General features: G+C 42.0%; 3 protein-coding genes and 1 long non-coding RNA gene across 10 annotated transcripts; 2 read left to right on the top strand and 2 right to left on the bottom strand.

Annotated features, from left to right (window-relative positions):
* Positions 1–18206: 18206 nt before the first annotated feature.
* LOC106577497 (uncharacterized) lies at positions 18207–20826 on the bottom strand. Its single transcript, XR_001322160.2, has 3 exons — positions 20455–20826; positions 19884–20361; positions 18207–19735 (listed from the first exon to the last, which is right to left on the bottom strand). It is a non-coding gene; the product is annotated as an uncharacterized lncRNA (long non-coding RNA).
* Positions 20827–26470: 5644 nt separating this feature from the next.
* LOC106577487 (probable ATP-dependent RNA helicase ddx6) lies at positions 26471–42081 on the top strand. 2 transcript variants are annotated; one of them, XM_014155528.2, is made up of 13 exons: positions 26471–26692; positions 28579–29659; positions 29754–29858; positions 29977–30106; positions 30679–30825; positions 36155–36249; positions 37286–37408; positions 37599–37727; positions 38921–39037; positions 39167–39230; positions 39319–39420; positions 39564–39775; positions 40035–42081. In XM_014155528.2, the coding sequence occupies exons 2-12, from the start codon at positions 29420–29422 to the stop codon at positions 39770–39772; spliced, it is 1461 nt and encodes a 486-aa protein (XP_014011003.2). In that variant the 5' UTR covers positions 26471–26692; positions 28579–29419; the 3' UTR covers positions 39773–39775; positions 40035–42081. The 2 variants fall into 2 exon arrangements, with proteins under 2 accessions (XP_014011003.2, XP_014010994.2); XM_014155519.2 differs by lacking the exon at positions 26471–26692 and adding an exon at positions 26990–27546.
* Positions 42082–44063: 1982 nt separating this feature from the next.
* On the top strand, positions 44064–48215 carry LOC106577478 (mitochondrial import receptor subunit TOM40 homolog). 3 transcript variants are annotated; one of them, XM_014155494.2, is made up of 10 exons: positions 44064–44213; positions 44725–44927; positions 45560–45627; positions 45849–45941; positions 46056–46157; positions 46263–46368; positions 46609–46731; positions 46833–46909; positions 47226–47328; positions 47491–48215. In XM_014155494.2, the coding sequence occupies exons 2-10, from the start codon at positions 44726–44728 to the stop codon at positions 47628–47630; spliced, it is 1014 nt and encodes a 337-aa protein (XP_014010969.1). In that variant the 5' UTR covers positions 44064–44213; position 44725; the 3' UTR covers positions 47631–48215. The 3 variants fall into 3 exon arrangements, with proteins under 3 accessions (XP_014010969.1, XP_014010974.1, XP_014010982.1); XM_014155499.2 differs by lacking the exon at positions 44064–44213 and adding an exon at positions 44229–44407; XM_014155507.2 differs by lacking the exon at positions 44064–44213 and adding an exon at positions 44414–44432.
* Positions 48216–48489: 274 nt separating this feature from the next.
* On the bottom strand, positions 48490–70265 carry LOC106577470 (B-cell lymphoma 3 protein). 4 transcript variants are annotated; one of them, XM_045712981.1, is made up of 9 exons: positions 69150–70265; positions 68499–68658; positions 57377–57485; positions 53174–53375; positions 52389–52477; positions 52121–52201; positions 51706–51873; positions 49351–49456; positions 48490–49265 (listed from the first exon to the last, which is right to left on the bottom strand). In XM_045712981.1, the coding sequence occupies exons 1-9, from the start codon at positions 69799–69801 to the stop codon at positions 48745–48747; spliced, it is 2088 nt and encodes a 695-aa protein (XP_045568937.1). In that variant the 5' UTR covers positions 69802–70265; the 3' UTR covers positions 48490–48744. The 4 variants fall into 4 exon arrangements, with proteins under 4 accessions (XP_045568937.1, XP_045568938.1, XP_045568940.1 ...); XM_045712982.1 differs by having other exon boundaries at positions 52121–52198; XM_045712984.1 differs by lacking the exon at positions 69150–70265 and having other exon boundaries at positions 68354–68580.
* Positions 70266–71487: the final 1222 nt, after the last annotated feature.

The following is a 71487-nucleotide window of genomic DNA, read 5'->3' as shown; positions in this document are numbered from 1 at the left end:
TGAGAGTGTAGAGAGCGTGACAAGGAAAGGTGTACAGTATGCATGGATGTGTGTTTGGATCAGAGGTAGAGAACTTGGGAGTGATACAGGAGAGTAAGAGGACATGGAAAAGAGACATTAGACAGATCAAGTGAAACGTCTGTAACATTCCCTCTTGAGCACACAGTGTGTTTTCCTTTCTGTGTGCTTAAATAATAATTACCTGTATGAACTGAACTGATGCCAACTATGCACAGAACACACAGACCCCATACACACAGACCCCATAAAACAGCAGTCCCCATGCACTTAACTATCAACCTGGACTCAGGGGTAGACATAACATAGTAAAGGTAAATCCGAGACATGTTATGTTTCGTATAGTATGTATTAATTTGTGAATGTCCATCATCCATTTCGTATGATACACAGTGGTGTTACGTACTTAAGTAAAAATACTTTAAAGTACTACTTAAGTCGTTTTTTGGGGTATCTGTACTTTACTATTTATATTTTTGACAACTTTTACTTTGACTTCACTACATTCCTAAAAAATTATGTACTTTTACTCCATACATTTTCCCTGAAACCCAGAAGTACTCATTACATCTTGAATGCTTAGCAGGACAGAAAATTGTCCAATTCACACACTTATCAAGATCACATTCCTGGTCATCCCTACTGCCTCTGATTTGGCGGACTCACTAAACACAAACGCTTTGTTTTTAAATGATGTCTGAGTGTTGGAATGTGACCATGGCTATCTGTAAATAAAGTAAATTAAATAAAAATGTGTGCGGTCTGGTTTCCTTAATATAAGGAATTTTAAATGATTCATACATTTACTATTCATACTTTTACTATTGATACTTAAGTATATATTTAGCAACTACATTTACTTTTGATACTTAAGTATATTTAAAAACAAATACTTTTAGAATTTTACTCAAGTAGTATTTTACTTGGTGACTTTCACTTTTACTTGAGTAATTTTCTATGAAGGTATCTTTATGAGAATTTAGTACTTTTTCCACCACTGATGATAAAGTATATTCCGAATTACAATTTGTATGATATGTTACGAACTGCAATTTGTACAATATGTTGTGAATTTTCAAAACTCATGATATGTTACGAATTACGATTTGTTGTGGCTGTTAGCTTAGACTAGACGTAACATAGTAAACTGAAACCTGGGACAGTCAAATTAGTATGCTACAGTATGTTACGTTTGGTAGGGTTACTTACATAAAACAGAAGGTTACTTAAGGCAAAAAAAGAACATATGGTGGTTTGTCAAGGAGGGTGAGTAAATGTATAACATGACCGTCTAGCAACCCAAAGGTTGCATGTTTGAATCTCATCACGGACAACTTTATATTTTAGCTACTTTGCAACTACTTACTACTTTTTAGTTACTTTGCAACTACTTAGCATGTTAGCTAACCCTTCCCCTAGCACTAACCTCAACCCTTTAACCTAACTACTAACCCTAACCTTAATCCTAATCCCTAACATAGCCACCTACAGTGAGGGAAAAAAGTATTTGATCCCCTGCTGATTTTGTACGTTTGCCCACTGACAAAGAAATGATCAGTCTGTAATTTTAATGGTAGGTTTATTTGAACAGTGAGAGACAGAATAACAACAACACAATCCAGAAAAACCTACCATTAAGATTACAGACTGATAATTTCTTTGTCAGTGGGCAAACGTACAAAATCAGCAGGGGATCAAATACTTTCCCCCCTCACTGTAGCTAATGAGACCAGGCTGAAATTATTGTTATTTACCCAGTCAGTGGGTTAGTCATCACAAATCAACTTTATCAAAAGTATACCTGACTGAAGTGCAGCCAATTGCCCTGCTGGGCTCAACCACAGTGACAGAGGTGTAAAGTATAGTAGTAGTGAAACAGAAGCGTATATTACCTAACACCATTGATATGTTCTGGTTTATCCCTATTTTTATTTGTTTTATTTCACCTTTATTTAACCAGGTAGGCTAGTTGAGAACCCGAAAACAGGTATTCTCACAAAAATGTCTGTAGTGTCCGAACGGTTTGGCCTACAAAGTACTATGACCACTCTATTGAAAGGCGAGACTCTCACGATGGTGTTCATGACATGTCTGAAGTCAGTACAGCCTCTTCTGCCAACTTATGTCTGTAGTGTCCGAACGGTTTGGGCTACACACTAGTATGAGCACTCGGTGGACAGCTAAGACTCTCATGAACACTCTCACGATTAGTCTGAATGTCCCCAGTACCAGTTAAAGAAATGAATGGAATGGAAAGGGGGATACCTAGTCAGCTTTCCAACTGAATGTATTCAACTGAAATGTGTCTTCCACATTTAACTCAACCCCTCTGAATCAGAGAAGTATACACTACCAGTCATAAGTTTTAGAACATCTACTCATTCAAGGGTTTTTCTTTTCTTTTTACTATTTTCTACATTGTAGAATAATAGTGAAGACATCAAAAGTATGAAATAACACATATGGAATCATGTAGTAACCAAAAAAGTGTTAAACAAATCAAAATATATTTTATATTTGAGATTCTTCAAATAGCCACCCTTTGCCTTGATGACAGCTTTGCACACTCTTGGCATTTTCTGAACCAACTTTATGGAGGTATCTCACCTGGAATGCATTTCAATTAACAGGTGTGCCTTCTTAAAAGTTCATTTGTGGAATTTTTTCCCTTCTTAATGTGTTTAAGCCAATCAGTTGTGTTGTGAAAAGTTAGGGGGAGTATACAGAAGATAGACCTGCCCTATTATGGCAAGAACAGCTCAAGTAAGCAAAGAGAAATGACAGTACATCATTACTTTAAGACATGAAGGTCAGTCAGTAACCTACATTTCAAGAACTTTGAAAGTTTCTTCAGATGCAGTCGCAAACACCATCAAACGCTATGATGAAACTGGCTCTCATGAGGACCGCCACAGGAATGGAAGACCCAGAGTTACCTCTACTGCAGAGGATGAGTTCATTAGTTACCAGCCTCAGAAATTGCAGCCCAAATAAATGCTTCACAGAGTTCAAGTAACAGACACATCTCAACATCAACTGTTCAGAGGAGACTGTGTGAATCAGACCTTCATGGTCGAATTGCTGCAAAGAAACCACTACTAAAGGACACCAATAATAAGAAGAGACTTGCTTGGGCCAAGAAACACGAGCAATGGACATTAATTAGACCAGTGGAAATTTGTCCTTTGGTCTGGAGTCCAAAATGTGAGATTTTTGGTTCCAAACGCTGTGTCTTTTTGAGACGTGGTAGGGGTGAACGGACGATCCCCACATGTGTATTTCACACCGTAAAGCATGGAGGAGGAGGTGTTATGGTGTGGGGTGTGCTTTGCTGGTGACAATGTTTGTGATTTATTTAGAATTCACGGCACACTTAACCAGCATGGCTACCACAGCATTCTGCAGCGATACACCATCACATCTGGTTTGGGCTTAGTGGGACTATAATTTGTTTTTCAAAAGGAAAATGACCCAACACACCCCCAGACTGTGTAAGGGCTATTTTACCAAGAGGAGAGTGATGGAGTGCTGCATCAGATGACCTGGCCCCCACAATCCCCTGACCTCAACCAAATTGAGATGGTTTGGGATGAGTCGGACCGCAGAGTGAAGGAAAAGCAGCTAACAAGTGCTCAGCATATGTGGGAACTCCTTCAAGACTGTTGGAAAAGCATTCCAGGGGAATCTGGTTGAGAGAATGCCAAGAGTGTGCAAAGCTGTCATCAATGCAAAAGGTGGCTATTTGAAAAATCTCAAATATAAAATACATTTTGATTTGTTTAACACTTTTTTGGTTACACATGATTCCATATGTGTTATTTCTTCGCTACTATGGCCGATTTATTGCCTTACCTCCTTACTCTATTTGCACACACTGTATATAGATTTTTGTATTGTGTTATTGACTGTACTTTTGTTTTTCCCACGTGTAACTCTGTGTTGTTTTTTGTCGCACTGCTTTGCTTTATCTTGACCAGGTCGCAGTTGTAAATGAGAACTTGTTCTCAACTGGCCTACCTGGTTAAATAAAGGTGAAATAAAAAAATAAAAAATCATAGTTTTTTGAAAATAGTAAAACTAAAGAAAAACCCTTGAATGAGTAGGTGTTCTTAAACTTTTGACCAGTAGTGTATTTGGAGATAGTTTAGTACCTAAAATAATGGGATTAAATATATGTAGAAAATAAATAAATATTGTTTCCTGATCTTTCTTACATCTCTCAGATATAGGACAGATACTTTTTTATTGGATTATCTGTTGTTCCATGTAGTGAATCTGTTATTCAATGTGTTTGTATTGGCTAATAGCACTAATGCCAAGTTCAATGTTTCATCCAATAATTGTTACATATTTTTTTGATAACTTAGAACAATTCCATATGTTAGCTTAGAGAGGGGTCAGTTACTGTACTCAGTCAAGGACAGATAAGTTTTAGCATTGTAGAGATACAATAACAGAAATCAGAAGATGTACTTGTAAAAGTTGATTATCTACTTATATCTCCTTTATAAACCATTTATGAAACGATATTTGTACATACATTTCCATCTAAGAATGTACGCAGAGGGAGGAGGGTAGTGTATCTTTACAGTCATCCTCCATGTATACTGTTTTACAGATGGTGGATTCTTCATGCACTGCAGTACAGCTACTAGTAAAGAGGGAGACGGGGCCAAAATGGAGAGCGTAAGGAAGACACCACGGAGGCAGTTTCAATGCCTGCAGTTATTTTACTACCACAGCGGGGGTGATGATGATGAAGGGAAGGGAAAATGGATACCTAGTCAGTTGCACAACTGAATGCGTTCAACCGTTTGTCATCCACATTTAACCCAACCCCTCTGAATCAGACGACAACCCCAAAAGAACTCTCAGATCACAAGGATGTCATCTAATCTCTGAAAATAGGACCTCATCAAAACAAAATGTTTTTAGCTTTTTTACATAGGGAGATGTAATTTATATGTATATATGTACAGTACACAGACCAGAGAAGACGACAGAAGACACCAGGCCAACTCAAGAGGTCTCTACCACCGCTATCGCCGCCACTACCTAGGGAGAGTGGAGCTGCTACTGGAACCCGGCCCGTATTGTTGCATTGTTACCCATGAATGCCTTTGTGATGACTATAACCTTGTTGCTTAATCTCGGGATACATTGACTCAATACTCCACATATCCTGGATTTAACAACATGTTAACTCTGGTCATCTGCTTACGGGTTTCCCTATCCCTCTACCCAAAAACAATGCACATAGATCATCCCAACATACCCTTAACACAATAATTACTAACGCTAGGCTAATTCTACAATTATAAACAGACTAAAACAGGCTCAAGTTAAATAGTCTCTAACACCGCTAAACCGGGAACTAACAAGCTGATTAGGCAGATACAGTACCAGTCAAAAGTTTGGACACACCTACTCATTCAAGGGTTTTTCTTTATGTTTACTATTTTCTACATTGTAGAATAATTGTGAAGACATCAAAACTATGAAATAACATGTAGTAACCATGTAGTAATCATGTAGTAACCAAAAAAGTGTTAAACAAATCGAAATATATTTGAGATTCTTCAAAGTAGCCACCCTTTGCCCAAAGTAGCCCCCCTTTTTGGTTCCAGGTAGAACCGTTTTGGGGGGGGCTTGATTAATAACACAATCGATTCAAAATTTAACAACTACACACTCACAAAAGATGGAAGTCAATCTCCGCTTTAGCGTGGACAAGAGGGGATGAGGTAATTGGGTGGGCTATTTACATATGGGCTATGTACAGGTGCAATAATCAGTAAGCTGCTCTGACAGCTGATGCTTAAAGTTAGTGAGGGAGATATAGCTTCAGTGATTTTTGCAATTCGTTCCAGTCATTGGCAGCAGAGAACTGTAAGGAAAGGCGGCCAAAGTAGGAGTTGGCTTTGGGGGTGAAGAGTGAAATATACCTGCTGGAGCGCGTGCTATGGGTGGGTGCTGCTATGGTAACCAGTGAGCTGAGATAAGGTGGGGCTTTACCTAGCAAAGACTTATAGATGACCTGGAGCCAGTGGGTTTGGCGACGAATATGAAGCGAGGGCCAGCCAGCGAGAGCATACAGGTCGCAGTGGTGTGTAGTATATGGGGCTTTGGTGACAACACGGATGGCACTGTGATAGACTACATCCAATTTGCTGAGTAGAGTGTTGGAGGCTATAATGTAAATGGCATCGCCGAAGTCAAGGATCGGTAGGATAGTCAGTTTTACGAGGGTATGTTTGGCAGCATGAGTGAAGGATGCTTTGTTGCGAAATAGAAAGCCGATTCTAGATTTCATTTTGGATTGCAGATGCTTAATGTGAGTCTGGAAGGAGAGTTTACAGTCTAACCAGACACCTAGGTATTTGTAGTTGTCCAAATATTCTAAGTCAGAACCGTCCAGAGTAGTGATGCTAGACGGGCGGCGATTGCGGGCCAGAAGTATACAGGCCAGAAGTATACAGAATGGTGTCGTCTGCGTAGAGGTGGATCAGAGAATCACCAGCAGCAAGAGCGACATCATTGATGTATACAGAGAAAAGAGTCGGCCTGAGAATTGAACCCTGTGGTACCCCATAGAGATTGCCAGAGGTCGGGGCAACAGGCCCTCTGATTTGACACACTGAACTCTGTCTGAGAAGTAGTTGGTGAACCAGGCGAGGCAGTCATTTAAGAAACCAAGGCTGTTGAGTCTGCCGATAAGAATGGGGTGATTGACAGAGTTGGTACTAAATGAATATGATGCCAGATCAGTTGGCGTCTGAGACATTATTACTGATGATAGAATGACAAACTGTATCTTGGAAAGTCTACACATTCTAGTTATCAGATTCACATGGAATTGTTGTGCAATTTAAATGTTTAAATATGAAACTATTTGTGAAAAGATTAAATGTCATTTTAGTTTCCAAATGAGAGAATTGGGGTTTCATGAGTGAAATATGCTCAACTCAGTGGCCCTGCCCATGTGAACAGACATTGGTTATAAACTAGGAAACATGCCCTTCTCTCCCCTCCTATGTAAAGCCCTTGATGAAAATGTAACTTTCTGTTCCGAGGACATTAGGGCGACAGTCCTACATTAAAAGGGCTCAGATAATAAGCTGTTCCAAGGTGTGGGGACCTCAAACAAAGACCACCTACTGAAATAATCCAACCTTAGAGAACCTAACAAAATTACCATTGAATTTCAATGTGAAGGTGACGACCTACACCCCGGAAGGATGAATTTCGACTATACCAGCCAGAATATAGCATGAGCTTAAAAGTATGCCAACTTGGTATGAACTTTGAACTCTTATTCACTCCAGAAGTGATACCTCCTAGCCGTTGAGTTTAGCAGCAGTCGCTAAACGTGGGCTAGGAGAGGACGGACAGAGTATCCATTCTACCACGCTCCAGTTCACCACTAGACATTCTTCAGAGGACCAGAGATCCATAAAGGACAAACCGGCCTTCCATCGACAACCAATCTACCGAAGCGCAGCTCAGAATAAATATTTATTGCATTCTCCTTTTTCAAATGGGCGGTTATTTAGAATGCATAAGATTCTGTATTTTACGATAGCATAGCTTCTCCCTTTGTTACTCAGTCTTCCCGCTCTTTCACTCAAACCCAACCCTCTCTCTTTGTGTAACCAGCCGTCGTATTTCTTCCGTCCACCAGGGACGTTTTCTTTATGACATAATTTGTAATGAATGTATGATCCATTCTGTGTGATTATTTAGGTATTTAGTAAATAAATAATGAAACCAAATTTTGTATTGCTGATTCAACTTGTTAGCCAGGGTTCGTGAAGATAACCAAGAATTTACAACTTTCAGATGGGACTCAATAAAGTGACGATTAAATATTGACTGCCATTGATGCAAAAGATTACTAGGTCTTTAAGAGTTTATTCAGAAGATAACAGCTCTATAAACATTATTTTGTGGTTCCCCGACTTTCTAATTAATTACATTCACCTGATTAGCTTAATCAGGTAATATTAATTACAGATAAATGATTTTATAGAATAGCATGTCATATCACTTAATCTGGCATAGCCAAAGACACGACAGAGTCGAAAGTCTTGGCCAGGTTGATGAATACGGCTGCACAGTATTGTCTTTTATCGATGGCGGTTACGATATCGTTTAGGACCTTGAGCTTGGATATCATAAGTAACCACTTGTTAAACATGATCCACGTTTGGGTGTCACCTAACTAATTATTTTTAAAGAACTCAAATGGAAGATTCTTCACCACCAGGGGTCCCTGATTGCACAATGCTGAAACTCTTCTGTCGCCCAAGACAGAAGAGTTTAGCAGTGACATACAACATAAGAGCCATGACGATGATCGCTGGGGTAGACACCAGTCCAGAGGAGAAGTCAAAGAGGCTGAAAGAAAAAGGACAGAAATATCAACCTTTCACTAAATGAATGAGTCATATAGATGCTTTTAAAGGGGCAATCTCCATTTCAAACAATAACAGAGCAGATAGCCCGATACTGGTTTTGGTAAAATGCTTAGGGATGAGGCTGGAGAAATGTAACCACTATCAAATTCATAGGCAGAGCAATGGATGCAAGGACTGACCATACATGATATCAACATTATAGTTTTAACCATGCTTTAAGCTATACAGTGTTTGTTTACAAAACAATGGAACTGTAATCAATGTAACTGGTTTCTGGTGGAATATGACAGTTGAACTAAGCTCATGAGTCATTTTAGTTATTCTTAAAGATGTCCTACAGCGATATTTGAGTTTTTACTGTTAAGGTGATATCCTATGTATAAATACTATAAAGTACACACACTTAAGGGTAAACATTTTTTTGGAGTAATTGCAAACTTCAAGGAGTAGGGCATTCAATGAGTTGATCTGATGGGAATCCGCGATGTCATCAGCCTCCTTGCTTGAGGAACAATGGAAGAGTAATAGAGAACAAAAGAGGGAAGGCGATTTACCTGGACCACCTATGAAAATGAGGCTTTTGTTAAGTAAATCTGGTTTTAAATGTTGTGAAAATTAGACTAGAGTGCCACTTTAAAGGGGCAATCAGCAGTTGCTACATCCATTTTTGCACTTGTAAATTAATGATATGGACCCATTGATTCCTGATAAATATAACTTATAAATGCCCCATGAGCTTAGTTCAACTGTCGTACCTCATCAGAACCAGTAAATATACGCTTGTTATACTCCAATGGTTGCAAACAAAGTAGATGTAAACAAACATTAAATAGCCTCAACATGGTTAAAACTATTATTTTGACATCATGGATGGTCAGTCCTTGCATCCATAGTTCTGTCTATGAATTTGAGAGTGGTTACTTTTCTCCAGCCCCATCCCTCAGCTTTTTACCGAAACAGGGGTGGGGAAAACGCTTTGTTATTGTTTCAACTGCTGACTGCCGCTTTAATAAATGGTTTATAAAGGTGATATAAGTTGATAAACCTCTACAAGTACATCTTCTGATTTCTGTTATGTTCAATGTTTTCCCAGACAATGGTAACATGGTCATCCCTGTCATATCTAGACTGCTCATGCCAGAAGCCTAGAGCATGTAAAAACTCATGCTCTAAAATGGCGATATGACCACAGCCAAGTCCAATGGAGAGGCTTTGGTTGCCCCAGCGTTGATTCCCAATGTATGAATAACATCTAAAGAGAAAGAAATGAGGAAGCCAAACAGAAAGAAACAAACGAGAGATTTTACTTTAGTGGTTCTTCTAACCATTAAGAATTTAGTTTTTTCAAATATTAAGGTATTATATTACCCTTCATCCTCTATGATAAAGAGGTAGTTCGGCTCTGCCTCCTGAGGTTTGAAGTCCACACAGGTTTTCAGGCGAATCTGCTCCATCACCCTAAGAATGATCCCTTTGGCATTCATATCTGTAATAGATTAACCAGATGGCTTGAACAGTAGGCTATATTTTGTCAATTTACATGATTACACATATTTTTCAAATTACTGAATGGCCAAGCATGTTTCACTGTGGTCAAATGTCTTACCAAGACTTTCATCCAGAACATATGGGACAGGGATACCCCATCTATACTGATCACCTAGGATGGTGTTTCTCGCTCTTCCCTATGGAAATAAGCACCATAAATCCATTTCATAATAATTTTTATAATTATGAAAGTTAATATAGATTCAAACACAAAATATGCACATGAATACAACACAGTGTACTTACAGATGGCAAGGTGATGTCTCCCTCATGGTGATCCAGATCTAAAATATACTGCTCAAAAAAATAAAGGGAACACTTAAACAACACATCCTAGATCTGAATGAAAGAAATAATCTTATTAAATACTTTTTTCTTTACATAGTTGAATGTGCTGACAACAAAATCACGCAAAATTAATCAATGGAAATCCAATTTATCAACCCATGGCGGTCTGGATTTGGAGTCACACTCAAAATTAAAGTGGAAAACCACACTACAGGCTGATCCAACTTTGATGTAATGTCCTTAAAACAAGTCAAAATGAGGCTCAGTAGTGTGTGTGGCATCCATGTGCCTGTATGACCTCCCTACAATGCCTGGGCATGCTCCTGATGAGGTGGCGGATGGTCTCCTGAGGGATCTACTCCCAGACCTGGACTAAAGCATCCGCCAACTCCTGGACAGTCTGTGGTGCAACGTGGCGTTGGTGGATGGAGCGAGACATGATGTCCCAGATGTGCTCAATTGGATTCAGGTCTGGGGAACGGGAGGGCCAGTCCATAGCATCAATGCCTTCCTCTTGCAGGAACTGCTGACACACTCCAGCCACATGAGGTCTAGCATTGTCTTGCATTAGGAGGAACCCAGGGCCAACCGCACCAGCATATGGTCTCACAAGGGGTCTCAGGATCTCATCTCGGTACCTAATGGCAGTCAGGCTACCTCTGGCGAGCACATGGAGGGCTGTGCGGCCCCCCAAAGAAATGCCACCCCACACCATGACTGACCCACCGCCAAACCGGTCATGCTGGAGGATGCTGCAGGCAGTAGAACGTTCTCCACGGCGTCTCCAGACTCTGTCACGTCTGTCACGTGCTCAGTGTGAACCTGCTTTCATCTGTGAAGAGCACAGGGCGCCAGTGGCGAATTTGCCAATCTTGGTGTTCTCTGGCAAATGCCAAACGTCCTGCACGGTGTTGGGCTGTAAGCACAACCCCCACCTGTGGACATCGGGCCCTCATACCACCCTCATGGAGTCTGTTTCTGACCGTTTGAGCAGACACATGCACATTTGTGGCCTGCTGGAGGTCATTTTGTAGGGCTCTGGTAGTGCTTCTCCTGCTCCTCCTTGCACAAAGGCGGAGGTAGCGGTCCTGCTGCTGGGTTGTTGCCCTCCTACGGCCTCCTCCACGTCTCCTGATGTACTGGCCTGTCTCCTGGTAGCGCCTCCATGCTCTGGACACTACGCTGACAGACACAGCAAACCTTCTTGCCACATCTCGCATTGATGTGCCATCCTGGATGAGCTGCACTACCTGAGCCACTTGTGTGGGTTGTAGACTCCGTCTCATGCAACCACTAGAGTGAAAGCACCGCCAGCATTCAAAAGTGACCAAAACATCAGCCAGGAAGCATAGGAACTGAGAAGTGGTCTGTGGTCCCCACCTGCAGAACCACTCCTTTATTGGGGGTGTCTTGCTAATTGCCTATAATTTCCACCTGTTGTCTATTCCATTTGCACAACAGCATTTGAAATGTATTGTCAATCAGTGTTGCTTCCTAAGTGGACAGTTTGATTTCACAGAAGTGTGATTGACTTGGAGTTACATTGTGTTGTTTAAGTGTTCCCTTTATTTTTTTGAGCAGTGTATATATATATATATATATACATACACACACACACACACACACACACACACACATATATACAGTCATAATATATACATATTGTTTTAGATGCCATTCCCTCAGGCGTTGCTTTATTATTCAGGAAGGTGTCAAGACCTGACCCTCAGAACCTACCTTCTATTAACCCTGTTGACTCATCAGTAGGAGAGATTTGTTTCTCTTTTGGTCCATACAACAGAGCGATACGAATCTTGTTTCAGCAGGATGTTGTATCTATACCTTATGTCATGCCTTATTGGAACGGATTTATTGATAATATCTGTTGGATGTTGCCACACACATACCTACTTGTTAAAACTTCTTAGAGATAGGCGTCCTGTCAACGGGGCAGCTGTAAACCATGCAGCGCTGTGTGTCACGATCGCAGATTTTTGAGAAACAACATTGTTGGTATATAAAAGTGTCTTATATTGGCTGAAAGCTTAAATTGTTGTTAATATAACTGCACTGTCCAATTTACACTAGCTATTACTGCGAAAAAAAAATGCCATGCTATTGTTTGAGGAGAGCTCACAACAAAACACTTTTCTTCACTGCGATAGGTTTGATAAATTCACCTCTGAAGGTGAAATGTGTACTTACATTCTGAAATCTTGCTCTGATTTATCATCCCGAGGGTCCCAGAGATAACATGTAGTGTCGTTTTGTTAGATAAAAAGGTCCATATATCATGCACGATCAATTTTGTATTTCCACTCGTTCAACTTGCAAAGAAAGGAATCTGTGAAAATCTAACCCTAAAAGTTGTTTCAACCAGTCAAATTACATTCATATTTATTCCTCAGAGATCCTAGAACGTAACCAGACTCCACTATATCATTAGGAGTGTAGTATATCCTATAGGACATCAAATTTGGTCAGAGAGCGACGCCTTCATGGCGCGCCAATGACACGGGCGGTCTTCACTTGATTGACTGTAACTTTGTCAAATAAGCACCAATCGGGGTCAAACAAAGCTAGCTAGCTAGATAGCCAATGAGTTGGGCTTTACGGGAGTATGCGGAGTACTCCGTATCTGTCGCACAATTTTGCTGCTAACCTTGTGCGACAGCAAGCCTTTTCCTTCTGGACAAAAATTGCAAGAATATGGAGAGTTATGAAAGCTGGGTGTTTTGCAAATGTTGAACTTACAATATGGCTACTAATGCTGAAAAAGCTAAATCAAATTCCAAGTATACAGATTTGACGATATTCTTGCAGAAAAATGTAATGTAAATGTGTCCTTCACGATTTGCCCAAATGTACCTGGGTGACTTCACACTAAATGTTTTGTAGCTTGCTCATACATCAAGTTATCAGTCTGAGACTTTGCACATACTGCTGCCCTTTTGTGGACAACCAGAGTCATGGCTAGATTTGGGACCTTCCTGTTGCATTTCAAAGATGGTGGTAGAAAAAAATACAAAACCAACGGTTGCTTTTTCTTTGTATTTTCTTTTATCAGATCTATTGTGTTATATTCTCCTACATTCAATTCACATTTCTACAAACGTCAAAGTGTTTCCTTTCAAATGGTACCAAGAATATGCATATCCTTGCTTCAGGGCCTGAGCTACAGGCAGTTAGATTTGGGTATGACATTTTAGGCGAAAATTGAAAAAAAAGGGGGTTATCCCTAAGAAGTTTAACAAAATTAAGGAAGTTTCTTTTAAAATTGTTCATAAATATTATCCTGCTAACCACCATATGAAGAAGTTTAAGGAAAACATAAACTCAAATTGTACCTTTTGTAATGACCACCCAGAAACACTGTTGCATCTTTGTTAGCATTGTATTCATGTAAGGAAACTGTGGCAAGACATCAGTAGATGTATAATTGAACACATTTATGAAGATTCTACACTATTGTGGAGAGATGTACTGCTTGGATTCTTTATCTACAATAGAAATAAGCTGAAACAATTTTATGTAATTCATTTCGTTATTCTTTTGGCCAAATTTCATGTTCACAAATGTACATTTACAAACAAAACACCACATTTTCTTACCTTACAAAAATAAATTGAACTATATTTTAAGACAATTAAATACTCTACTAACAAAAAAGCTGTTAGAATTAGAAGTGTATGTATGTCCCTTCAGGTCCTTGTGTAATGTGATGTTGTACCCCCTAGCCCAATTGTCCATTGTATATTATTTATATATACTTGTGTTCCCACATTTACATTCTGTATTGATTTGTTGTTAATAAAAACATTTATAAAAAATAAATAAAAGTATGGAGTCCTTTGTGCTGTGGGAACAGTATAAGAATAGCTAGTTGGTTAGAGATGCAACAGCTAACAAAGGAATAGCAGCCATTTTGTTTTCCTGTGGTTGATTCACTGAACGACATTAGAACATAAACATAAAGCTAACAACAGTCTATAAAGCCCGATGACCTACAATGATTTACCAGAGAGATTATATTAATGTATGGTAAATGTTTGTGCCTTGTAAATTACCAACCCTAATGTCATCCTGATGGAAATAACAATAGTTTTGCTAAGGAAATGTACTTATGAGATAATCCAATTTTATATTTACTTTGAAACGGTATGGTTATTTTAATGGTAAGCATTATAGCCAGGACCAAACTTTTGTCATACTGATTTAATAAACAAATGATGTAATGGAATTATAACAAATAATCAACACGTTATAACCAGTGATTCCAACATAGTAAGTATGTAAAATAGTACATCTACTTATGGGATTGCAAAAGCTAGGAATTGGGTGATTTGTATGTTTTAGATGTGACATAAAATGTATTGAACTATTTACAATTTACAACAAAATGTTTTAACTTTTGTATATTACATGTAAATATTTAACTATAGTGTATTTTTTGCATCATACAGATGGGGTCATAATATTTGGATTGTCCTTGACAAGTTATGGGGCCTTTTCACTGAGTTTCTCCCTCTATATTTTACATGTCACACTGGTAAAGGATATGTACTCTGTTGCTCTTATCCAAAGCGACTTACAGTAAGTAAGTACATTATAGTAAGTACATTTTCCCTCAATAAAGTAGCTATCAGCAAAGTCACAGCTAGTAAGGGGGAAAAAGTGTGAGTGTTAGTTCACGAAAAGTCAAAACAATTATATAGTGCCTTTGGACAGTATTCAGACCCCTTGACTTGTTCCAATTTTGTTACGTTACAGCCTTATTCTAAAATGTATTGAATAGTTTCCCCCCCTCAATCTACCCACAATACCCCATATGACAAAACAAAAACATGTTTACACATTTTTGCATTTTTTTGGTTGTTGAAAAAAATTGAAATATTTACATTACTATTCAGACCCTTTACCAGGGCCCTATGAAATCCGGTAACTTTTTTCCAAATTCCATTTTATTTTTTCCCAAATTCCGTTTGTTCATTTTTCTGAATTCTGTTTTACGATTTACGCTAATTTTATCATCAGAAAGTGTGTCTAATAACGTGAATGAATAATAAGTCAACATTTTAATAAGATAAAACAGTACATTTGTAATGATGCAACACAACATTGCACTGTTTTATCAAAGGCAAGTGCTTCAATACAGAGTTGTAAGTGTTTCATTATAAATAAATAAAAAGTAATGCAAACATCTAGGCAACAATGCAGCAACCTTCTCCTCTGTTTCCAGCTGTCTGAGGATGTTTGTGACTGCCTAGGATGATGACTTTTCTGCCAACAATAACTCTCTGTACAGATGAACATTTCTCTGCATGGTACTTCACTGCCTCAAACCAGCTATTCCTTCTGGAGCTCACTGCTTCAGGAGGAGCCTTGGCCTGCACAAACTCCTTCATGAGGAAGCTCACCCATCTTCTCTTTCTGGCAGGCTGGCAGAGGAGCGGGGTGACATGGGAGAACTTGGGAAGGTTGAACACCAGGCGCGCTGCAGTGTTCTGGACCAGTTGCAGGGGTGTGATGACACAAGCGGGGAGCCCAGACAACAGAGAGTTGCAGTAGTCCAGACGGGAGATGACAAGTGCCTGGATTAGGACCTGCACCGCTTCCTGTGCGAGGTCCTGCAGGAGTGAGTCACTGCTTTGATGTTTTCAGAGTACGACAGGGTGTTTGTTGTCCACGGTCATGCCAAGGTTCTTAAGTGCAATTACTTATTGTTATTCAGTAAATAAAGCCATTATAATTACTACAGTTATTACCTGGCCATTGATTCCCACACCTCTTACCTCCCTCCATACACCTAGATGATTTGCTTTGACAATGAAGAAGATGTCATGTTTGTTCAAGGTACACCATTTGTTACCTTGCGCAAATAAATGTTATTTAACAGTATGATCATTGTGTTTGTGATGAATAGTTGTTTGCAATGCTAACTCACAGGCCTGCAAGGAAAAACTGTTAATAAAGAGACGGTAAATGTAAAAGTTGAGAGTCACTTCAAGTTTTGATCCTTTGCAATACCTGGTCATACACTACTATAAAGATAGAGAAAAGGGAAGAAATACAAGATTTGAATACATTCGTCTTATGATTTACAACTTTTTATTCACATGACAAGTTTTGGTTTGGTGTTTGTATTATTGTTATTGCATAGTATTTTGGATTTTAGGTAACTTGACCATAGCAAGGACATATGTTTCGTATCCATAGGAGAATGTATATTTATATTTTCCTAGTTGTGGACTTCATAACTTTGTCTCGGGTAAGAGATTGAACTGTGAATACCAATTTTATATTGATAAAATATATGACATCAGAAAAATGTACATGGTTAAGTTAGTTATTAATTTACCCAGAATTGCTACAAAATCATATATTGTTCTTCAATAAATACACTAGGGAGTTTGAGTAGTCCATACCAACGGTTTTGTATTGGCCTATACGGGATTGACACCATTTATTACATTTACACTTTTTGGAAAACTGTGTTACTTTTAATATACATTCAAATACAAAATGGATTCTAACAATTATTAATCACTTTTTATTTCAAACTTAATTGTCTATTTTGTTCTTTTTCAAGATATTGAGGATTTTGACTTAGAGATCCACAGAAAAAACATGGGTTGGTTGAGCTGAGTTATGCAACTAAAGTTGGTTGTTGTATGTACTGCAATATTCTTTTAGACTTTGTTTTACTTTGAGTCCATAGTGAATAATAATTTACAGCATTAACATTTCCAGCCTTAGATTTACGTGAGGGTGATATAATCGAGGTCCGTACACCCTATAAAATATGACAAATTTTAATGAATATTCTGCTGGCTTCAGATGTACTCTTTCACTGTCATTTACTATTTCTGGTGTATTCAAATCATGTAGCCTCCACATAAACGAAGGGTTCCCAGGAATGCCGTTTTGAACAAGGACAAACTATGGGACCGTCCCCTATGGTTCCCATCCCCTATGTGCTAGAAGAAAGCCTTGGTGAGTAAAAATCTTCATCAGGTCTCCATTTAACCCTCCTGTTGTGTTCGTTTCATGTTAATTCATTCTGTGTTCCCGGTCAAAAATGACTGCCCCATTATAGCTGATTATAAATCCATAATAATACATTTATTATCACCCAATGTTGCGTTAGATCTTTTGAATCAACTTAAGTTCTTGTGAACATTACAAGTTTTGAACGGCTATTTGCTATTTATGGCCTGTAGGCCTCGTTGACCTGAGCTCATACAACTTGGTTTTGAGTAGAAAAAGGATAATGCATGGATTATTTTGACTATAACAAATACTCAGATGAAACATATCGTGCTATTTATCACAGACTACTTTGTGTCAAAGTTTAACAAGGACTCTCTCCTCCTCACCAGCGTCATGATCAAAGATATGATCAAGAGCCTCACATACAGTATATCGTTTGGTCATTGTGCTGCCACAGAATGAATTGTGAGCAAGGCCTCAAAAAAGCTTTATATAACAGAGCTGCAGGAAAAGTTCTATATATTATTGAAACTATGTTGCGATTGTTTGTGAGAATGCCAACAGGTGTGGTTCCCGTGGGGGAAAGGTTCCCATGGGGTTTGCCATGGAAGCCAAGAAGGGGAGTGAGGTGTGTGTGTGTATGTGTACTCAAACACACATGCATGTGGGGTCTGGGAGAGGAAGTGTGTCCATCTGATGAATGGGCATGTGCCTGAACTCAATTTTATACACTAATTGTAGTCTCACCCATTCATTTCTAATGACTGGTCATTTTTGACCAGGAACACCACAGGTGTACAAAAGTTTAAAAAAAAACACCCACAATGTAATGAAAATCATCAAAATGTATTTTGTGTGTTCAGATGCCCTGTGTGGACAAAGTCATGGAACCTTATGACAATCTGATTAAATGAACTACATTTTTCAGAGAGATAACTTGTAAATCGGTCCAAATCGACCAGAACACAGCAGGAGGGTTAAAAGTCCACATATGGACAGACATCCCCAAGTAACATCACACCGTAGATTATACCTGTCACTTGACCGATGTCCTCAGGTGCGATGTCATATGTCTATACACAGAACGTTGGCTTGTTCTTTGTAAATGGAGACCTAATGAAAAGTCTCCAATAAACCACATGGGAGATAAGATTGAAGAGTCTCTTTTGACCATTTACTGAACATATTATTCTGTATCCAGCATCTGCTCAGAAACAGTGGTTGTGCGTATGTAATCTGTTCCTATACAGAGTGAAGGCTTTCCCACCAGGCCGATAAATAAAGGTTGGATAAGTGATGGATCCTTCCTCCAAAGGCCCTAATTTGCCATCACTTTTACCATGTGTTTTCTATATGAACTCAGCTTTGAATGCAAAAAGGATCATTCTGCGGGCTATTGAGCAGTTCAGACTAAAATCATGTGTCGACTTCAAGCCCAGAGGCTCTGAGTATCACTTCATTTCAGCCTAGAAGAACAGAGGGTAAGATCATTTTTTCCCTGCCTGACCACTTGAGGGAACATGGGTAGGTTGCCACTTTTAACTGAAGATATCTGACTTGCTTGATATTGATACAGGTTCATTTTTTGTGTCTCCTTGCTTTCTTTTAATGTAGGTGTTCCTCCCACATAGGGAGATCTTCCAAGTATGGACATCCTCTTTCCATTGGAAATTACTGTGATCATATTGGCATTGTGGAGCATGAGTTTCTACACGCTCTGGGAATCTGGCATGAACAGTCCAGATATGACAGGGATGAATATGTGACCATTGTTTGGAAAAACATATTTTTTTCAGCGTTTTTCAGTTGTAAATTCTAATAATAAGGTCTACATATTATGCATTTTTTGTTATTAAATTCACTTTATATACATTGTTGTATTCACGATGTTAGCAAAATGTTGTGCGTGAAAGTAAATTATGGTTATTTATCATGAGTGTAATAGGCTGTTTTTCAAACTTTAATTTCAGGAAATTTAAGGTGGTAAACTAAAGCAGTAATTAAGTGTCATGAATCCACCCCTTGTCTACAGGTCATGAGAGGAACTTTGTGAAAGTCTCTCCCCATTATTCGATCACCCTGGGTTTCCCATATGACTACAGCTCGGTGCTGCATTACAGTGAGACATCATTCAGCAAGGGAAAGGGACCTACCATCATCACTAAGCAACCTGAGTACCAAAAATGATTGGACAACGCCTTGAAATGAGCCCACAAGATGCCTTGATGCTGAACAAGCTATACGGATGCAGTAAGTGTGTGTCATGAAACCAAGCAGGTCTACTGTACTGTATGTCCAAGTTGAAAAACATGTATATTATTTTCCTCCTGTAGAAAAATCGATTTCATTTATTGAACATTGCAACTTCCACAACCAGAGATTGTTTGGGATGAGTCGCTGCACCATCGAGTTTGTTAGGTGGCTGTAAAAGAATGAAGACTGTCATTGGGGGGCCCTATTCCGATTTCACCAACCTGGGGAAGACAGACGGTGAGATTTAATGCTGTAGTACAGCTCACACTTTACCAATAGTTGACTCCTTCATGAAAATGCTGTTAATACAGACAGTAAACTGAACTACAAATATCAAAGTCATCAGACAATTGTGTTAAAACTGCTCACCCTACTTTAACCAGGTACTGATTTCTTCATGCATGCAAGCACAGCGTCAGGCCAGGAGGGTGACACAGCCCGGCTGGAGAGCAAGGAGATGACTCCCAGCAGGAAATGCAGTGTCTGCAGTTCTACTATTACCACAGTGGTAACGAGTTAGAGCAGCTCAACATCTGGATCAGAGAGTACCGGGATGAGAGGGACTCTAAAGGAACTCTCTGCCTCATCGGACAGATCACAGGTTAAGATGATGAGAAGGTGAATCAACTACATGGAAAATTAATTGCTAGAATTAATTGTTTCATCTCATCTCTAGTGTCTCTCTCTGAAGGTTCCCCAGGATCTCACTGGATGCCCTACCACGTGCCCCTGAATGGCCCAAAACCTTCCAGGTGGAGTTTGAGGTGCGTAAAGGGGCAGGACAGTCTACAGGCGGGTTTTCCATCGATGACATCAACACGTCAGAAACCGAATTCCTCCATCACACCTGGCAGATTAGAGACTTTGAGAATCTTTTAACCACCAGTGACTAACACTTGTGTACAGCCCCAGATACTACTCCCCAGAGGGCTATGCCTACCAGATTGCCATTTATCTTCGTGAAATGTTGTTTGGAGTCTGTGTGTGCTTAGTCTCAGGGAAGTATGATGACCAACTCCAGTGGCCTTGCCCCCATCGACAAGTGACGATTCAACTGCTGGACCAGAATCTCCACATCCAGCAACGCATGTCCAAGCAAATCAGCATTACCACTGAACCCTCACCTCAGGACGGTAAGAGAAATTCAAAAATTCAATACAAGTGTGTTCAAATAACAACCAATTATAGTAAGGGCATAGCTCATTTTCAATATATTTTCTTGCAATACTCAGCCTAACTTTGATCACATTTTCAAACAAACCCTTTAGGGACAGCGGCAAACAGAAATGGCCATGCTTATGAATCATATGACTGAATGAAAATGCTTCTATATTATTTTATTTATTTTTATTTCACCTTTATTTAACCAGGTAGGCCAGTTAGGAACAAGTTCTCATTTACAACTGTGACCTGGCCGAGATAAAGCAAAGCAGTGCGACAAAAACAACACAGAGTTACACATGGAATAAACAAACGTACAGTCAAAAACACAATAGAAAAATCTGTATACAGTGTGTGCAAATGAAGTAAGGAAGTAAGACAATAAATAGGCCAATAGTGGCAAAGTAATTAGAATTTAGCAATTTACACTGGAGTGATATGTGCAGATGAGGATGTGCAAGTAGAAATACTGGGGTGCAAAAGAGCAGAAAAACAAATATGGAGATGAGGTAGGTAGTTGGTTGGGCTATTTACAGATGGGCTGTGTACAGCTGCAGAGATCGGTAAGCTGCTCTGACAGCTGACGCTAAAAGTTAGCGAAGGAGATATAAGTCTCCAACTTCAGTGATTTTTGCAATTTGTTCCAGTCATTGGCAGCAGAGACCCGGAAGGCGGCCAAAGGAGCTGTTGGCTTTGGGGATGACCAGTGAAATATACCTGCTGGAGCGTGTGCTACAGGTGGGTGTTGCTATGGTGACCAGTGAGCTGAGATAAGGTGGCGCTTTACCTAGCAAAGACTTATAGATGACCTGGAGCCAGTGGGTTTGGCGACGAATATGTAGTGAGGACCAGCCAACGAGAGCATACAGGTCGCAGTGGTGGGTAGTTAGTCAGTTTTACGAGGGTATGTTTGGCAGCATGAGTGAAGGAGGCTTTGTTGCGAAATAGGAAGCAAATTCTAGATTTAACTTTGGATTGGAGATGCTTAATGTGAGTCTGGAAGGAGAGTTTACAGTCTAGCCAGACACCTAGGTATTTATAGTTGTCCACATATTCTAAGTCAGAACCGTCCAGAGCAGTGATGCTAGTCGGGTGGACAGGTGCAGGCAGCGATCGGTTGAAGAGCATGCATTTCGTTTTTTTAGCATTTAAGAGCAGTTGGAGGCCACGGAAGGAGTCTTGTATGGCGTTGAAGCTCGTTTGGAGGTTTGTTAACCTGTTGGGGCTAGGGGGCAGTATTTGCACGGCCGGATAAAAAACGTACCCGATTTAATCTGGTTACTACTCCTGCCCAGTAACTAGAAGATGCATATAATTAGTCGATTTGCATAGAAAACACTCTAAAGTTTCTAAAACTGTTTGAATGGTGTCTGTGAGTATAACAGAACTCATATGGCAGGCCAAAACCTGAGAAGATTCCATGCAGGAAGTGGAAATCTGATTTGTGGAATCACCTTCAACACTTTGCCTATGAAACACACCGTGAGTTAGGATTCATTTAGCACTTCCTAAGGCTTCCACTAGATGTCAACAGTCTTTACAAAGTGGTTTGAGTCTTCTCCGGTAAAAACTGACCGAACGAGAGGCCTGGAAAGTTGGTCATAGGGGGAGGGCCATTACTACTATGATGCGGGCGCCCATGGGTACCCTTTCATTCCGAAACGTTTAGTAAGACAATGCAATCGTCCGCCTTGAATATTATTGAAGCTCTGATTGAAAAAGGCCCTAAAGATTTATGTTATACAATGTTTGACATGTTTGAACGAACGTAAATATATATTTTTTGCACATTCGTGACGACAAGTGCCGTGCGCTTCAGTACATTATGGGTAGCCTTCAGAACGCGCTAACAAGAAGGAGCTACATTTGTTGTGGACCTGGGATTCCTGGAAGTGCCTTCTGATGAAGATAATCAAAGGTAAGGGAATATTTACAATAGTATATTTGATTTTAGATGGTTCCAAGATGGCGCTAACCTGTATCGTCTAGCCTATTTTTCTGAGCATAGCACCTCGTTTATTGCAAAGTGTGATTTCCCAGTAAAGTTATTTTTAAATCTGGCAATGCGGTTGCATTCACGAGATGTTAATCTATAATTCTTTGAATGACAATATTAAATTTTAACAACGTTTTCGAATAGTAAATTGTAGCGCTGATTCACCGGAAGCATTTGAGGGAAAATATTTTCTGAACGTCACGCGCCGATGTAAAATGCTGTTTTTATATACAAATATGAACTTTATCGAACAAAAAAATGCATGTATTGTGTATCATGATGTCCTAGGAGTGTCATCTGATGAAGATTGTCAAAGGTTAGTGCTGCATTTAGCTGTGTTTGGGGTATTTGTGATGCATGCTAGTTGCTTTGAAAATGGCAGTGTGATTATTTTTGGCTGGGTACTCTCCTAACATAATCTAATGTTTTGCTTTTGCTGTAAAGCCTTTTTGAAATCGGACAACGTGGTTCGATTCAGGAGAGGTGTATCTATGAAATGGTGTAAAATACTCATATGTTTGAGAAATTGAAGTTATAGCATTTATGAGGTATTTGTATTTCGCGCGACGCGATTCCACTGGCTGTTGACTAGGGTGGGATGCAAGCGTCCCAGGTTCCCAGACAGGTCAAGTCAAGTAGACACCTTTTTTTTTTTTTTTTTTACAAACATGAATGTTATGAAGACCTGACGTGATTGATTTTCTTGCTGCAGATAATTGTGAGTCCATAGTTAGTTGAGAATCCAGCCTTTTTATATATACCTTTTTCATTTCACAATTATATGTATCACTGCACCATTGTAGAGAACAGAATGTAAAGTACTGTATGTATTCTGACATTTAAGTTAGTCTCACACAGCAGACAAAGACTGAACTAACAGGCTCTGTGATCACCTGGACACAGTGATTAACATTCTGTTTGAGAGCAAAGTTATGACGTTCTTCAGGGGAAACCACAAAGCTAGATTTACAAAACCACTCTTAACTGAATTCAGTACAATATACAGTTGATCACCTTAGAATACATATGAAAGACTGACATTCAAATGACAATGCTTTCATTCTTATTTTAAAAAGTGATGCAAACATGTATGGGTATGATTACAACCAATGAAATCAGTTGGAGCAGGTGTCATCCTAACAGCATTTTTTGTTTTCTGACAACACTTGGAATAAACTGCTCTCACAAACTCCTCATTCAAGACATATCAACAATAATCAACCCTCACAGTAATGTAGTTGTCCAATAGATGACATGCAGCAGTACATTTTTCCATGTGAGAACCTCAACCCCTTTCTACTGATTGAGATGTGGTGTGACAGAGAACGTTGAAAACCTGTACTTTCAGAATGACACCCCATGTAAAAACCCAACCAATTGGTAGACCTAAGTGGTTCTCAACTAGCACCTATCCACAGAGGGTACTTGAGAAGACTCATGAGACCATAGCCTTACTGGTAAAAATGTACATGAGGGGGTACTTCTGGGGTACTCCAGGCAGAGAAAAATGTACTTGTGGTAGAGTAACCAAACAAGGTTGAGAACCCAGACAGGTCACCATTTGTCATCCACCCATGCCTAAGGGCGTCGGGAGATGACGTGGAAACCGGCCACTAGGGGAAGAGCAAGCGCTGTTACCTTCAAGTAGGTTTCAGTTTGGCTAAGGCGTTGTGGGCGGGGATGGCAGATGGGCGTAAAGGCGTCCGCATCCTTCCCAGCCGAAACAGTTAGGAAGAGTTTGTGCATAAATCATGATGACATTTTGTTTGTTTTGGACTTTGGTAGGGTTTTTTCTTTTTCTTCGCCTGTTCGACAAGCCAAAGTTGGTAGCCGAAGTCTACACCCCTTCGTCGGTGATTGGTCAACAGTAGAGATTCATCAATAAAGTCATTGTCATTCAACTAGAGATTACTTGTTTTCACAAACATTTCATTGACAAATACTGCACCAAATATCTTAAATAGATGTCAAATTGTGCGACTAAGATCTCCTCGTCAAAAATGTGAAAATGAATGACATTTAGTTTTTTGTTTCTTAGATTGACTATTTTGATAAAGTATATACTGGCTACGGTGTCTAAAAATGGACAAACAGTACTATTGATACATTTTTCGCTTTTTTTTTCAAGCGAAGGTCTTTTAAGAGAGAATGCAAGCTCACTCGTTCGGTTCACCTAACCGACTTCCGCAAGGCGCCAGCCTACCTGAAGCATGCTGACGCCGTAAGCATCTGCCTCTGGTGCCAAAGGTTGAATTTTCAAAATCCAGCGATAGAAAGTTTTTGTATTTGTGTTTTAAGTGTATCCCAAACCTTAACCCTTACAGTGAATTCAGAAAGTATTCAGACCCCTTGACTTTTTACACATTTTGTTACAGTACAGCTTTATTCTAAAAAGGATTTTTTAAAATAGATTGAGAGAAATCTACACACAATACCCCATAATGAAAACACAAAAACAGGTTTGTAGAAATGTTTACATAAATATTCAGACCCCTTACTCAGTACTTTGTTGAAGCACCTTTGGCAGCGATTACAGCCTTGAGTCTTCTTAGGTATGACGCTACAAGCCTGGCACCTGTGTATTTGGGGAGTTTCTCCCATTCTTCTCTGCAGATCCTCTCAAGCTCTGTCAGGTTGGACAGGGAGCATCGCTACACAGCTATTTGCTGGATGTACGATCGGGTTCAAGCTAATGATGTATGTTTTGTTTATTCCATGTCTAACTCTGTGTTGCTGTATGTGTCGAATTGCTATGCTTTATCTTGGCCAGGTCGCAGTTGCAAATGAGAACTTGTTCTCAACTAGCCTACCTGGTTAAATAAAGGTGAAATAAATAAAATAAAAATGAGGATCCAAACAAATAAACAAACTACCTGCAAACAACGATTGAGGACACTGCCACTCTCCCAACGATTGAGGACACTGCCACTCTCCCTCCGCCAATAGCAACTGCGGAAGGTACTCAACTATTCCCCTCTTTTATCCCTCATATTGTCAGACGTTGGTTGGAGATCTGAAGACAAGGTTGGTGGGCAGTGAAAAATGCTTTTGTAAACTTTTTGCAGTAGGTCTAATGTGTGATGACCTAATGTGTTCCTGCTGGGCCCACCCATACTAATAATGTATACACACATAACTGTAAGTTGCTTTGGTCAATAGCATCTACTATGGCATGTATGACATGATATTGATGGTTTCACATATTGTCTGATATCATATCCTAATATTTCTGGAACATATCATGCTTAAAATAAAACCTCTTTCTTTGCAACCCCCACCATTCTTGCACTAACCTGTGTCTTTTTTTACTAGTATTGATTTAGCTGTTTGTTTTTTAAATTACGTTTTGCAATGAGTGTGATATGTGGTTGCCTTACCGATCTTCATTAGTTGAATGGTCTGTGTTATGCAGAATCCTTGGACGTCCCTACCCATTGGAAGTTTAAATGTAAAATGGTTAAGCAAAGGGTTATGGTTAGGATAGGTGTTAAATGAGGCAGCATGCTTTAGTTCTGCTGGCGCCTAGCCGAATTCGACTATCTGAACCGAGTGTGCTACTTCAAGACCTACGCTTGAAAAACGAGGGGAAAGAAATGGCAATAATACTGTTTGTCCATTTTGAGACGCCGTAGCCAGTTACACTTCCTTAATTGTCAGAATTCATCGAATATATCCCAATAAATGTCATTAATTTTGACGTTTTTACCGAAGAGATCTTTGTCGCGGAATTGTACATCTGATTAAGATTGTGTGTGCAGTATTTGTCAATGAAAAAAAAATGCATGAAAACGAATCGTCTCTGGTTGAATAACAACAAAGACTATATTGAAGAATCCCTACTGTTGACCAATCACCGACGAAGGGGCGTAGACATCGGCACCGAACTTCGGCTTTCCTCCAGAAACAGCCAACAAAAAAAAACTCACCGAAGTCCAAAACCAACAAAAAGTTCACCAAATTTCGTCATAATATGTGCACGAACTCTACCTAACTGTTTCGCCTGGGAAGCGAGTGTTTTACGGTAGGGAAGTCCCAAGGAACCTATATAGCACTAATCAATTTCAGTTCGAAACAGGACACGTTGATTGGATAGTTAATGTACCTGCGCAGCTAGACGAACGAAGGGTTCCATTAGTTACCACAGCCACAAAGTCAAACTTGGTTATATCGTAAAAATTAATAATAATAATACAAAATAAAAAAATGCTTTTTAAGGTTAGGCATACGGTTATCAGGTTAAAATCACATTTGAAGAAGATTAATGGGCGGGGCTTATGACTTTGTGGCTGTGGCAACTAGTTACGACCCAGTAGGAAAGCGAAAGAGACATCTAGCTAAAGGCGAGCGTGCGGCCATGTTGAATTGTCATTTTGTTTTTAAAGAAGAGTCAAAAGACAGACAAGTCAGTGGGTTTCACGAAACTGGAAGCAGTTAGCGCTAACCAATTTGAGTTCGAAACAGGACACCCCGGTTTGGATAGTTAATGTACATGCGCAGCCAGACGAACGAAGGGTTCCATTAGTTACCACAGCCGCAAAGTCAACATTGGTTATATCATAAACATGCATAAGAAATAGTTTTATAATGTTAGGCATACGGTTATCAGGTTAAAATTACATTTTGAGAAGATAAATTGTATAAATGGGCGGGGTTTATGACTTTGTGGCTGTGGTAACTAGTGACGACCCAGTAGGAAAGCGAAAGAGACAACAAGCTAAAGGCGAGCGCGCGGCCATGTTGAATTGTCTTTTTTTTTTTAAGAAGAGACAAAAGAGAGACAAGTCGGTGGGTTTCACGAAACACAAACAGTATCATAATACTTGGAACATTTGCATTAATTAAGTTAACGAGAGAAGACGTCCGATGAACAATAAGGTAACATGTTGTATTTGTTTGAAGTAGCTGATAGTGCATGGGCGCTACTCGACTGCTTAGGCTAGTATGTTTGAAGGAGAGTCGACCAGTCAGGCTACGCTTAACGTTATTTATTATAGTTAGCTAACTTAGCTAGCTAACCAGCAATGTTTGCGAAGCAAACGTGCCAGCGAGTTATTTATTTTTATTACTTTCTGAAATCTGTCGACTGTATCTAAATCGTCAGCCTCAACTCGGACTTGTGTCGTGAAGTTACTGTTAGCCTCAAAGTTGTCAGTCAAACTAACTCAGCCCCAAAACTTCGATTAACACGTTATCACAGCTAGCTAACGGTAGTTGACTAGTTAACTTCACATCTCTAGCTAGGTACGTTAGCTTAGCTAATCTACTTTACCGGGCATTTAATGCCACTAGGTAGCTAGTTAGTTATCCACGTAAAGTGTGACTACCGTTACTGTGGTCACACAACCAATCATTAGTTAGCCATCTAACGTTTGCTCGTAAACCAAATGTGGGTCTATGTTGGCTGCTCAATTTATTCATTGTCTCACGAATACACTCATCACCAACTCGGAACTAACATTAACTGAAGTATTTTGTAGAACTCAGTCCTAGCTAGCTAATATAGTGTTTTATCACAGACAACTTGTGTGTAACTAACGTGCTCGTAACGTCTTAGGTTTTAAATCTTAAAACATTTTTCCTGCTTTGCTTTTGCCCCAGACCACTGCACTTGGCAACTAGCTAACTACACTTATTATATCGAACATTTTTACCACGTAACCTAGCTAGTTAAACACCTTCCTAATCTGTCCAGTTAGCTAGTTACACGTTATAACTAAAATGCTGAAGTTTATCGCTAACGTGAGCTAATCGAGTCTATCTGGAAATTAACATGTTCTATCATTTAAAGTACAGTCCTAGTTATTGGTTGTTTTTGTTTAAAAGTTTAGATTTGGTTTCATTAATAATTTAGACATGTAACATTGGTGTTTTTGTCCTTATGATGTATTGATTGATGGTTTTGTGCAGGTAACCTGGAGTTGAATGCAAATGCAACTGAGTGTGTCAGCTCCACATCTACCACAGCAAAAGAAGAGAACAACTGAAAGAGCACAACAGCAGAACACTCATTGTGACTGTCCAAGTGAACAACACAAAGGGTTGGAACTATTTCCCTCAGTGTTTTGTATAAGTAATTTTTTGAGGTTGCCAATAGCAAAGACAATTACCTCACCAAAAAACACACCAAGTTGAAAGACTCAGAAACATAGGAATAGTCCATGTGAATCAGAGGACAGTACAGGTCTGTTTAAATGTAAAAGACTAAAAGCACTTGAGACTCTAACAAAGAAACGTACGACCACTTCAGTCCAGGAAAAAAAGCTTAAAATATCTTTGAACATAGAAACATTATTAAAAACTGAACAGGTTGTTGTACACAGAGAGAACTTCAGAAAAAGCTATTTTCACCAGGAATAAGCCTGCTTCAGGATAATTTACTTTTGGTGTTTGAACTGTGTTGAATTCTGAAACACGTTCACATAGGTCTGTTTTTGAGCGGATATATGATCAATTTATTCATATAAATGCTAATTTCTCCCTTTTTGGGGAGCGTCTTGTAAATATACCATTTTCGTATGCCAGACTCTTCTTTTCAAGAGGTCTGTACGTATAAGTGTATACATAAATTCTTTAAATTAGAAATCCTGAAAACAAGGTTTTAGTTTTTTTTTTGTTGAGCTAAATAACACAAGGACGTTAGTTCCACGAGTGGAAAAACAAGATCTAAGGAAACATTGAACAAAAGAGTTTACCTTTACACTGTGAGTGACTAAGGAATTGGCAGACTGAAGGAAAAGCTCTCTAAGCCATGTCTACAGCAAGAACGGAGAACCCAACATCCATCATGGGACTGAACAAGCCCAATGGGCAGTTTAGAGGACCACTCAAGCCAGTTGGACTAACATCAGGATCCCTGGCAACTGCCCCACAACCAGATTCCCACCAGAAGGGAGGTAACATTCCCCAGGGCAGTGGGGGCATCCGGTTTGGCGATGACTGGAAGAAGTGCCTGCAGCTTCCACAGAAAGACTGCAGATTTAGAACATCAGTAAGTCCTAGTGACACTTTCACAGTTTAACAAAGCAAGTCCATCAATCAATAATGACCCTAGCTTCAACCTTGACTGTCTACTCTTTCCCCAGGATGTGACATCGACCAAGGGGAATGAGTTTGAGGACTACTGCCTGAAGCGGGAGCTATTGATGGGGATCTTTGAAATGGGCTGGGAGAAACCGTCTCCTGTACAGGTGACTTCCCTCTGCTGCTCTGTCCATGACTATTTTGGGACTTTGTTGAATGTGTGTTAGTGCTTGCTCATGTTTATGGAACGGTCTCTCTCACGACCCTGTGTCTGTCTGTCCCCAGGAGGAGAGCATCCCCATTGCTCTGTCAGGAAGGGACATCTTGGCCCGTGCTAAGAACGGCACTGGGAAAAGTGGAGCCTACCTCATTCCTCTCCTGGAGAGGATAGACCTGAAGAAGGACCACATACAGGGTGAGAACTGCACCAGCTGCTACTCAATGCCCTTTCGACATCAATCCATGTGATCTCATTTGCTTGTTTTAATCAATTTTGGTACAAAGTCCATCTATGAAATCTGCCCTTAATGTTTTATGATTAATTTGGCGTATTGTGACGTAATCACTGGTGAATACCCCTATGTAGTTGCTTGAACAATTCACTAGATTGAATCACAAGTAAGCACACATTCAGTGTATGGAGAGGGCATTACTACGGCTGAGTACGCCTGGTGGGACATGGAATCTCTGACATATGGACAGACCCACTGTCACAAACCTAACGCCCACACACAGTGTGCTCTAATAGAGCTTGACCACAAGGGAACAGCATGCCACAGATTCATAATATGTTAAGGCCACTTGAGTTTAGTGAGTTGGATAAATTACATTCAGTTAAGCCAGTGCCTGAGCTCATTACCTGTCAGTGAAATTGAGCTTTTTAATGGTCTCCAGTTATAGGTTATTTATTCCAATTGATTTGTCCCTCATTCCCCAAATCCCTTTTTCTCTGCTCTGTCCTAAAATGTCTTCCTCTCCTCTCTGCAGCCATGGTGATGGTTCCTACACGAGAGTTGGCCCTGCAGGTGAGCCAGATCAGCATCCAGGTGAGCAAGCACATGGGCGGGGTCAAGGTCATGGCCACCACGGGAGGCACCAACCTGAGGGACGACATCATGCGTCTGGACGAGACTGGTAACTGCTACTGCTACTACCACTCAGCTACGGGGGACGGGCAGTCGAAAGGGTTATAGACTGGCTGTAGTGTAGTGGCATAGCTACAATTCTTAACATGTGTAAAGAATTGCAGCTGATCATAGCTCTACAGACATTATGGATATTGTTTGCTTGTGTGAGTGACACTGAACTTTGTTACTTTAATTTTAAATCCAGTTTGGCTGTCGATCAAGCGACTTGCCCATGTGTTACACAACAGCACATTGTGCAGCTCCTCATTATGTGCCTGTACTTACTAGGGCTGTAATGATCAGTCCCCGATTCAAATGTTTGATACACTACATGACTTAAAGGATGTGGACATCTACCTGTCGAACATCTCATTCCAAAATCATGGGCATTAATATGGAGTTAGTCCTCGCTTGGGGCAGTTGGCATTCTCCTGGTATCTGCCAAACCCAGATTCGTCCTTAGGACTGCCAGATGGTGAAGCTTGATTTATCACTCCAGAGAATGCATTTCCACTGCTCTAGAATCCAATGGCGTCGAGCTTTATAACACCACTCCAGCTGGCGCTTGGCATTGCGCATGGTGATCTTAGGCTTGTGAGCGGCTGCTCGGCCATGGAAACCCCTTTTATGAAGCTCCCGATGAACAGTTCTTGTGCTGACGTTGCTTCAAGGTAGTTTGGAACTCCACAATGAGTGTTGCAACTTCAGCACTACTACTTCGTTGCTGAGCCATTATTGTTCCTAGAGGTTTCCGCTTCACAATAACAGCACAAACAGTTGACCAGGGCAGCTCTAGCGAGGCAGAAATTTGATGAACTGACTTGTTGGAAAGATGGCATCCTATGACGGTGCCACATTGAAAGTCACTGCGCTCTTTAGTAAGGCCATTCTACTGTTAATGTTTCTCTATGGAGATTGCATGGCTGTTTTTATACACCGGTCTGCAACGGGTGTGGCTGAAAAGGCCAAATCCACATACTTTTGTGTGTGTATGTATGTATGTGTATGAGTTGTTTGGTCCGCTGTAACAATAGGTCCCTGATTCAAATGTTTAAGACATGAGTGCATTGATCCACGGGACCCCAAATCGATCCAAATGTAGCAGGCATTGTCAGAAAATCTATTCAAATGTTACGAATCGCCGGAAAACGTCTTTTTGTTTTTTTTTGCTCAAATTATTCTACCCTCTGAAAATACCTAATATTTTATGGCAACTGTGTCCTCTTCAGTGTTGAACTAAGCATTTCATTATGTTGACAGTCATTGATCTAGAACTAATTTTGCATGCCCAACAACCCCAGTCAATATCAGTAGCCTAGTCAAACTGCGTCCTGACCAACGATGGGTAGGTCTGTTCCTGATCTGGTATATCTGGGACTCACCTTCAGCATTCCAATGTTTGTAAAATGGCTTGCTCTATATTTGCCTTTATTAGTTGAGTGACAACCAATAACATTTTCTAGGTTATTTTTATGAAATGCACTTTTGAAAAGGTAGGTTGGCTACATGCTGATCAGGGCATACATTCGATTTTATTTGGATTGTTCAAGTTCACTATCGGCAGTAGTTTTGCTTAAAACAATCTGTGTAGTCATTTTTAGATGTGTATATGGTAAAAGTTGGTAATTTCATAACGAGGACAGCAATCACTTTTTCTACCCCTACTACATGGTCGACGCGAGAGAAGAATATAAGCTCACTCAGAGTCCGTTTAACTTCCAAACGGTCTAAACCAGGGGTATTCAACTCTTACCCTACGAGGTCCAGAGCCTGCTGGTTTTCTGTTCGACCTGATCATTAATCGCACACGCTTGGTGTCGCAGGTCTAAATCAGTCCCTGATTTAGAAGGAATAATGGAAAAATGCAGTGGAACTGACTTCGAGGTCCAGAGTTACGTTTCAGGAGTCTAAACTGGCCGATTATGAGACAGGTCAAATCCAAAGTTGTGCTATATATTCATTGGCTATGTCATAGCAAGATTTTTTGTTAAATATTTATATATTACTAGTTCCTCTAACACTTAATCAGCAAAAATGACATTCATTAGTGGGTGATTTTCCTTACGGCTCAGATCAGATGCCTACAAGCATCATTTACACACACCCTAGTGGTTAGAGCATTGGCTGGATCGAATCCCCGAGCTGACATGGTCAATCTGTCGTTCTGCCCCTGAACAAGGCACTTCCCGGTAGGCAGTCATTGGAAATACGATTTTTTTTAACTGACTTGCCTAGTTCAAGGTTAATAACCTCTATGGGCTAGGCGGGACGAATTCGTCCCACCTACGTAACAGCCACTTGAAGCCTGTGGCGCGATTTTCAAAACCTTAAAAATCCTATTACTTCAATTTCTCAAACATATGACTATTTTACAGCTATTTAAAGACAAGACTCTCGTTAATCTAACCACACTGTCCGATTTCAAAAAGGCTTTACAACGAAAGCAAAACATTAGATTATGTCAGCAGAGTACCAAGCCAGAAATAATCAGACACCCATTTTTCAAGCTAGCATATAATGTCACATAAACCCAGAAGACAGCTAAATGCAGTACTAACCTTTGATGATCTTCATCAGATGACAACCCTAGGACATTATGTTATACAATACATGCATGTTTTGTTCATTCAAGTTCATATTTATATCAAAAACCAGCTTTTTACATTAGCATGTGACGTTCAGAACTAGCATACCCCCGCAAACTTCCGGAGGAATTCGCTAACATTTTACTAAATTACTCACGATAAACGTTCACAAAAAGCATAACAATTATTTTAAGAATTATAGATACAGACCTCCTCTATGCACTCGATATGTCCGATTTTAAAATAGCTTTTTGGTGAAAGCACATTTTGCAATATTCTAAGTACATAGCCCAGGCATCACGGGCTAGCTATTTAGACACCCGGCAAGTTTAGCACTCACCATAATCATATTTACTATTATAAAAGTTTGATTACCTTTTGTTGTCTTCGTCAGAATGCACTCCCAGGACTGCTACTTCAATAACAAATGTTGGTTTGGTCCAAAATAATCCATCGTTATATCCGAATAGCGGCGTTTTGTTCGTGCGTCCCAGACACTATCTGAAATGGTAAATCAGGGTCGTGCGCATGGCGCAATTCGTGACAACAAAAATCAAAATATTCCATTACCGTACTTCGAGGCATGTCAACCGCTGTTTAAAATCCATTTTTATGCCATTTTTCTCGTAAAAAAGCGATAATATTCCGACCGGGAAAGTCCATTTAGCTAAACTGAGGAAAGTAAACAAAGCTTTCGGTCGACGCGGGCACGCACCTGAGTCTCACAGAACTGTAACCAGCCACTACCCAAACGCGCTACTTTGTTTCAGCCAGAGCCTGCAAAGCCACGATTCAGCTTTTTGCCGCCTTCTGAGACCCTATGGCAGCCGTAGGAAGTGTCACGGGACAGCTAAGATCCTCACTCTTCAATAAACAGAGACAAGAAGAACGACACCTTGTCAGACAGGCCACTTCCTGCCTGAAACCTTGTCAGGTTTTTGCCTGCCAAATGAGTTCGGTTATACTCACAGACACCATTCAACCAGTTTTAGAAACTTTAGGGTGTTTTCTATCCATATGTAATAAGTATATGCATATTCTAGTTACTGGGTAGGAGTGGTAACCAGATTAAATCGGGTACGTTTTTTATCCAGCCGTGTCAATACTGCCCCCTATCCTAAACAGGATAACCTCTTAGCACACGGATCCCGATTACGGGATCAAAATCGAGCGCGGCAAATTCAAATTACAAAATCGTAATATTAAACATTCATGAACATAGAAGTGCTATACATAATTAAAAAATGTACCTTCTTGTTAATCCAACCGCGTTGTCAGATTTCAAAAAGGCTTTACAAAAGCATTAACATTTTCCAAACCAGCAGAGGCGTCAGAAATGGCGATAAAATAAATCGCTTAACTTTGAAGATCTTCCTGTTTGCAATCCCAAGGGTCCCAGCTACACAACAAATTGTTGTTTTGTTCGATAAAGTCCTTCTTTATATCCCAAAAAAGTCAGTTTAGTTGGCGCGTTTGATTCAGTAATCCACCTGTTCCACTAGTTCAACATGCATACAAAGGAATCCCAAAATGTACCAATAAACTTCATCCAAACAAGTCAAACAACATTTCTAATCAATCCTCGGGTACCCTAATATGTAAATAAATGATCAAATTTAAGATGGCATGTAGTATGTTCAATACCGGAGATAAATAACAAGGTGCGCGCCCTCAACCATGAGCGCCACAAGACTACAGTCAGACTATTGACATCTAGTGGAAGCCATAGGAACTGCAATCTGGGAGCTTTTTATTTGTATATCCTATAGACAAGTGTTAAAAAGGACAGTGACCTCAAAAAAAAAAATCTGGATGGATTTTCCTCGGTTTTCGCCTGCAATATCAGTTCTGTTATACTCACAGACATTATTTGAACAGTTTTTATAATCTTCAGTGTTTTCTATCCAATGCTACCAATTATATGCATATCCTAGCTTCTGGGCTTGAGTAACAGGCAGTTTGCTTTGGGCACTAGCTAACTTACCAGTTGCGCAGTCCCTCTACCACCATCTTTGATGGACGACACCTTCTCCTCCAGCTGGTCCACATGAATGGTCTCTCAGCTCCCTTCTTTACAGCGCCACTGTCCCTTGCCATACCCCGACGGCACAGACACTCGGCCACTCAAGCCCATCCTTTATTTTTGGTCTCTGCAGTGACCCCGCAGTTATCAAGTCTCCCCCAACAGCAACCTTTTCCTGGCTGCTATGTCCTCCATGACTTCATCTCTTTTCTTGGTTATCCGTTTTTGATTTTGATATAGCTAGTCTCAAGGCTATAATGTGTGAAAAATAACCAAATCCGATCATCCCTGTCACATAGGCTTATTTATTGGTTTCAAACACATCACTAATGTCAATGCCAAATATTTACAAAGTTCCTAAGAACATTTTGAGGAGTTGCATTTACGAACCATCTTATGAACTTACTCGTTTTTTCCTTAAACTTCTTAAGTTTTTTTCATAATGTTTTGTGAATCCGGCCCCTAATCTTCAATTTAGAATGCAATTTGATTAATCAGCTGTGTTTGCTAGGGATGGTGTTACACTTTTTCTCCAATCAGGCCCTTGAGGACTGGAGTTTCCCACCCCTGCTCTAATCAAACCAAATCACACAATCGTTTCAAACTAAAACGTATTGGAGACAATTTGTCTGGATGCGTAACAAATCGTCTTAAAAGGGAAAGATGCACATCCCTAGTACTTACTGTTTATTTTTGTTCTTTTCTCTATCTCGTCCCTTGTCTCTCAGTGCATGTGGTGATAGCCACACCAGGCAGGATCCTGGACCTGATAAAGAAGGGCGTGGCCAAAGTGGATAAAGTCCAGATGATGGTGATGGATGAGGTGAGCGTTGCTGGTTGTTTTATTAAAGCGGCATATGTTATGAAATCTGGAAGAGGGAAAACATTTTTTGGGTGGAACACTGTAGTTGCACTTTTTTTTTTTCTCTCTCTACAGGAATAGTATTGGTTTAATAAGCCAAGTGAAAGTATCCCCAGTTTGCCACCTGCTCTGTTTAAACATAAACTCAGCAAAAAAAGAATCGTCCCTTTTTTCAGGACCTTGTCTTTCAAAGATAATTCATGAAATTCCTTCCAAGTAACTTCAGATCTTCATTGTAAAGGGTTTAAACACTGTTTCCCATGCGTGTTCAATGAACCATAAACCACAATTAATGAACATGCACCTGTGGTAAGGTCCTTACCACAGACGGTAGGCAAATAAGGTCACAGTTATGAAAACTTAGGACACTAAAGAGGCCTTTCTACTGACTCTGAGAAACAGCAGAAGAAAGATGCCCAGGGTTCCTGCTCATCTGCGTGAATATGCCTTAGGCATGCTGCAAGGAGGCATGAGGACTGCAGATGTGGCCAGGGCAATCAATTGCAATATCCGTACTGTGAGATGCCTGTCAATCCCATTGAGCCTGTCTGGGACCTGTTGGATCGGAGGGTGAGGGCTAGGGCCCCCCCCCCCCAAGAAATGTCCAGGAACTTGCAGGTGCCTTGGTGGAAGAGTGGGGTAACATCTCACAGCAAGAACTGTCAAATCTGGTACAGTCCATGAGGAGGAGATTCACTGCTGTACTTAATGCAGCTGGTGGGCACACCAGTTAATGACTGTTACTTTTGATTTTGACCCCCTCCCTTCAGGGACACATTATTCCATTTCTGTTAGTCACATGTCAGTGGAACTTGTTCAGTTTGTCTCAGTTGTTGAATCTTATGTTCATACAAATATTTACACATATTAAGTTTGCTTAAAATAAACACAGTAGACAGTGAGAGAATGTATCTGTTTTTGCTGAGTTTAGTTAATGTGCTGAGGCTGCACTCAACTGGGTCATCAACAAATGTGTCCTGACTCTCTCCCTCTCCAGGCAGACAAGCTGCTGTCTCAGGACTTTGTGGTCCTGATCGAAGACATTATTAGCTTCCTGGCTAAGGGTCGTCAGATCCTACTCTACTCTGCCACCTTCCCCATCAGTGTGCAGAAGTTCATGGTGAGAGGACTTGCCTTGATAACTGGGGGCTAGAGGGTGAGAGAACAGGGGGAGACCAAGGGGGTGGTTGGATAGACCAAGGGGGAGATGTGCATGGAGATTCAATGAGCAAAATGAGTCTGAATTAAAAGTTGAAGACTGAATTCTTTACTTTCAATTGCAATATGTTTACCCCTTTCCCCCTCTCCAGGCGAAGCACCTTTCAAAGCCCTATGAGATCAACCTGATGGATGAGCTGACACTGAAGGGCATCACCCAGTACTACGCCTACGTCACTGAGAGGCAGAAAGTCCACTGCCTCAACACCCTCTTCTCCAGGGTGAGTCTGTGTCGAAAGCTGTGGAGGTAGTTTGTTGAGCTACATGCAGTGCATTTGGAAAGTATTCAGACCCCTTGACTTTTGCCACATTTTGTTACTTTACAGCCTTATTCTAAAATGGATAAAATATTTTCCCTCATTAATCTACACGCACTACCCCCATAATGACAAAGCGGAAACGGGTTTTTATACATTTTTGCAAATGTATTAAAAATAACAGATACCTTACGTAAGTATTCAGACCCTTTGATATAAGACTCGGAATTGAGCTCAGGTGAATCCTGTTTCCATTGATCATCCTTGATGTATAAAAACTTGATAGGAGTCCACTTGTTGTAAATTAAATTGATTGGACATGAACTGGAAAGGAACACACATGTCTAGAATTGTCCGTTGCGCTTGGAGCCAGGATTGTGTCAAGACATAGATCTGGGGAACGGTACCAAAAATGTCTACAGCATTGAAGGTCCCCAAGAACAGTGGCCTCCATCATTCTTAAATGGTAGACTCTTCCTAGAGCTGGCCACCCGGCCAAACAGCAATCGGGGGTGAAGGGCCTTGGTCAGGGAGGTGACCAAGAACCCAATGATCAATCTGACAGAGCTCCAGAGTTCCTCTGTGGAGTAGGTGTCCTAATCGACTTGCTAAAACTATTGTTTGTTAACAAGACATTTGTGGAGTGGTTGATAAGCGAGTTTTAATGACTCCAACCTAAGTGTTAATGACTCCAACCTAAGTGTATGTAAACTTCCGACTTCAACTGTATGTAAATGTGAGGTTTTTCAAAATGTTAGCAAATGTATTAAAAAAAAAAAAGTGTTTTTGCTTTGTCATCATGGGGTATTGGTGTAGATTGATCAGGGGGGGGGGTCAATTTTGATACATTTTTGAATATGGCTGTAATCTAAGTGTGAAAAAATTCACGAGGTCTGAATACTTTGAATGCACTACCTGTTTGATGAGGAACCTTTAGGTCCCAGAGATATTGCCTCATGTTTTGCTAGATACTAACTCAAGGTGGGTTGGAAACATGTTTTCCGTAACTGGTCCTTTACATACGCAGTCAAAGCTCAAACTCTTTCAGTCCTAGAGATATTGACTAATGGGAGAGCAGGAAGCCATGTTTCCTTCATCTGGGTCATCCATTCATTCATAATGAGTACGTTGTCTCATTGTGTCTTGTTCTCCAACAGCTCCAGATCAACCAGTCCATCATCTTCTGTAACTCCACCCAGCGGGTTGAGCTGCTGGCCAAGAAGATAACCCAGCTGGGCTACTCTTGCTTCTACATCCACGCCAAGATGATGCAGGTCAGTTCAGCCCGCCCAGCCACTTGCACTTCAGATGTAGACCGCATGGAATACCTTCTCATTAGACTGTGTGTAGATCTGTGTAGCCATGTTTTGCTAACCCTTGCACTGGTTTTGTCTTTGAAACAGGAGTATAGAAACCGTGTGTTCCATGACTTCAGAAATGGACTCTGCAGGAACTTGGTCTGCACTGGTAACGTATTTTACTCTTGAGTTGAATGATTGCTTGATTTTATTTTAAATTATGACTGATTGTTAAATTCTCTTGCCTCCCTGCTTAGATCTGTTCACCAGGGGAATTGACATTCAAGCGGTGAACGTAGTGATCAACTTTGACTTCCCCAAGAACGCTGAGACGTACCTGCATCGCATCGGCAGATCAGGTGAGACCATCCACTGCATTTTCATCACGCTGTCAAATCAGACCTACTGGAACATCATGGTCTTCTCCAGCTACCATCTGCTTTTCTCCTGGGTAAATGCTGTCAAATATAAGCCTGTTGCCTATTTTTAACACCTTTTCCAGGGCGGTTTGGTCACCTGGGTCTGGCCATCAACCTGATCACCTCTGAGGACCGCTTCAACCTGAAGTCCATCGAGGACCAGCTGGTGACTGACATTAAGCCCATCCCTGGCAGCATCGACAAGGGTCTGTACGTGGCGGAGTTCCACTCTGCCGACCCAGACGCAGAAGATGAGATCAGAGGCAAGGATGGCGAGTTAAGCGCAGCATAAATGGTAAGGTTTGACCATGTATGCAGAGATGAGTCTCCCACTACTCCTAGAAAAGACTGGGTAGGTATTTCATCTGTTGACTCCTTGCTGGTCAGTGGTCATAAAACAAAATAATTTTGGGCATTAGGGCCTGAACTGAGAAATGGTTCACTCATGTTCAGCCTGATAAAAGATTCTCGGTAGATGGGATTGTTGAATAGGCTTTGCTTTAGCAATTTGATAACATTGGTTCCTAACTGGGGCCTTATCTCTTTTTATCCAGGAGAACAAGAGGCGTCTGGCATTCATCACACCCATCCCCTGCTGCGCACACACATTCAGTTTAGTTTCTGACGGAATATTTTAAAAAATCTACAGGATGCTTTTCTTTTCTTTTTTTTGAGGGGGCAAAGTTTACAGCAGTGGTCAGTTTGTTTTGGCACAGTTTACAGCTGTTTTTTTTAAACATGATATGTATCCAACCTGTCAACTGTCAATAATTTTCTAAGTCTGGGGTCTTTCTGTATTGTCAGTGTATCACTGTAATGGCTTCTTATACAGTCACATTTCATCATTTCCTGTTGAAAAGGCCCTCCTCGCTTGTCAGGTTCACTTCCTATAGACTTATTTCTGAGCGGATGACTGTCGAGGAAACCAAACCAAAGCTGAACATGTTCATAGGGAATATGGATTTACTCAAAAAACCAAAAGGACCCCCTCTGCTTTAACGGCTATCTGGGCAAAGCTATCATGGTGCTATACGGTGGAAATACGAATAGAACTACATTTTAAAAGTTTCTTTGTTTTTAAGTGTTCGTGCTGTGACTTTAGTCATGCATGAAAGGCACCTCCATGAATAGTTTATCGCAGACCCACACGGATGAGTCCAATGATGAGTGTTGATTAGTTTACTTGTTTGTTTATATTTTACAGCCTCCTTAGTGGGCTATGGCACCAGACAGACCCGTAACTCTTTGGGCAACAGATCCCTTAGACAAGGAGATGACGGCAATAGAACCTGACATGAAGAGCCTGTATCAACAGGGCAAACATTTTATTTAGATACACTGACCCCCCCTGCTGAAGCCAGTCATCTTATTCTATCGCTCTCTGACTCTTCTGTTCATCGCTCGCACTCTTCTGAACTCACTCGCGTGCCTTAATCTAACCACAGTGTTCATACTGTACATCTGAAAGGATCTGTCTGTGAACCAGAGCTCCAGGAAGTAGCTTGAAAGTTCTGTTCTAAAAAGAGCTTCTGGTAATGTGTTCTTTAGCTCTCACCTCAAGTCAGTGCTTGTTTTCTCAGCTTCCCAGAATTCCCCTCAGTGTTTTTAATATGTGGAGTAGTTGAAACTGATCTAAGGTCAATTTTGCATCCCCTCTCCTAGTGGTTAATATTAGGATTTAGGGATGAAAACCTGGCCCTAGATCTATCCGTAGCTTTCCAGAGGCCAGGGAGCAGGAATGGTCACACAGGGTGGGGGACCCTAATCTCTAACACAAGAAGTGATTTGTTACACTACTGGCAATTGTCGTTGAGGAATCACAGCATTTCAGTCATATTTTCTCACAATTGTTATGCAATGTATTTTTCCTCTTTCGTACAGCTATATTGGGTAATCTGACAGAGGAATGGTTGTGTTGAGGGAAGATTGTAGCAGTACTCTCATTGGCCAAAGTACAGTTCTACTTTTAAAAGGATACAATATTGCCAAATACAATCTTGTTTTATAGCGACAACCCTAACATCCTACAATCTTCAACATTAGAGATGTAGCAGATGGCTGGCCTCCGCATTGAGTTTAGCACCAGCAGAACCGAACAAGGACCATTGTCATGCATTATTTAAACAGCCTACAATACTGAGCACTGTTTCCCCACGTCTGGCTCTGGAGTATCCCTGTAAATACTGGAGTTTATTTAACTTATTCCATTGTCAATTATCCTCAATTGAGGCACTTGAGCACTGAAATGGGACTTATGATTTGAGCATTGTCAAGTGTCTGTGTTTAACCAATTAATAACGTTTTATCTCAGCACACCAGCCGCCCACAACAAAGAGCGATAGCTTTGGGACGAGGCTATAAAATGGGCAAGAGAAGCAGCATTTGCCAGGGGTACTCCAGCGCCGACTATGGTAGACTTGATGACTTTTTCTTTTTTTATCCAACTTATTTGGTTTGAGTAATGCTCCTGTTGTCTTGTGTTGGCAGAGGTCACCTGCTGCGCTAAAGTGGTAGGAGGATGGCTAAGCAGTTTATTCTCGTGCCAATTGTGTCAATGCCAGCACCTTTGAAGGAATCAAATAAAGGCCTGCTGATTCTCCATCCCTGTGACTAAGTTTTCGTGTGTATTGGTTCATCACACTGAACGTTGTTTGTCAAGTTACACATTTTATCAGTGGTCAGCTAACATTGTGGGAAGTATGCATAACCTATTTGGCATAGGCCTGTCATGAAACTAGCTATATGTATACATTTAATTAGCTAGGTCAGATGTGGTGTTAATGATGAATCGGAAAAACATTCAAGATACCATAATACACAGTACCGGTCAAACACCTCATTCAAGAGTTTCTCTTGATTTTTTATTAAGTCTTTTTTTTTTTTTTTTTTACTATTTCCAAATTGTAGAATAGACATCAACTATGAAATAACACACACAGAATCATGTAGCAACCAGTGAAGTGGGGTCAGTGACCCTAAATATTTTCAATTCTTCAAAGTAGCCACCCTTTGCCTTGACTGCTTTGTACACTCTTGGCATTCTCTCAACCAGCTTAATGAGGTAGTCTTTAAGCAGTTTCCACATGCTGATCACTTGTTGGCTGCTTTTCCTTCACTCTGTGGTCCAACTCATTTCAATTGGGTTGAGGTTGGGTTTTTTGTGGAGGCCAGGTTATCTGATGCAGCACTCCATAACTCTCCTCCTTGGTCAAATAGCCCTTGCACAGCCTGGAGGTGTGTTGGGTCATTGTCCTGTTGAAAAACAAATGATAGTCCCACTAAGCACAAACCAGATGTGATGGCATATTGCTGCAGACTGCTGTGGTAGCTATGCTGGTTAACTGTGCCTTGAATTTGAAATCCGTGTCACCAGCCAAGCACCATCACACCACCTCCATGCTTCACGGTGGGAACCACACATGCGGAGATCAACCGTTCACCTACTCTGCGTCTCAAAGACACAGCGGTTGGAAAATCTCCAATTTGGACTTGTCAGACCAAAGGACGGATTTCCACTGGTCTAATGTCCATTGCTTGTGTCTCTTGGCCCAAGCAAGTCTCTTCTTATTGGTGTCCTTTTAAAAAAAAAAATATATATATATATTTTTGCAACAATTTGTCCATGATTAACGCAGTCTCTTCTGAACAGTTGTCTCTTACTTAACTTAATTTATTTGGGCTGCAATCTGAGGTGTAGTTAATTGCCGATTTCTGAGGCTGGTTAGTCTAATGAATTTATCCTGTGCAGCAGATGTAAATCTGGGTCATCCTTTCCTGTGGCGGTCCTCGAGAGTTTCGTCATAGCGCTTGATGGTTTTTGGGACTGCACTTGAAGAAATTGACTTTTTTTCTTTGCTTATTTGAGCTGTTCTGCCTTAATATGTACTTGGTCTTTTACCAAATAGGGCTATCTTCTGTATACCACCCCTACCTTGTCACAACACAAGTGATTGGCTCAAATGCTTTAAGGAAAGAAATTCCACAAATTAACTTTTAAGGCACACCTGTTAACTGAAATGCATTCCAGGTGACTACCTCGTGAAGCTATTTAAGAGAATGCCAAGTGTGTATAAAGCTGTCAAGGCAAAGAGTGGCTAATTTGAAGAATCTAAAATATATTTCGATTTAACATTTTTGGTTACTACATGATTCCATATTTGTTATTTCATTTGTTATGTCTTCACTACTATTGTAATGTAGAAACAACAACTGGAATCAGTAGGTGTGTTCAAACTTTTGACTGGTACTGTACATTCTACATGTAGAAATAATCACAGGAAGACGAGCACTGTATAGAAAGATTACCCTGGGAATGTCTTGCCTCATGGGAATGAATGAAGCAACCGATTGGAAGGCGCAAAATAAGCCTATTAATGTCGCATTCAGGTGCTAGTCGGAAGTAGGAAACTCGTAAATGTTGGACTTGCTAACTGGCTGTAGTTATACACGTGTTGCATTCAACCCATACCTCAGTGGTTCAGCGAAGTAAGTGTTCAACTAGATCAGTCATTTCAGAGTTCCGACTAAGACATGAACCCAGCACTACACGCAATATTTAGGATTTTCCTAGTAGTTGGATGTGCTGGCCAATGGTGGTTGAGTTTGTAGGTACACTACCCAATCCATGGGGTTATAGGGGACGGAGGGCGGGCCTAAACGTGCACCGGAAGGTTGTGGTTGAACTTTGCCGGTGTGTAGCTAGAATTACCGCCGGACACGCACGAAGAGTCAACGTGAGTAGCTCGCTAACACATTTGAAGGACAGTTGCATGAAAGGGACAACTGTAAAACCGATGTCTTTATTACAGATAGCTGATGGTGTTACAGTTTTGTTGTCAGAAGCATGTACAGTGCTGCAATTGTTATCGCTAGCAACATTAGCAAGCTAACGTTAGCTCAGTCTGTGACCATCAGTCAAGTCGACCAGGTCTCAGAGCATTTCGTATTATTCTGTATGTAAATCCGAGACACTCCATTAAGTATGATACAGTATCTTACGTTTGGTATGGTTGCATAAGACAGATGGTTACTTAAGGCCACAACGAAAGGGGATTGTGGTTGGTATGGGTGGGCATTTGCTAACGTTAAGTGTTTGGCTTAAATACCCTTTTGTCCTTGACCTAGCTGTGTTAGTCTTTGTCCCAGTTAATGCATAGAATTGGACAGCTAGCCACTAGAACTATTTACACAACATCACGTATCTCACACCTTCTCTCGCTTTGTCTCTCTCTCATCCTGCTTCAGCATGGGCAGTGTGTTGGCTGCCAGCTCCCCCCCTCCCCCAGGCAGTGGTGTTGTTCAGGGGGCCCCTGGGTTGGTGTCAGTCCCCCCAGGGTTCTCCATGCCCTCCGTCCCTCCCCCCTCTGTCCCCGGACAGCCAGCAGGTGAGACGGGGAGCCCCCTCCCCAACCCTGGTACCTATGAGGAGTGTCATCGCAAGTGCAAAGGTAAGGATCATACAGTCATGTCATGCAGTACGTCATCAGAGTTGTACAGGTGCATCTTTCTTGTTCGAATAGGCTGGGCAATGACATGGCAGATTTTATGCTCTTATTTATTTGAGAGGTGTGTTTTTCCTCTGACGTAGAATGTTTTCTGTCACATATTTTATATTGTATTAAATGTTAAAATTGTTTGCATTACATAGTTTCTGTTTTAACCATAGACTTGGACAACTAGTGCCCAAAAGCCAGTTTTAGCAAGGGCAGCACTATTGATGACTTTCACCATTTTGAAATCAACTGGGTCGGGCTATGGGTTAAGGAAGGTTCACATAATTCCTTCCAGGTCATCAGGAGGGATCAGCCCATGAATTATACTTGTGAGCAAACATTGAATAACTGCAGGTGGCAGTAAATCACCAGCCTTTCCTTTATACCTGTTCAAACAACTCACTCCATGTGGCAGATTGCACCCTTTCAGTTTGTTTACCAACTGAGTTAGTAGAAGATGATGAAAATGCACTACTTGCAAATGGAGATGGCCTCAATGGCGGCGACCTTTCTCTCACAGATGCCATAATGGGACAGATACAAAGTTGTGTCCTCTAACTATCTATTTGGTTCTAATGTCATTTCAGAGGTGTTCCCCATCCAGATGGAAGGAGTGCGACTGGTGGTCAACAAGGGCCTGAGTAATCACTTCCAGGTCAGTTATGGAGCTAGAGGAATATATATTCTAGATGCAGCCATAGTCGGTAAGTTAAAGTCAGCGTTAGTTCCTTTTCATTGTATAATAGCTCGCACAGAATGCATACTATCTAACCCTCAAGGCTGTAAAGCTCAAGGTGATAATTGTCCTATTTCATATGGATCAGAATACTATATTGTTTGCCACTTTATTGGGTGTCTGCTGTATCTGTTCTACAGGTCAGTCATACGGTCACTCTCAGCACCTTGGCTGAATCTGGCTACCGGTTTGGTGCCACCTACGTGGGCACTCAACAGACAGGACCTGCTGAGGTAAACAGTCACTTGTCTGGTCTGGAAATCATCTCTCAGCCACTTTACCCTAATATTATTATATTCTAATAAAATTGTTGATTTACGTGTTAACCACCCCCCCCCCCCTCCCAGTCCTTCCCAGTCATGGTGGGAGACATGGACAACACCGGTAGTCTCAACGCCCAGGTTATCCACCAGCTCACCAGCACTGTGCGCTCTAAAATAGCCATCCAGGTATGTCACTGTGAAGAGTGGGGAACGCCACACCAAGATCAGGAAGTTTGTATATTAAACTTACTGTTTATTAATCTGTCCATTTCCAATTTGTTATTTCAACAGACTCAGCAGCACAAGTTTGTGAACTGGCAGTGTGACATGGAGTATCGTGGTGATGACTTCACCTCTGCTGTTACCCTAGGCAACCCAGACGTCCTCCTCGGCTCTGGTACGATTGTTTTCTCACCAGACTTCACTGGTGGTCCATGATGCTGCAAAACGACCCATCTCCCCTACAAGCACATTTGTGTGGAAGCTTCATCACTTACAGCAATAATGTTCTTGTTACCCAGCCTTTTGATCACATGGCCTAAACAGAGTGAACAGGCTGGTTATTATTCAGACACGAGTCCTTTATTCTTGTGCTCTACTGTAACATCTATGATGATGAAGATGTTGCTGTCCTCAGGTATTATCGTGGCTCACTACCTCCAGTCCATCAGTCCAGCCCTGGCGTTGGGAGGAGAGCTGGTCTACCACCGGAGGCCTGGGGAGGAGGGAGCAGTCACCTCCCTAATGGGCAGATACACAGGTGAGACCCACTCTGACCCGCACCACCTCACCTTCTGTTAGAGCCAGGAGTTTTTTTACTGGTCAGGTCACTGATTAATATTCTTCTTGTTTTTCCTCCAGGCAATAATTATGTTGCCACATTGACTCTAGGAGGTGCTGGTGCTCATGCAACATACTACCACAGAGCCAATGACCAGGTACCCAAACTAAGCTATCCTATCACCTCTACCTTGCCCCCAGTCTAGACCACAAAACTCCCCAAGCTTTAGTGTGGATCACTGTGCAAAATAGTTGGGAATCCACTGGTAGCCTACCATCTCTAGACCACAACTATAGGCCCAGTACCATCCCTCTCCTATGAGTTGAGTGCTTAGTGGAAAGTCTGTGACCATGCTAATGGACCACACCTTTTCTGACAAGGAGTTGTTAGCCCACTGAAATACTTGAGGCTATGTAGCACCACAGTGCTAGGTCTGTTTGTGAGACCATCTTGTTATCCTTCTACCAACTCAGCTGCAGCTGGGGGTGGAGTTTGAGGGCAGCATGCGGACGCAGGAGACCGCAGTATTGTTTGGGTACCAGCTGGACCTCCCTAAAGCCAACCTGCTCTTTAAAGGTAAGCCACTCTGTCCCTCTACAGCACAGCCATTCTTTCAGACCTCAAGGGTTAATTGGGTGAATTGATCCATTTGTCATTGATTGGCCAGAGTTCATCCACCTGCTGTCCCAGGTCTGAATTATTTCCTGATCAGTCCCTCCCCTCCATCCCTGTCTCCAGGTTCGGTAGACAGTAACTGGGTGGTGGGGGCGGTCCTGGAGAAGAAGCTGCTGCCCCTACCTCTCTCCTTGGCCCTGGGAGCCTTCCTTAACCAAAAGAAGAACAAGTTCCAGTGTGGCTTCAACGTCACCGTCGGCTAGACCTCTCCAGACCTCCTCCAGCTGCCTCCGACACACTGGGCCATGCTTGGACCAGCACAGACACACACAGTCCTGGGCTTGTCATGTATGTATCTACTGGATTCAGAGACTCTCCTATACTGTGAATTGTGGGGCAGAGAGTGAGCGAGGGGGTTACTCTATACCAAGGAGCCAGACCTACATATTGTAGCACAAGTCTATTTCCTTCTGGTATATATGTGATACCCAACGAATAGAGAGCATCAGGTGACACAGTCCAACATGTGATTAGACTAATATTGTCGCTGTCTGATAACCGCATCTCAATTTTTGGCAATTTCCAAACAATGTTTTAAGTTAGGAAAGGAAAAAAAATAGGGCTATATTTTACTGTTAACGAATATACAATTACTGAAGTTCAGAAGCATTTTGAATACATTTTCTTGGTCCTAGAGTCATGAAATGTTCAGAGTACACTGAGTGCAGTTAATGCTTTCAATATGTGTAATAGAAATTGGCAGAAATGGAGTTGAGGTTCTCACCAGACCGTGACAATATTATTATGAAATGTATTTAGAATCATAAATAAACAACTTTTGTATCTTTGGTTTTTGGTTTTGTTAAAGACAATTAAGGACTGGTTGTCTGTCCGTGTGGTGCTATGAATGAGAAGAAATAGCAGTGCATAGGAAAATAACTTGATGTAGAAAGATATTTATCAATTATACACACTATATATATATATTATTCAAAGTAAACCAGAAAAGGAAAATGCATCATGAGTTTCAAGTAAGGTGGCAGCATTCAAGACCTCCTCCTGGAGCTCCAGTTTCCAAACAGCCCATCACACACACACACACACACACACACACACACACACCACGGTGATATTCAGGAAACTGCAATGTTCATTCTTCCAGTGTAGGTTTCATTGCATATGGATTTGTAAAGAGACTAATGCAGTCACATGACAAATGCATCCAGCTGAGATCTAGAGGTACATAATCATACCGGCTCTATAGTCCAACAGTAGTAAACAAACTGTACCTTCTTGATTCAAGCTCAAGTCCTTCTAGGCACCAACCAACAGTGGTGGAACCTAACTCGGCAGGGACACTGAAAGCGCATCTCTTTGTCAACTGTTACCTTTGCCCATGCTGCTGCTGACACTCATGATGGAGACATCTGATTGGTCGCTGCAGTGGCTGGAGGGCCGGGATTGGCCAGGGGTCATTTGGGAGGCGGTAGAGACAGTGGCTGGGTAAGGGATGGTGCTGTGGAGGAGGATAAAGGGAGGCTCTGGATAAAGAGGTCTCTGGACTCCAGGGGAGTAGTAGGCTAGTAATTGTCCTATTTGAACATCAGTGATGGGGGACTGGTGGTGCATTGCTGGAGGGTAGCTGTGGGTCAGTGAGTACGTCCTTCTCTGGGCCAGGCTGATGTCCACTGCAGTCATCCTGTCGGACCCAAGCCTCACCGGCAGCTGCTCGCTCTCCTGGGTCTTCATTGGAGACTGGCGGCCTGACAGGCTCTCTGCTGATTGGCTGTGAGGAGAGGGAGTGGGAGGTGCCCTGGGGGAATGGGATGCGCTGCGGTGAAGAGGCGAAGCTGTGGGAGTGGCCAATGGTGAAAGGCCTAGGCTGGGAGATGGAGAACCTGGGGACAGAGGAGGGATGTGATGAGTTTACTGTGTGCCTGAATGCACGATGCACATCAAAATACGTGCTCGTCTCACCATTACCTCTGTTCTGTGACTGGGGTGTGCTCCTGTGTGGTGAGGCTGGTACACACTGCTGAGCTTTGGGCTGCTGGTTTCTGGAGCCCTTCCCTCGTAGTACATCTGTTACCTGAGGACAGAGATCTAAAGGGTTAGGTTACCTGAGGACAGAGATCTAAAGGGTTAGGTTACCTGAGGACAGAGATCTAAAGGGTTAGGTTACCTGGGGACAGAGATCTAAAGGGTTAGGTTACCTGGGGACAGAGATCTAAAGGGTTAGGTTACCTGGGGACAGAGATCTAAAGGGTTAGGTTACCTGGGGACAGAGATCTAAAGGGTTAGGTTACCTGGGGACAGAGATCTAAAGGGTTAGGTTACCTGGGGACAGAGATCTAAAGGGTTAGGTTACCTGGGGACAGAGATCTAAAGGGTTAGGTTACCTGAGGACAGAGATCTAAAGGGTTAGGTTACCTGAGGACAGAGATCTAAAGGGTTAGGTTACCTGAGGACAGAGATCTAAAGGGTTAGGTTACCTGAGGACAGAGCTCTAAAGGGTTAGGTTACCTGAGGACAGAGATCTAAAGGGTTAGGTTACCTGAGGACCGAGATCTAAAGGGTTAGGTTACCTGAGGACAGAGATCTAAAGGGTTAGGTTTTCTGGGGACAGAGATCTAAAGGGTTAGGTTACCTGAGGACAGAGATCTAAAGGGTTAGGTTACCTGAGGACAGAGATCTAAAGGGTTAGGTTACCTGAGGACAGAGATCTAAAGGGTTAGGTTACCTGAGGACAGAGATCTAAAGGGTTAGGTTACCTGAGGACAGAGATCTAAAGGGTTAGGTTACCTGAGGACAGAGATCTAAAGGGTTAGGTTACCTGAGGACAGAGATCTAAAGGGTTAGGTTACCTGAGGACAGAGATCTAAAGGGTTAGGTTACCTGAGGACAGAGATCTAAAGGGTTAGGTTACCTGGGGACAGAGATCTAAAGGGTTAGGTTACCTGAGGACAGAGATCTAAAGGGTTAGGTTACCTGGGGACAGAGATCTAAAGGGTTAGGTTACCTGAGGACAGAGATCTAAAGGGTTAGGTTACCTGAGGACAGAGATCTAAAGGGTTAGGTTACCTGAGGACAGAGATCTAAAGGGTTAGGTTACCTGAGGACAGAGATCTAAAGGGTTAGGTTACCTGGGGACAGAGATCTAAAGGGTTAGGTTACCTGGGGACAGAGATCTAAAGGGTTAGGTTACCTGAGGACAGAGATCTAAAGGGTTAGGTTACCTGAGGACAGAGATCTAAAGGGTTAGGTTACCTGAGGACAGAGATCTAAAGGGTTAGGTTACCTGGGGACAGAGATCTAAAGGGTTAGGTTACCTGGGGACAGAGATCTAAAGGGTTAGGTTACCTGAGGACAGAGATCTAAAGGGTTAGGTTACCTGAGGACCGAGATCTAAAGGGTTAGGTTACCTGAGGACCGAGATCTAAAGGGTTAGGTTACCTGAGGACAGAGATCTAAAGGGTTAGGTTACCTGAGGACAGAGATCTAAAGGGTTAGGTTACCTGAGGACAGAGATCTAAAGGGTTAGGTTACCTGAGGACAGAGATCTAAAGGGTTAGGTTACCTGAGGACAGAGATCTAAAGTGTTAGGTTACCTGAGGACAGAGATCTAAAGGGTTAGGTTACCTGAGGACCGAGATCTAAAGGGTTAGGTTACCTGAGGACCGAGATCTAAAGGGTTAGGTTACCTGAGGACCGAGATCTAAAGGGTTAGGTTACCTGAGGACAGAGATCTAAAGGGTTAGGTTACCTGAGGACAGAGATCTAAAGGGTTAGGTTACCTGAGGACAGAGATCTAAAGGGTTAGGTTACCTGAGGACAGAGATCTAAAGGGTTAGGTTACCTGAGGACAGAGATCTAAAGGGTTAGGTTACCTGAGGACAGAGATCTAAAGGGTTAGGTTACCTGGGGACAGAGATCTAAAGGGTTAGGTTACCTGAGGACAGAGATCTAAAGGGTTAGGTTACCTGGGGACAGCGATCTAAAGGGTTAGGTTACCTGAGAGGACACATTAACAGTGCTGCAATGACAACTAGTGAGTTCACTGCATCTGTGGGGCCTGCTACTGAGTGATCGCATTCCTTAGATTATTTGTGTTTTATTGTTGGTACAGTTTGTTGTGATGACAAGACAATTGTTATTAGGTACATCCACTAGAGGGAAGCACCCACAAGGATTAGTTCAGTCCTATGTCCACACTATCGTTCATTTAACCCACTAACTTCAGTTTTTATTCTCTTACACAGTGTAAAGCTATTGATTAGCGTGAAACAGAAAAAAGACCCTCTTCCATAGATCCAGTGCATTAATTTTCTCCTCCCTCACCTTCTTGTTCTTGGCCACCATCGCAGGGGTGTCATTGTGGTAGTTCTTCACACTGCTGTCGGCTCTGTTCTTCAGTAGCAGCCTGGCTGTGTCTACCTGGCCTCGCCCACAGGCACTGTGCAGGGCCGTGTTCCCACTGTACGACTGGACATTCACATTACAGTCATTCTGATGAGGAGGGGGCAGGGAGAGAGGACAGAGGAAGCGGGAGATTGATGACAAGATGTAAAAATAAGTAACACAGTCAGTCTTGGATGGCGATGTGTAACTAAACAGAATCACTTAACATTTTTCTTGTAAATCATCTTCCCAGAAAGGAAATCTAAAGGGGAACAGGGGAGGATCTACAGACCATTTTAAATATAGATGAGCTGACTTAGAACAGCGGAGTCACATACAACACATGTAGCCTTACCTCTATGAGGAAGTGCACCATGTCCATATTGTGGTTCTCTACTGCGTGTATGAGAGGACTGTGGCCACTCTTGATGTCCTGCTTAGAGAGAGGAGAATGGGGACATTCTGTAAAGTGGAACTGGAATTACTCTAATGAGTATTACCTGGTATTGAGTAATTGGATGATGCAGTAGGTTCAGTATGCCAGAATAACTCAAAGCCCATTTGAAATGGCCCAGCATTAAGGGGAGAGATGGAGAGTTAGGTAGGGGAGGGAGGTGACTGACCATAGCGTTGATGTCCGCCCCAGCATCCAGCAGCATTCTGACCAGCTCCTTGTCTCCACCCTGTACAGCTAGGTGGAGAGGGGTGAGTCCTGGAGAAAGAGGGGGGTGGGGGGGGGGGTGGCGGCGATAAGCAGTTAGGGAGAGAATCACACGCACACATGCTCTAGAGCCCATGTGTATTCTAGGGACTTTCTGCTGTTTTGAGTACAAGGCAAACCATGCTGTGCCCAGACTTGTCACACAGACCACCACAGCAGGAAATGCCCTCTTCCCCTCTCTGCCTCACACACCCACCACCATGGGACCCATAGCATGAGTCAAACAGGGGGATATGTGAGAATCAATAATACCAGTAGATTAAGCTCTAATCATATCAAATGGGTAGGTCATTTTCAGTGCAATTCTATTCAACTTACACAACTTAAGTCAGGCAGCAAACATTTGTAATGTGTGCTACATATAACGTTAGTATCTGTGTCGCAACTCAGAAATATTCCCACATGAATATGGGAATTCCTATACATTAGGCATGAATGTTGTAATCATTGTGGGGGCGTTACTGGCTTTATTTGGGGTAGTAGTATACATCCTAGATCTATTATTGTTTTAGTCATGTCTGGCATGACTACCACAAAGGAGCTGGCTGTTTCTGCTATAGACTGTCAATTAGGTCACATTGGAAAGTTAAGGGGAATTTTGAATTTATGAATTGAATTTAAATTAATCCCCTGAATTGTCTCAATTGAAACAGAATTGAGGTCAACTTAGTAGCAGTAGTAACTTACCCTCATAGTTCCTGACCTCCAGGCAAGTCAAGATGGAGGGGTGGGAAAGGACCACAGAGAGGCAGGCCTGCTGGCCGTGTTCACAGCAGAGGTGGACCGCTGTCTGACCGTTACGGTCCAGAGCCCCCGGGTCAGCACCCGCACGCAGCAACGCCCCCACCAGCTGGGCCTGATGGGTAATCACAGCCAGATGAAGAGGGGTCTGAGAAAGAGGGAGATAGAAAATTAATCATTAAACAAGAACATTTGAAAACCAGGGGCCTCATAACTGTAAATTTCACACTAAATATCTGCGGTCACTATTTATGAAAAGACACCACACGTACAAAAATATTGAGATTTATAAACTTGGCACACGCCATACATACGCATGTTTCCTGGTTGTGTGCCCCTTTACTCTTTCTCCTTGTAGGCCTTCGCTACCTCGTGAGTATTAAACCATCACAGAAAAGGTGAGGGATTTTTTATGCAATGATCATGGAAAAGAATAGCCCAGGAATTAATGCCTATTTCTAATTATTTTAAAATGCAAAGATAAATGAAATAGATTCTCACTAAAGGCAAATGATTGCATCTTTTTATTAACTTGTTTATTGTTATGCGTGTCCATCATATCCCGTATTTGCACAAAATACTAATCTACTTGCCTGCTTGCAATGCAATACTTCAACCACTAGAAACTGTGCATACACATGGTCTAAAGTTTGGAGTCAAATTATAAATGCCAACTTTTGCGTGAACGCATGTTTGGGGGTATATTTTGTACATACGCACGGTTTATGAGGTTAACCGTTTTTTTTTTTTAACCAAGAGCGGAGGAAGAAGAGATTGGTGTATTACTCCTGTTAATGGAATCGCATCATTTCATCTCCATCCTGTTCTGCAGGGGGAAGGTCACAAGAGCTTATAAACAATGGGCTAGATAAGGTTGGGCATACGTCCCCAAACAAACCAGAGCCGCCCAGTCAGGGCACAGAGGGCTTTCTGGCTTTATCAGCATTAGACATCGGCAGATAAAGATAAAACGCCACACGGGATGGTAAACACACCATCAAAGTCCAAAATACAAAACAGCTAGGAGATGAAGATACAGCCCCATAAAGATGTTTTTTCTTGTTTCAAAATTAGGTGGTGCACCTAAGGTATTTGAGAAAACGAATGCTGTTTCGAGCCAGGTCGAATGTGATCATTGATAAGGTTAAACCTGTTTTGGTGTCAGGAACAGCCCATGTTGTGTAGGAAATCCCGGGACCCGACCCAGGTGATTCCAGAGACATACCACTATGCAGGGGATTGCAGATTCAAATCCCTAGACGGGTTTACTGAAAGCACTTGAGCAATCCAGGATCTTCCAGAGATGGCCAATGATTATTTAATTCATAAAACCTGATTTGATAAATGTTAACTTTGTCAGTTGTCCAATGTCCAGAGACATGCAGAAAGGGTTCAGGGAAGTCACTTGATGTGGAATCTATCATTAATCATGCTGAACAATCTCAGTGGTCAGGATGATAATTTAGTTTCACTTTTGATTCAGAAAAAGCACGTACTTACTGTGTGTGTGTGTGTGTGTGTGTGTGGAGTGTGGGTGTGTGAGGCTATGTTCCAGTAAAGAACAGCAGTAAAATACCAAAGCACTGGCGGGAGAAAACACTGGTGAAATGCCTCCAATGTCTCAATGCCAGTGGCCTTCACTTCCTGAGAAAACACTCCTATTTCCCTGAATCGTCAGTTACTCATGACTGATCACACACACCCTAGTGTTTGACCTCCCATGAACTACCAACAGTCTGACTCAGTCATCTTGTACTTCCTAGAATGTCCCTGAACATGAAGCTGTGAAGGACGTAACCAGCAACATGTCACAATACTTAATCAAAGGCACAGGTCAAATAAAGGCTTTTATGATGGTCCACAAACACTCCAAAGTTCATTGAGTTTAGTACTAGCTTCCTGTAAACCATTCCAGAATAACAAACAACAAAACAGATAAGAGGGGCAGAGAGTGGGGAGGGAGTGGGTAAGAAGAAGGGGGAGCATAGGGTAAGAAAGCCAGGGAGAGGAATAGCTGGAAGCAGTACAGGCAAGGGGAAAGACGGGATAAGAGAGGGAAAATCCCTTCCCTCTCCCCTGCTGGCTGTGTGTCCACAGAGTTAAATTCCAATGAAATGAGCAGATAAACCAGAAGAACAGAGGAGTGGAGGGGAGAGTTCTAGGTATGAGGAAAAGCCTTGAACAGGTGGTTGTGTGCCAGACAAAGATACAAAGAACAGGGGGAGGAGGAGGTAAAAACAATGAGAAATTAAAGGTGTGCATTGGGTGTACTTCCTGTTAATGTTCTAGTTGTGCAACTTCCCAGGAAAGACTAACAAAGTCCCTTACCATACCATGGAAGAGCTCATTTTATTACGTCTTTACAAGTTTCAATAATTTGTATAATTTATGCAGTTATAGGAGGGGTCAACTCACAATGTACTGAGTTAAGATCAGAGAGATAGACAGCCAGAGAGATGGAGACTAGCGCAGAAAGGGAAAGTCCCTGATTCTACCCTCTAAACCTCAGCAACAACTTATGTTGAGAAACAGCGGGGGGGGGGTCATGTGACTTCTCAGAATGAGGATACTAAGTGCACATACACATGCACTACACATGCACTGTAGAAGCCTCACACAATACACTGCATGCCACAAGCACACACACACAGACAGCCAAAGCATAATGTACAAAGTGGCAACAGTAGCATTAAGGACATGGTCATTAATTTGCAATATCTGAACAGTTTCCAGGGAACTTGAATAATCTAACATGGGAGTAGCATTGGCCAGAGAATTGGGAAGTGCACCAGCTAGTAGATGTCAGTGTTTGGTTAGTAGTAGTGACAGTGTGGGAGTATCAAACAGCTGTTTCATAGCACCAGTGCTGCAGCTGATCTGGTAGTCGCACAATGTGCACATGCAACTCAGTACTGGTATTAACTCTGTCAAACCGTTTAATTAAAGTGACCACTGAAGTGTTGTTTGGACTGTACAACATATATTGAACTGCTAGAAAAAGTTGTTTTTTTGCTGACACAGTATAATTATCTGGCATTGTCAAAAGAGCTTGGCAGGCTTTGTGTGAAATTATTGTGGAGTGTGTTTAAGATTTTTATTTGGGGTTACAGACTATCCTATATAGTCATTTACTTGTGATTAGAACTGACAAATCTAATAAACAATTAGAAAATGGGTTGTCAGGCTTGGCAATAGGTCTGTGCTAGATAACAAAACTACCCTATCTGGTAGTCACATCATCGTGGCGAACATCATGTCTCTCAGCCTGGACTGAAATCTCCCCCTGGCTCCTCACATGGCATGAACGTATGCAGCCTGTCTGCTAGACTATACACTACAGACAGGATATCACTGTAAATGCCTCAGTCTCACGTCAACGCTGAGAACACACAACAAATGGTACCGACGTTATTTCTGGTAAGTGAGCAATGTGTTGTCTGAAACCCCAGTTCTGTGTGTGTGTGTGTGTGTGTGTGTGTGTGTGTGTGTGTGTGTGTGTGTATGAAGGGTTCAGGGTGATTTCTCTGGGGTGATTAAGCAGACTACCAGAGCTGCAGAGAGAATGTGGCATTGACAGGGCGTGGTGGTACGCTGGAGGGAGGAAGAGGACTCATTTGAAAGTGATGGGAAAAGGCCATGGGGCATTGATAGACTGAGAAAGGTGCAGAAGATGGAACTCAACAGAACAGACCACAAATCAACATCACTTCAGAACACACAGCCCTGAACAAAGGCTACCAATCATAGCACATCCTTCCAAGCAATAGGCTTGCGCATGTGACTTTGGCCTGCGTTAAGCACAGGTAACCAGAAACTACATTTCTTCTGATAACCGGCAGCCGAGAGGTGTCTGTACAGTAAAGAGGCTGGGTGAGGAGGAAATCAAGGACTTCCTCTTTCACACCTTTCCTTATTGTGCTCTGAAGTCTGCAGTGAGTGGCAGGTGTGTGTATGTGTGTACATGTTTTCCTATATCATCAGGACCCCAATGTCCTAACATTTCACCGTAATGTCCTGAAAAAGGTAGGAAAACAAATGCTATTTTAAGCTTAAGGGTTTTGGGGTTAGGGAAAATAAGATTTTTTTACACTGCAAAAACTCCTAACATTTCTAAAAACACAGCTGTGTGTGCTCGTGCATGTATCTCACCTGTCTCAGGTTGTTGTAGATGTCCAGGTCTGTGTGAACCAGTCCCAGGAGAAGGATCATTCTTTGGATCTGAGCTTCCTGCCCCTGCACCACTGCTATGTGAAGAGCCCTGTAACAAACACACACACACACACACACACACACACACACACACACACACACACACACACACACCCCAAGTCAAAACTACACACAAAATTCTGATATTTAAACCAATAAATTGACACACACATCCTTTTCACACAACTCCAGCATGATTGTAAAGTGGCTGCTGATATGTCCTGACACAGAAACATCCTGACTAACCTTTAAGCCAGAGAAATCCTATGGCCTACAAACTGACTGACACACGAACTGGCATGTGATGGCTGGCATGTGGCATGTGATGGCTGTCTGTGTGTAAAACCTTTACACAATTGCAGTAGAAAGTTTACACAAGCCCACAATATGTTTTGACAAATTCAGGCTAACCCATAATCTATATATTATTGAATGACTGAGCACTGGCCAACTTCACTTGACCTATGACCTGATTCTCCACAACTGACAGTTAGGCTGAGAGGAGAGCAGTGTGGTGCATGACTCATTACAAAGCCTGTTGAAAACTGATCAAGGTGATTAGGAAACTGCTATTTATATGGTATGTAAAGTGAAAGAACAGAGGAATAAGGAAGAATGACAGGAGTTCTTGAAAAAAAAAAAAATATCAGAAACTAATTTCAGTAAACTCGTTTGGTTTGGTATAATTTCCTGTTGTGTGACAATGGCACAGCCCTCTGTATTGGGGAAGATAATCACCATTAAAACTACGGTCTCTATTAGGGGCTTTCTGTGTGTTTTCATGTCTTTCAGCTTCCTCCAATGAATATCAATCATAAATGCAGAACAAGAGAAAAAGGTTATGACAGGAAATTGGGTAGGGACATTTTGAGAGAACAATTTAAAAGTACCTTCACTGAGAATTTGGGGTTAGCACAAATTTACAGAAATGTACGTTTTTTTTGGTCTACTTCCTGATCTGTTGTCCATTATACAGAGTTACAACAGACTAAAGAACATATCGGTGTTTGGCATGTCTACCTAATGCACATACAACTAAAGACAGTCTGAGGAGATGAGTAACAACATATTTGCATACTGCAAAGTGGAAATGGAAGATAAAGAAAAATACATAGGCCTACACACAAAGAGACCATCTTTCATGCATTGCTCAAAGACAACTCTATGACAGCTCTTATACAAAACAAATTTAGCAGAACACCTTTTTAATCTCCAGCATCTACCTTGTTGGCTTTTTAACACTGGTCACAAATGGTACGTGCTGCAGGCCTATACAATACAAATGTTATGTCCTGAGACAAAACATATGTCATCCTCTTTCAGAGAGTTGTAAGTTATGTCATACATTCCTACACATAACTACACTGAACAAAAATATAAACGCAACATGTAAAGTGTTGGTCCCAGGTTTCATGAGCTGAAATAAAAGATCCCAGAAATGTTCCAAAAGCTTATTTCTCAAATTTTTTACACATTTGTTTACATCCCTGTTAGTGAGCATTTCTTCTTTGCCAAGATAATCCATCCACGTGACAAGTGTGGGATTGATTAAACAGGATGATCAGTATCTGACCGTAAGGCGCTACATAGGGTAGTGCGTCTGGCCCAATACATCACTTGGGCCAAGCTTCCTGCCATCCAGGACCTATATACCAGGCGGTGTCAGAGAAAGGCCCAAAAAACTGTCAAAGACTCCAGTCACCCAAGTCATTTTATTTTGATTTAGTAAATATTTTCTTAACTCTATTTCTTGAACTTTACTGTTGGTTATGGGCTTGTAAGTAAGCATTTCACGGTAAGGTCTACACCTGTTGTAGTTGGCGCATGTGACAAATAAAATTAGATTTGACATGTGCACCTTGTGCTGAGGACAATAAAAGGCCACTAAAATGTGCAGATGTCTCACAACACAGTGCCACAGGTGTCTCAAATTTTGAGGGAGCATGCAACTGGTATGCTGACTGCAGGAATGTTCACCAGAGCTTTTGCCAGATAATTGAATGTTCATTTCTCTACCATAAGCCACCTCCAATGTAATTTTAGAGAATTTGGTATTATGTCCAACCAACCTCACAACGTGTATGGTGTTGTGTGGGCGAGTCAATCTTGCAACCTTTCAGTTACTAGTCCAACGCTCTAACCACTAGGCTATCTGCCTCCCTGGTACGGGCAGGCATAAGCTACGGACAACAAACACAATTGAATTTTATCAATGGCAATTTGAATACTCAGAGATACCGTGACATGATCCTGAGGCCCATTGTCGTGCCATTTATCCGCCGCTATCACCTCATGTTTCAGCATGATAATGCCCCATGTCGCAAAGATCTGTACACAATTCCTGGAAGCTTAAAATGTCCCAGTTCTTCCATGGCCTGCATACTCACCAGACATGTCACCCATTGAGCATGTTTGGGATGCTCTAGATCGATGTGTACGACATCGTCCGTTTTGTCACCAAAGCCCCATATACTACCCACCACTGCGATCTGTATGCTCTCGTTGGCTGGCCCTTGCTTCACATTCGTCGCTAAACCCACTGGCTCCAGGTCATCTATAAGTCTTTGCTAGGTAAAGCCTCGTCTTATCTCAGCTCACTGGTCACCATAGCAGCACCCACCGGTAGCACGCGCTCCAGCAGGTATATTTCACTAGTCACCCCTAAAGCCAATTCCTCCTTTGGTCGCCTTTCCTTCCAGTTCTCTGCTGCCAATGACTGGAACGAACTGCAAAAAAAAAATCACTGAAGCTGGAGACTCATATCTCCCTCACTAACTTTAAGCACCAGCTGTCAGAGCAGCTCACAGATCACTGCACCTGTACATAGCCCATCTGTAAATAGCCCATCCAACTACCTCATCCCCATACTGTTATTTATTTTTGCTCCTTTGCACCCCAGTATCTCTACTTGCACACTCATCTTCTGCGCATCGATCACTCCAGTGTTTAATTGCTATATTGTAATTATTTCGCCACTATGGCCTATTTATTGCCTTACCTCCCTTATCCTACCTCATTTGCACACACTGTATATATACCTTTTCTATTGTATTATTGACTGTATGTTTGTTTATTCAATGTGCAACTCTGTTGTTGTTTATGTTGCACTGCCTTGCTTTATCTTGGCCAGGTCGCAGTTGTAAATGAGAACTTGTTCTCAACTAGCCTACCTGGTTAAATAAAGGTCAAATAAAAAATAAAATCGTGTCCCAGTTCTCGCCAATATCCAGCAAGTTCGCACAGACATTGAAGAGGAGTGGGACAACATTCCACAGGCCACAATCAACAGCCTGATCAACTCTGAAGGAGATGTGTCGCGCTGCATGAGGCAAATCGTAGACACACCAGATACTGACTGGTTTTCTGATCCACGCTTCTACCTTTAAGGTGTCTGTGACCAACAGATGCATATCTGTATTCCCAGTCATGTGAAATTCATAGATTAGGGCCTAATACATTTATTTCAATTGACTGATTTCCTTATATGAACTGTAACTTAGTAAAATATTAGAAATTGTTGCATTTCTATTTTTGTTCGGTAGAAATAGTACTAGTCCATAGCTTGAGCCAACAATTCCCTTAGCATCAACAAATTAAACAGGTTTTAAAAAAGAAAATCACAACTTATGTTGGAGGGCTCGTGTGTGAGATAGGGAGAGGTCATACAGCTTAGCCCTGTTTTGCCAGGCAGAGAGAGACGGACTTGACAGCTTAAGTAATATTTGGGTGCCAAGCCGAAACATTATTCTTTCTCAGCTTAAGGCAAGTCCTAACAGAACACTTATCAGCATACGGCCTTGGGTGGATCTCATAACTGCCTCTCTTGAAGACAGGTGCGTGCCTACCTGCACTTATGAGTTATTAAACCTAACATTATGCATTAGGAACATATAGGGCAGTATGTTACTAATACAGACTGATCATTGAGACATTGTTCATCTCTGATCAACCTGTGTCACCGTAGACCTTCATATTCACACACACTTAGAGTGGCTGGATGGATGCATCTTTCACAAAACAATCACAACACAACACGTATAATGCATAGCACAGGTGTGGAGATATGTGGTAACATTATACAGAGCCTGAGGTTTGGAGGCGGGTGTTTGACTGACGTCAATGCAGAAGGCAGGTCTAACCAATCACAACTAGCCATCTCATCCGTGTAGCTAGTGTAACAGACCAAAACATGTCAACAAACCATAGCCAATACAACCTTGTTTTCCTCAATTCTTGTTCAACTTGAGTAAACAAATCTTTCACATAGAGAAAGACACAATAGGAATGACAGTTTGTCTTTGGAATTGAAACCCATCTCCATACAAGTGTAGTTCTAACCGGCACTGTGGTGACTGGTGCAACTGAAGATGACCACAAGACAGTCTCGTAACAGTAAAACGTGCGACAGTGTTGACGCCCCTCTCTCGCAATCTGACCTGACTAACGGCCATACGGCACAGTGAAGCCACTCAGCCGTCTGATCAGTGTGAAAAGCAGAACTTGTGTTTGGCCGTGTATGTCGGTTCTTTCCTCAAAGTTCACCTTTCCGGTAAGTGAGAACCACCCATCACCACACACCATACAAAACACCCCTGACCACGTTTACAAGTGTATCTGTTGTAGGGCTGACCCCATTTAGTCGACTTGTCGATTGTTTGGTCGACCAACATTTTTTTTGTTGAGCAATATAAAATATATATACACTGCTCAAAAAAATAAAGGGAACACTTAAACAACACAATGTAACTCCAAGTCAATCACACTTCTGTGAAATCAAACTGTCCACTTAGGAAGCAACACTGATTGACAATACATTTCACATGCTGTTGTGCAAATGGAATAGACAACAGGTGGAAATTATAGGCAATTAGCAAGACACCCCCAATAAAGGAGTGGTTCTGCAGGTGGGGACCACAGACCACTTCTCAGTTCCTATGCTTCCTGGCTGATCTTTTGGTCACTTTTGAATGCTGGTGGTGCTTTCACTCTAGTGGTAGCATGAGACGGAGTCTATAACCCACACAAGTGGCTCAGGTAGTGCAGCTCATCCAGGATGGCACATCAATGCGAGCTGTGGCAAGAAGGTTTGCTGTGTCTGTCAGCGTAGTGTCCAGAGCATGGAGGCGCTACCAGGAGACAGGCCAGTACATCAGGAGACGTGGAGGAGGCCGTAGGAGGGCAACAACCCAGCAGCAGGACCGCTACCTCCGCCTTTGTGCAAGGAGGAGCAGGAGGAGCACTGCCAGAGCCCTGCAAAATGACCTCCAGCAGGCCACAAATGTGCATGTGTCTGCTCAAACCGTCAGAAACAGACTCCATGAGGGTGGTATGAGGGCCCGACGTCCACAGGTGGGGGTTGTGCTTACAGCCCAACACCGTGCAGGACGTTTGGCATTTGCCAGAGAACACCAAGATTGGAAAATTCGCCACTGGCGCCCTGTGCTCTTCACAGATGAAAGCAGGTTCACACTGAGCACGTGACAGAGTCTGGAGACGCCGTGGAGAACGTTCTGCTGCCTGCAACATCCTCCAGCATGACCGGTTTGGCGGTGGGTCAGTCATGGTGTGGGGTGGCATTTCTTTGGGGGGGCCGCACAGCCCTCCATGTGCTCGCCAGAGGTAGCCTGACTGCCATTAGGTACCGAGATGAGATCCTGAGACCCCTTGTGAGACCATATGCTGGTGCGTTTGGCCCTGGGTTCCTCCTAATGTAAGACAATGCTAGACCTCATGTGGCTGGAGTGTGTCAGCAGTTCCTGCAAGAGGAAGGCATTGATGCTATGGACTGGCCCGCCCGTTCCCCAGACCTGAATCCAATTGAGCACATCTGGGACATCATGTCTCGCTCCATCCACCAACGCCACGTTGCACCACAGACTGTCCAGGAGTTGGCGGATGCTTTAGTCCAGGTCTGGGAGGAGATCCCTCAGGAGACCATCCGCCACCTCATCAGGAGCATGCCCAGGCGTTGTAGGGAGGTCATACAGGCACGTGGAGGCCACACACACTACTGAGCCTCATTTTGACTTGTTTTAAGGACATTACATCAAAGTTGGATCAGCCTGTAGTGTGGTTTTCCACTTTAATTTTGAGTGTGACTCCAAATCCAGACCTCCATGGGTTGATAAATTGGATTTCCATTGATTATTTGTGTGATTTTGTTGTCAGCACATTCAACCATGTAAAGAAAAAAGTATTTAATAAGATTATTTCATTCATTCAGATCTAGGATGTGTTGTTTAAGTGTTCCCTTTATTTTTTTTGAGCAGTATATATTTTTTTATGGCAAAAGAGTCTTGTCGGATTCCCGTCTGTCTCAGTGGACTAATCCATTGCGGAGGCCGCTGGGATTGCTCATTAGTATCACCAGTAGTACATTTACCTTTCATTTCCATAATTTCTAGTCTACAATGTTTTATGGTAATTTTTGTTAATGCATTCAATATATTATTACTACAGTATTTTACCATTCTCATTGTCGGAGTGGACACGTTGTTTGAGGACTGCACAACCTAGGCTACACTTCTGAGGAACATGTTTTGGTTTATTTCATTCCATTTACGAGTTGTCAATTTACAAGCACCTGATTATACATACAAGTAGGCCTAGGCTACCTGGTCTGCGTGCAAATGTAGGCCTAGAAATGTGCCCATTTGGGGATCTGATAGTATTTCTGATTGTCTTACCTCACCACCACAGTAGAACTTCTGAAAGTCATTTTTTTCCCACCTCAAACAGTGAGTAAACTAAGTCTGTTTTTACATCCATTGAGAATGTCAAGGTCATCCTATTTGAAAAATATTTTCAGCTCTCTTTCAATAACCACTCAGCATGAAAGGGGGAAAAAATGTCATGCTCTGATCCGGTGGAAACATCATAAAATAAGCGTACCTGATTTCTACTTATCCCTTGCGCAAATAGCCTAGAGCTAAGTCCTTCCGGAGCTCACAGTAGCGGCACTTCACTACCGCCTTCATTTACCTAAAAACTCCCACAAGATCAACATTGGCATTCAAGTGATTACAGTGATAATAGGTAATCCATCAAAAACCACTGACTGGGTTCTCCCATGCAGTGAGGAAGCAGAATGAATGAATCTGCAGCAGTCTTTTCGTCACGGAGTAAACATGTATGTGTGGAGTATGTGAGTAGACGACAAACATGCATTATTGCAGCACAATGAGGATGGCAACAGTAATGGCATCAGTTCTGATTAAAAAGAGTCCCCAGATGACTATTTGCGAGGTGCGTCTCCTAACATTCCTCAAAAAGCTATCAAACACCTAACTGACCTAGTAACAGGTGTCTCCACTCAATGGTGAGATTATCACACACTTGAACAAGGTGTGTGTGTCTCTCTCTCGCTCTCTCGCTCTCTCTCTCTCGCTCTCTCTCTCGCTCTCTCTCTCTCAAGATGAAACTGTGCTTTCCTGGAAGTGGGGCAGACCACAGCCCCAGATAACCCAAAGCACACTGACGCAGGAGCGCTGGGCCACACTCAAACACACACTGAGTGACAGAGACTGGCAGTGGCATACATACGGCATCCTGTTTGGGGGGAGGTGAGGGAATACGGGTTGCTGTGGCCAGCAGACCACTTGAGAGAGTGATGACTTTAAGACAGGTGTATTAAACAAAAAGGGAACCAGAAACACACCACAGTCCAACTTACATCCTTTTCAGAAAACATTTTAGTCATTAGCAGGTGTTGTTAGCCAGAATGCATTCATTTCTTACTTTTTGGAAACTGGACCTCAGTGGGAATTGAACCAACAACTCTGACATTGCAATTACCAAGCTCTACCAACTGAGCCACATGGGACACCCTGAGACTGGAGCCTGACATAGCCTTTATGGTTGCCTGTTAGTTTTAGATATATTATTTATTGATCTTTAAAGCAGCCTCTATGGTCCTGGCCTTTGGAACAGACTGCAGGAGGATCTGAGGGCAGGCCTCAGAAACTGGAGACATTTTTAAGAAAAATCTTAAGACATAACCTTTTTTGCCTTGCTTTTAATATTTTAGTCATACTATTAAATAAAAAATAAAAAAATGGTATACCATTCTATATTTATTTTAATCAATTAGTCTCATGTCCACTTATTTTATTATTGTTTTACTATTTTATTTGTTAAGCACTTTGAAATGCAAATGTATCCTCTAAGAAATGTGGTATATAAATAAAGTTTGATTTGATTTTTGCCATGGCAGCACTATAGCTACTTCCTCCAGTTTATTGACCCCTCCCCTACCTACATGTCTGCATAGGTTGGAAGCATATCCCTGGCCAAGCACAGCGGTGAGCCAAAGTTGTTGGGTACTATACATGTGGTTTGCAAGAAACTGCTGAACAAACTTCATCCCCACCTGTATTCTAAAAGCATGACAATACCCATCACAAATACATGATGTACTGTCCCCATGTTACTGCACTGACTGCACAGCTGTCTCTCAATCAAGCAGCTAGATGGACAATGAACAAGGGAGAATGAGACAGGGGTGAGAGATGAACAGGGGAGCGTGTGACAGAGGGGTGAGAGAATGTTAATGAGAGATAAGCAGGGAAGAGATCAAAAGAAAAAGCGAGAGAGAGGGAGAGAGAGAGAGAGAGAGAGAGAGAGAGCGAGCGGTAAATGAGGAAGTGAGGAGCGGATGTTTGGGTTTTTGAGCTCATTCATTTAAAAACACACAGAAATGAAAACAGAGAGATACAGAAAGACCTGAGAAAACCGCAGTCACACATTGAGAGGCGCACGCTCAGAGGTTTTCCCGAAACTGAGGGGCGATGAGAACTGAGGATTAACACCCCATTGACGTAAGCACGCACACACAGACACACTTGGGGATGGTGGGGGGCTGAGAAGCAGCACTGTCTTTCTGCTGAAAGCTAACTTTTCATCAGACAGACCACAATACAAGTAGGTACCAGCCAGGGAAATGTACTTTACAGTCTACCACTTCATCAAGTAGTTTGACTTCATAAGAACAGCACCCAAATATGAGAACAGCACCCAAAAGCCCCAGCGCAACCACCTAGGTACTGTTTGATTAAAAAAAATATATATTTAAAAAAGATACAAAAAAAACGAGCACTGGAATGCAAATGAACTTTTATAAGGATACATTTTCTTAAACATCTTGTGATCAGATGGCAAGGTGTTTTCTTCCTGGTTGATTTCAGTGCCGGTCCCTGGGCTCTACATCACATGAAATCATCCCAAGCGGAACTGCTGTGTCTCGAAACCCACATCCAGGTCTGCACTCTCTCGATCATGTGTTTGTTGTGATGGGATGCAAATGAGTGACACACAGCACTTAAACTACAGGAACATGACTTTGCAATGCCATTCTTGGATGGACTTATGATTTCAGTCACATGAGTGTTTTTGTATCGTCCTCACATTTCTGTCAGTGAACGGGTGAGTGCTCAGGTGTTGAAGGTCGGAGAGGGCATCGGTGCGTGAGGTTGGTATTAACATGTGATTTAATGTACCCCACCCACTCCTTAACCTCAAACATAAGGTGACCAGACGTCCCTGATTTCCCGGGGACAGTCCCCGATTTTGGTGGCCTGTCCCCGGCTAGTACCGGAAATGTCCCTGATTATCCCCCAGAAAGAAAAGCCACTCTGAAGTTAAATTGAGGCTGATATTTCAGTAATCAAAAGCTGTATGCAATCGGATTTCAATGTCAAATTTGTCTCACCACTTGTATCAAACTTGTTTGCTCCCTTCTATGAGAACATTTGGTCAGTGATACATTGTAACAACCGCATGAACAACCATGCCCATAGCCAGAAAACCTTTCCAACCACATAGGCTACCAAACTGGGGTGATTCAAAAATGACCACGGTAGGCTAAAATTAAGAAACATTTGAGGGGTTAATCAATTTCTGTGTTATAAATAATTAAAGTATTTGAAAGGACTGTAGCGGAAATGTATAGTTAAAAATAGTTCCATGGGTGGCCTCCCGAGTGGTGCAGTGGTCTGAGGCACTGCATTGCAGTGCTAGCTGTGCCACTAAGGAACCTGGTTTGAGTCCAGGCTCTGTCGCAGCCGGCCATGACCGGGAGACTAATGGGGTGTGCACAATTAGCCCAGCATCGCCCGGGTTAGGGGAGGGTTTGGTCGGCAAGGATGTTCCTGTCCCATCGCGCACTAGCGACATCTGTGCAACGCCTGCTGACATGGTCGCCAGGTGTACGGTGTTTCTTCCGACACATTGGTGCGGCTGGCTTCCTGGTGAAGCGGGTGTTGTGTCAAGAAGCAGTGTGGCTTGGCTGGGTTGTGTTTCGGAGGACGCACAGCTCTTGACCTTTGCCTCTCCCGATTCCGTACGGGAATTGCAGCGATGGGGCAGGACTGTAACTACCAATTGGGGAGAAAAAGGTGTATAAATAAAGATAAAAAAATGTTACAAAAAAATTCTAATTCCATGGGATATTTTAATCTTCTTTCTTAGTTATTTTTTGTTATGTGTTGTTATCTGGTCACCTTACTCTAATAGTCATCCCAGCCTCCCAGAGACAAGCCAGTGTCTCATGAATACTCACACAAACAATGCAAACAGACAAAGAACACGACACACACAGAGTACAGATCACAGAGATTAAGTTCTATCCCAGAATCCCCCTCACCCAGTGACACTTTCACTGAGCAGCAGAGCAGAGAATTGGCTCCATTAATCATTACAGAGACAGGAAGTGAAATGAAGGTAAAGAATGTGGTGGGGTGGGGTAAGGGTACACACAGCACACTCCTCTCTCACCACCAACACACCCCTCACAGCCAGGTGAATCATAGACCAAAAGAAACAAACACAGACTGTGTGACATCTCCTCTCCCTCCAACACATACCCAACTGATCAGGGTCATATGTAAAAAAAAATTGAAATGGAAAACAAAAATGACTTACTGAACTCGATCCAGTCCATAGCTCCTAGCAGGAAGTCAGGGTTAGTAAGGAACCCTCACAGGGCAACAGTACTACTCTAGGCCCCATCTGCTACATGAGACTAACAGAAGTTCAATGCATGTAGGGTTTTCAAAAACAAACATACGTGTCGCCATCGTTGTCTTGGCGTGTCGCCAGGGCAACATCTGCCAGCAGGTGTTCGGTGTGTCCGGGGTAAAGAGAGGACTCGAGGTGAGAGACAGGCACCTTCAAAACCAGCGGTGACCTGCTGGGCCATGAGTAGAATGGGTACCCTGGATAGGGATCTGGGTGACAGAGGGAGGGAGGGGGTAGATAGAGAGAGATGTTTGGTACAATGCCATGAAATAAGGAAATTACAGGTGACCCATTGACATGTTTTGCAAGTTTTTAATCAGTTCAATCATTTATCGCTGGAAGGTCTGGCAAAACAGTTTCTCAATGACTGGGGTTCCAAAACAAGGACTAATCACTGCACAATGACACACGATCTATGAACGAACATTCCACAGAGAAAATCCGTTTCTGACTCATAAAAGCAAATGACCACTAACTGATTCAGCAGTATATTCTCTTTCAAACCAATAACTTTGATTATGGTCAAATGAATACAGTTATAACATGACTGTCTGATATAGAGCAAAACAAACGTTGTAATCCTTAGGAGAAAAAAAACTATGAACATGCGATAGGATAAACTTTGAATAATAATGTAATTGTCTGTACACTTTCATTTAAATATTTTTTCACTTGTCTTTTGCCAGGGCGACTAACTTACAGTAAGACCGGAGTGCTTGCATTGAACGAACCGGATCGATGCTTTGGTGTTCATTGTCAAAACCGCTGGCGGCGGACAATTGTCTGTGTGAGACCGATGCCAGGGTACCAATGCTCTCATCGTCGTAGCTCTTTAATAAAATCTTTGGAGGACTCGGTCTGCAGCACAAGTCTTTGTTTTTGTAGGGGGATAAGCGCTCCTCTCTCCCGGGTGGGGTACGTGACTGTTCCGGCGTCTCCCATTCAGTAGGAAATTGACGTTTCCTAAAAGGAAGCCACGAGGAAGATATGTTCTGTGTTCGTGTGTCTGTTGTGCTGCTCTCTCCAGGGTTCGGAGTGAACGGCGTGTGAGAAGTTGCAGCTGGGGAGTGTTTTTTCTCCAGAAAAGCCGGGTTTCCCGTTTTCACAGGAGGTTTTATCAACGACACTCCACAACGATGCTCCAGCGGCTCCACAGTGTGGCTGGGATTTCCGTTTGGACAGTCATCCTCCGCGAGGGGGGCAGCGGGATACTGCGTTCTCACACTGACGGAGCGACCTTTGCTGGTGGGAGTCCTGTCGGCGCCGCTCCCACGCTCCCTCGTTGTGGTGCTCAGATCCAGCGGCACTGTGGTTTGAGTCTGGTGACCGTTCATGGTCATGGTCCTCCGCATGAACACGAATCAAGTATCCTGGAATCAGCCTCGGGTGTTTGTCGTCTCAAAACATAGCAGTGATTCCAATGTCAATTCAATGTATGTTTTCTATAGCCTAGGCACAGTCTCCTTCTCCACGAAAGTATCCAAATGTTGTTTTGCATTGGGAGTTTAATAATGTAATTTGCCATGCCAATAGAAGAATGGCTCGAGGATATTCTCCAAATCCATAAATGTTCCTTTTGAGAAGATTAGTGTAAACTGATACAAATACGTTTCTTAAAATAATTAAATCATACAACTGAGTTGTAGTAAATGCTCAGAATGATAAATATAAGACTTTTGAATAACCTAACTGACGGTAACACACCTGCAATATAAGTGCAGGTAGGCAAGTGAAGAAAATCAATAGGCTATTGTGTTCCTTCTTTTATTGCAACGAATCAAATAGTCCGTAAACTGTCTCTCTCTCTCTCATTCACATAACCAAATCCGCGAAACCGGGGCTTTCCCTTTCGGATAAGAATTAACTCTTTACCTTCCTGTTTGCAAACTGAAACAGTGCGCTCCGACGGTCTACTTTTTTTAACCAACACCTTTAAAATATTAAAGGTTTAGTGTAGCCTACGTAACTGAAGTGTTCAATGGTAATTAAGGCATATATGATTGATTTCATTCACTTAATGTTTGAATGCCTGTTTTACCCCGGTTTGGGCTATGGATTAATCTAGTATGTCAACGATACCAAATGTTTTTTCTGATTTTAATTCAGGACTAGCACAAACAATGCTAGAGAAACAATGCTCGAATTCTGTATAGAGCGCATTTGGCACCAGGAAGTTGTGAGGAAAAAAGGGGTTTGCATGTGCTCTAATCCAGGGGTTTCAAACTCATTTCATGGAGGGTCTAGTGTCTGCAGTTTTTTCCTTTCAATTAAGCAATAGACAACCAGGTGTTGGCAGTTCCTTACGAAGTAGTGTCCTTGATTTATCAATCAAGTACGATAGAGGAGAGAAAACCCTCAGCCACTCAGCCCTCCATGGAATGAGTTTGACACATGTGATCTAATGGGTTGATCATATGGTGTCGTCGGTGTCATTCCACTGTAGTTTCCCAGGGTTTACCAATTCAGCGGGATCTCCCCACAGTTGATAGGCCTATTGGGGATAAACTCATATCCTGTAGCAGTAACTGGATGGAGCATTGACTGGATGACTCTCTGTCTGACCATCTGACCTCTGTCATTGGAGAAAATAACCTTCTGGGTGGTGAGCCACCTGGAGGTTTGCCAGTTCGAATCCCGGGTCAGATGGGGAAATCTGATGGTCAAGGAATTGTGCCCTTGAGCAAGGCACTTAACCCCCCACAAGTCCTCCTCCACGGGCGCCCAATGTGGCAGCCCCCTCCTCCAAACTGTATATGTGTGTGTGTCTTTTGGAGCGGTTGAGATAAAGCAGAGGTCAAATTTCAGTGTGACCTTGTGTACAATTGATCAATAAAGGGATCCTAATCTTAAATAGCCTTCTGACCTGGGCCTCTGTGTCATTGCACATCTTACTCCATCAAACACCACACCACTCCGCAATACACACACACACTTCTCACCCAACCTTGTCGGTGCCCGCCCCCAGCTGATTCTTTAGTTACCAGGGACAATTTGGGACTTTCCTCAGATGTATCGAAGTGTGGAACCGCCAACAGAAA

The sequence above is a fragment of the Salmo salar genome, chromosome ssa02, assembly GCF_905237065.1.
Source record: "Salmo salar chromosome ssa02, Ssal_v3.1, whole genome shotgun sequence".
NCBI classification, from domain to species: domain Eukaryota; kingdom Metazoa; phylum Chordata; class Actinopteri; order Salmoniformes; family Salmonidae; genus Salmo; species Salmo salar.
This window is presented reverse-complemented; position numbering and strand designations above follow the sequence as displayed.

Coding starts and splice junctions, on each gene's coding strand:
- LOC106577470 (XM_045712981.1), bottom strand. CDS start 69,801: ATGCGGAGGACCATGACCATGAACGGTCACCAGACTCAAACCACAGTG. Junction 51,874..52,120: donor TGGTGCACTTCCTCATAGAG/GTAAGGCTACAT, acceptor CCTCCTCATCAG/AATGACTGTAATGTGAATGT. Junction 49,457..51,705: donor TGGTGGCCAAGAACAAGAAG/GTGAGGGAGGAG, acceptor CTCTGTCCTCAG/GTAACAGATGTACTACGAGG.
- LOC106577487 (XM_014155528.2), top strand. CDS start 29,420: ATGTCTACAGCAAGAACGGAGAACCCAACATCCATCATGGGACTGAAC. Junction 30,107..30,678: donor GAAGAAGGACCACATACAGG/GTGAGAACTGCA, acceptor TCCTCTCTGCAG/CCATGGTGATGGTTCCTACA. Junction 39,038..39,166: donor TCCACGCCAAGATGATGCAG/GTCAGTTCAGCC, acceptor TCTTTGAAACAG/GAGTATAGAAACCGTGTGTT.
- LOC106577478 (XM_014155494.2), top strand. CDS start 44,726: ATGGGCAGTGTGTTGGCTGCCAGCTCCCCCCCTCCCCCAGGCAGTGGT. Junction 46,910..47,225: donor ACCACAGAGCCAATGACCAG/GTACCCAAACTA, acceptor CTACCAACTCAG/CTGCAGCTGGGGGTGGAGTT. Junction 47,329..47,490: donor AGCCAACCTGCTCTTTAAAG/GTAAGCCACTCT, acceptor CCCTGTCTCCAG/GTTCGGTAGACAGTAACTGG.